Here is a 66803-nt window from a genome sequence, read left to right as displayed (position 1 = left end):
TATCAATTAGTTAATTATATAGTAATTATATAAATTAATAATATAATTTTCATCTAATTTATTATCATTGACCATATAAAATATTTTTTTGTTGAGTTTGTTACATAATCCACATTAATAAGTCACTTAGTTTAATTTAGTATTTTAAATAAATTTTTTTATTAATTATTAAAAAAAAAAAAAAAAGAGGGCGGACCGACTGGACCGGACCGGATCGAAAATTTTCGGTCCATCGCCGGACCGGACCTGACCGGCCCGTTTGCAGCCCTAATGAGCGTACACGTTCGCATGCAAGGCCCGTGCACTATGTGTGTGCATGGGGCCCGACCTTCAGCGCTCCCATAGCTCGTGGCACGGCGCCGAGAGCCCAGTCACCTTTCGGCGGTCACCGCCTAGACCATCGGCGGTCTCTGGCTCTAGAAGCCACGGCCCCCCACCGAGGGGTCGTGAACAGTGCTCCCATGCGCACCACGTAGTGAACATGGAGAGCACCCAACCTCGACACGGCAGTAAAAGGGGGCCAGAGCCCACTGTGTGGCTCGCCGGCACTGTCTGTCACTGCCGGAGCATCACCTGTAGCCTCTCATACCTGGGAAGCGACCTCGACGAAAAGAAACCGCACAGCCTTGTGGTACTACGTGGTAGCCCAGCTGCTACACGGCAGGAGAGGTGGCCGACGCCCACCATGTGGTGCGCCGGCATCGTCTATCTCCTTTGAGCCGATCATAAACCGGCGACTCCCTCGGGCATGGTTCCGCACAAACCACGTCCAGTAATGCCATGGAAGCAGCTCGGTCACCATGTTCGGTCTCTAAGCTCGGTCTCCAGCTCCAACACCACCTGCTCGGAAGTCAATAGCTTAGTAACAACACACACGGGATCCTTTAGCTCTGTAAAATACATGTACAGAGGAAACAACATACGTGGGCTCCTCAGCTCAGTAACACATGCAAGAACTCCTCAGCTCGGTAGCCACCTTCATGGGGTTCCTCAACTCAATAAAGCTACGCAGACAGAGGTAGCCATATGCACGAACTCCTTAGTTCAGCAAACTACATGCACGGGTCCCCCAGCTCGAGGTGACCATAAGCACAAACTACTCAGTTCGGCTACTATCTACTCGAATACTTCAACTCGGTAAAATAGATGCATAGAGCATACACGTCATTACATGAAGAACACCAACTCAGAAACCGCTGCACGAAGAGAACCTGCACGGGAACCACCTGCTCGGGGCTCACTAGCTCGGAAGCTATATGCACGGATCCCTCAGCTAGGTCCCTAAACTTGCTCAGTAACCACCCACACGGGTTCCTCAGTTCAGTAACCAATCGCACGGATTCCTCAGCTCGGAAAGCACTACACGAGAAGAACCTGCACGGAGTCCTTCAGTTTGAAGCCATTACATGGGAAGCTATTACACGGGATGACACTTCGCCTGCACATGAAGACGCACGATATTCGCAATATATGAAAACCACCAGCTCGGAAACATTAATACAATGGAAACCACCAAGTCGAGAAAGTAAGATCTAGCATGTTCATGCTCAGGAGTCACCCTCATGGAAAACTATTGTTTGGAGATCACTGCGCGGGAGCATATGCTTCAATGCATGGATCCTTCAGCTCGGAAATTATTGCACATGAAGCACCTACTTGGAAACCGTCGCACAGCTACACCTATCATAGACCGGAAGATATGTCACATGTATATAAAGTCACATGCGCAATATATGTCATGTACGGAAAGTCCATGGAGGACTAGACCAGTTGCATAAGCAAAAATTGATAAAATTGCACAACTTGCATGAGATTTTTATGCTTGGCTCGGATTTTCTGCTCGGATTGGTTTTCTTGCCCGGTTCGGCTATTCTGCTACGCTATTTTGTTCTGCACGGCTCGAATTTTCTGCTTGGTATGGCTTCTTTGCACAGTTTGGAATTTTCTGCTCTGCTCAGCTCGGCTATCCTGATAGGCACTTCTATTCTGCTTTGCTGCGCTATACTGCTCTGCATTGCTGCGCAGGAAAGCACAAACTCTCTCTGACTAAGAGCATTAGCATTGGTATATGGATATGCATATACAAAATCACCTCTTTTGCATATCCACTTTACCATTTAAACAAAATTCTCACATTGGCTTATGCATATTTGAGACAAAATAATAATTAAATATTATTATTTTATTATTATTAATTTTTTGTTAAAATCAATTTTTTTATATATATTTTGCAATTAGCATCCACTACATACATTTGACATTAATAATACAAATGCAATAATAAAAAATATAATTTTTTTATATATTATATTAAAAATAAAATAAAATGAAAAAAAAAATATAATATATTATAATAATAAAATGAATGTGCAAATGAAGATTTGTTGTGTTGTTGAAGGAGGGAGAAAAATAAAGGATTATGAGAGAGAGAGTGGGAGGAGAGATAAATAATTATTAAAATATGATTTGTAGGGTGAATAGTGGTTATCCAAATTTAGATAAGAACTATTCATAAGTAGCTAAATATTTAGATATGCATAAGCTAATGTGAAAGATTTTAGGGTCATATTATGCAAATATGACTTTGCATATGCATATACATAGACCAATGCTAATGCTCTAACAATCAACAAATTCCAGGTATGTTACTCACAAAGTTCATTTGAATTCTGTTTCTATTAACAAAGTTATTTCTATCATTGGAACAAGTTGTCGGGAGCGAAAGGTCAAGAATCGCCCGACCTACCAGAAACAAGCCCAGTCTTTAGATCGGCTATGAAGTATAAAGCACAGGAACCAAGCAATGAGCTTTGACCTACTAATAGTTATTATCAACGCAGTCTAAATGACTTGCTGAGCTTCGTGCAAAAAGAAAACGGAACGCGTTGGTGAGAGAGCAAGGCCCTCGGGCTCTGCCAACCTATAAGTGTCAATCCACGAAGTATAAAGCATAGGAACCGAGCCATGAGCTCTGGCCTGCTAACAGCTATTCTCAACGTTGTCTAAATGACTTGCCGAGCTTCGTGCAAAAAGAAAACGGAACGCGTTGGTGAGGGAGCAGATCGGGTGAGAGAGAGGGAAGACGTGCGTGAGGAATGAGAGATAGGGAGAAAAGGAAAAGTGAGGAAAAAAGTTAGGTTTGAGGTTTTAAATTCCAACTTTTCATCTTGACTATTTAGATTTAATCTAACAGTAAAGATTTAAATATTGATTTAAAATAACATAAAATAGATAATTAAAATATAAATATTATATCATACACTTAAAATCAACTTTAATTTATAAAATATTAATTTTTCATTACTAAATAAATGATAAAGTTTTACTGAATATTTTTAAAAGAATAAAACTATCTAATTAATTTGAATTTTTAATATAATTTAAATTTCATAATAAATTATGAACATAAATAATCAGTAATTTCACTCTTATACATTAGAATATTTTAATATTTAAAGTAACACTTTATTTTTTTTTCAATTAGGCAGATGTGGCAAAGTGTTACATGTTTAGCCATACTAGCGGTGAAGTTACGTGCGAGGCACGTTTGCCATGTATTAAATTGTTCTAAAATATAAACATCCAGTATAGAATAAGAGAATTTAATGATAAGGTCTATAAGGTCTATAAGGATAATATAGATCATTCTAATTAAAAACTACTAATTCAAATAGCAATAAGTTTAAACAAACTATAAGTTCAAGCAAGTTTGAAAAGTAAAGGATTATGTTTCGAATTCATATTATAGTTTGTTTTTTAAACGATTAAATATTACATAATTATTTTTTTCGTTATTGAAAGTAAAGTTTGGGAGTTATGTATTCAAAGGTGATGTGTTATCCTCATTCACAACATTTATGGAGAGAACATTGAAGTTTTTGTGGCATTATTTTTAGAATTGATCTAAATCTGCACCGAATTGTATGATCTATTTTTTTGCTTGAACATAATTTTACAATATTTTAGGGCAGGTTTGGGTGGTGGGATGAGATATAAAATTTTTATCTCATTTAATTATTACACATTTTTCAAATTTTTATACAAAATATAATAAACAATTCAACTTTTTCAAATTTCAATTCACCTTTTTTAAATCTCAAGACAATAATAATTTTAAAACATAATATTTTAAACTCTCAAACAAAATATAAAATTTTCATCTCATCTCTCAAATTTACCTATGTATAATAGATGTTTCTGTATAAAATGAATTTAGAGACTAAGCATAACTTTCCTGTGCGTTTATCACAAAATAATGAATAAAATATGCGAAAATGCATGTATCGGCCATGCATTATTTAGCACAGAGAGAGCATGATCACGAGGGTCTTCCATTTAAATGATGTCAACACCTGCATGCAACTGATCATCTCGAGCGGTTTTCCTCAAACTGGGGCTGACCCTGGTTTTGTTTTAGGCCCCTAGTAGGTAGCTAGTACATAGGATTTGACGATCTTTTTGCCATTGCACACGTTACATATATACAGAGACAATTTCCATATATATAAATATATATATATATATATATATCTTCCTATATGCATGGTGCGCGCATCACATGCATGCATGAGTTCATATCTTAAATATTCTTAGCTACATATATATTATATATTCAGTTTTATCCCAAGAAAAAAAGAATTTACTATTATTTATTAATAACAAATAATTAGATATTTTTTCAACATATATTATTTTTTTATAGTGATTTTATGTCGATTTTATTAATTTTTTTTTCTTCACTTTATCTCTCTCCTCTGGCCCGATTAATCACCACGGCCTGTTCTCATTCAGCCTAGCCTGGCACCGCCACCATCGGCGAGTCCCTCTCACGCCGACGACCAATCGAGGTACCACCGATGTCTCCCAAGCGCATCCCTATCTCTCCCCCTCAGAAACTCATCCGAAAATGATTTCTCTCAATTCTCTCAACCGACGCAGCCGTATGCGGCCACCTACCATCACGACCATCATAGGCGCCCCTTAGCCGGCGACCAACCTTGCCACCATCGACGTCCCCCACGCGTAGCTCTATCTCTCCTTCGCAAAAACCCATCTGAAATGAGTTTCTCCCACTTCTCTCAACCTGTGTAGCCGTACGCTGCCACCCAAGCCACCGCACCTCTACCACTTCACATCGGCGACAATCTCTACATGACGCAGCCACCACGAACCTCCCTTTCCCTTTCCGTCGCACACTGGCATTTGCACGCACACGACAACTCTCTCTCTTCCTCTCTTCAAACCAAAAAGAAACGAAGAATAAACAAAATAAAGATGCAAAAATACATCTGAAATGAAGAAGAAATCATACGGGAAAGAAGGGAAACGAAGAAGAAATATACTTATGTTATTGAGCTGTAGAAAGAAAACAAATATGCGAGAAAGAGAAGAAGAAAAACAAGATGCAAAGGAACGACAGTAGAAGAATATGCTGGATATTGATCACTATTTTAAACTGTTCATTACTGTTGATGTTGTAGATATTTTTAATAAAAAGTAATTTCACTCTTATGTATTAGACTATTTTAATATTTGAAGTTATATTTTATTTTATTTTTCAATTAGGCAAATATGGCAAACGTGTTACATGTTTAGCCATTGCTAGTATGTGTATATATATATATATATATAAATATAACGATTAACAAGCTGGCGGCCTGATTCATGTGCATCGTGGAATATCGAACTTTATGTGTGCGGAATCAATTCCCCACCAATGGAGAAAAGCAAGTCATTTATTTATTTATTACAATTTTTATATCATTTCAAACCAACGGCCATTAATGCTTCATATTTTTTTAGTCATTTTCCCCCTGCCCTCCTTTTAGCAGTGCATGTAGGGGTGATTAACGGTCTGGTCGGACCGGACCGGTCCGGTCCATATTTTAGAGGACCGAAATCATTCGGTCCGGTCCACGATTTTTTTGGACCGGACCGGACCGAATGAAAAATTTTAAAAAAAAATATTTTTTATATATATATTTTATATATAATAATTGTACAATTAACAATATAAATTTTTAAATATATTATTAATACTTGTTAATATTCTATAAATTAACAATATTTTATATATATCTTCATTTAACCTATCACTATTAACTATATAAAATTTTAAATATACTATTAACACTTGTTAATATTCTATGAATTAATAAATATATAATATCAATTAGTTAATTATATAGTAATTATATAAATTAATAATATAATTTTCATCTAATTTATTATCATTGACCATATAAAATATTTTTTTATTGAGTTTGTTATATAATCCACATTAATAAGTCACTTAATTTAATTTAGTATTTTAAATAAATTTTTTTTATTAATTATTTAAAAAAAAAGAGGGCGGACCGACTGGACCGGACCGGACCGATAGCTATCGGTCCGGTCTGGAAAAATAATGGACCGAAAATTTTCGGTCCATCGCCGGACCGGACCGGACCGTTTGCAGCCCTAAGTGCATGTACATATTAAACTTTGGTTAAAATATATCTTATCTTTGTTATTGTCGGCATTGTTCTTTTTGGTAGCTCATGTCATGTAACGCCTGACATGGCTATTTAGGTTGTGTTTGGATGTTGAAGTGAGTTGAGTTGAGATGATAAAATATTATTAAAATATTATTTTTTAATATTATTATTATTTTAGAATTTGAAAAAGTTGAATTATTTATTATATTTTGTATTGAGATTTTAAAAAATTATAATGATGAGTTGAGATTAGTTTGGGATCCAAACGAAGCCTTAGTCGTATATGTGACGTAATATTTTTTATTTGCTTACATGGAATTACTCATATAATACTTTTTAATATATTATTTTTTGAAAAATAAAGAGTAACGTCAGGAATCAGGATTGACAATTAGTGACATGATGTATTCATAGTGAGATTAAAATATAATATATAACGTAATTCTTTAAAAAAATATAATAAAAATCCAACACTTATAATGTTTTTTATTTATTAACGTAATTCTTATTGATTTGACTCTTTCAAGATACAATAATTCAATTAATTGTCGTATAATCCGAATCAATTCTATACAAATAATTGAATTCAAAGCTTCACCAAAAAAATATTTTTCTTTATCTGAAAATACTCTCAAAAATATATATTCTCAAAACTTATTTTTCTTATCTCACTCATTCTCAAATATATATCACATCCGTACTGAAAGATCAGAACAAATATATATAAATCGGACTAAGAGAGAGACTCTGGACGACGTAATGGACATAACGGGAAGAAACAAAAATAATGAAGCCAACGTCCAGAATTTAATGAGATAAAAAACAAAGTGAGCTTAGCGATCAAAACGATAAAGAAAAACACTGAAGGTAACTAAAGGCCATAACAAACGGCTCACAAGCCCTTTAACCAACGGCTACTAAAAACAATGGAAATAAATATTATTATTAAAAATACTAACACTTTTTAAATTTTTTTTAAATATTTAAAAGGGTTTAAAAAATGGCTAAAAAAAAGAGAGAAAAATAATTTAGACTATTCAATACCAAATTTTCCGTGGGAGTAGCCGTGCTCGTATGATTTTGGATTTACAAACTACAATATCCAAAACAAGCCATCCATCTATTGGAAAATGAGTTTTGCTAGGTACAATTGGGACGTACAAAACGGGAGATAATCGGGTTGTATGTGACATGTTATGTGAAATAAAAAATAATAAAAATGACAAAAGTAAAAAGAAAGAAAGATTATCATAAAACAAACCTCTATCTTTCTATTTTTTCTTCCATTTCTTCGTTTCTCATCTCTCTCTTTTTTCCTTATTCTTTTCCTGGCATATAGTTTTCCTAAATAAGTTATTTCTTTTTTCTTTTCTTTTTCCCTTTTTCATACACTAGCTCGTGCTTTTATCGGAAGCAACTATCTCTCTCTCTCTCTCACAACTTTTTCTCTCTGAGTCTGAGTTGTTACACCATGGGAGCAAAAGATGGGTGCGACTGTTGCTGCTGCAACTTTGTGGGTGACTCTTGATCAGTTGCCTTATAAGTCTTGTTCTTCAAATCCTTTTCATCGTGCTCGTCATCGTAGCCCTCGCGGGCTTCATCTTCAGGCTCATCTTCCTCCACAACGAGATCAAGTTCTGCGTCACCGACATCCGGCTCATCTAGTTCAACTTTACAGCCAACGACAACACTCTTCACTACAACCTGGCTCTCAATGTCTCAATTAGGAACCCCAACTTCACCCAGTTGATGCAAATCTTCTCTCATCAAGGTATTGATTTTTGTTTTTCCCATGTAATTTTATTCTTTAATTGTTTTTGTTTTGTGAAGTATCATTAATGATATCTAACCGTTTGTGACATTTTTGTACCATGTTTTAAACTAGCCGTTCAATCCATGCTCGTACATAAATAAACACTCAAGCATGATTATAAAAAGAGAGGGAATAATTACAACAAATTAAATTGATAGAAAGAGAAAAAATGAAATGGAGAGAGAAAGAGAGATAAATGAAAATTTTTATTAAATGGGGTGCCGGTTGCAACAAGTATTTTTGTTTTAGAATTGATACTTTATACCTCAGCAAGACGAGTCCTAAGCCTGTGATAAATGTGGGATCGAATGTGGACTTCATAAGAGGAGTGTTATAGTCATAAAGATATTATATAAAAGTAATCTTACAAATATATATGACTTCACTTGATGTACTAGATCTATTTTATAATAAAAATAATTTTATAATTTGAAAAACTACATTAAATCATGTCAATATTTAGAATTACTTTTACATTGGGTAGAATATTTCCCTTCTGGTAATAGTGTCTAAGTAAGGATATGATGAATAATGATAAGGTTACTATCTTACTACTACGTATTTACTATTCTTTTGTATTTGATTTTTTTTATTTTTTAATTTTAATTAATGATTAAGGAAGTGAGTATTAATAAAATTATTTTTTTTAATTTTTTCTTAGTGATTAAGGATGTTAACAAAATACTTAAAAAAATGATTAAAAAAAATTTAAAATATCCTTGACCAATAGATGGATAGTAATATACTAATAGGTAATAATCCTATCACTACCGGAATAGATAGTTTCGGATTTCCTTAATTGCCAACGTGGGTACGTAACGTGATCATGTCCTGTACCATTCAACCGATTGCTAGCTCCACGTGAAGATGTATATATATATACTAGCAGTGTATGTACGTGCAATGCACATTTGCCCTGTATTAAGTTATTCTAAAATATAAACATCTAGTGTAGAATAAGAGAATTTAATGATAAGGTCTATGAAGATAACATAATTAATTGTTTAAGTAAACTATAATTGTTTAAAGTCTCTGATAATAGATTTAGACAGACTATATGTTTAAGCAAGTCAGGAAAGTGAATATTACATAATTGTTTTTTTGGTTACTGAAAGTAGAGTCTAAAACGACTAAATATTACATAATTGTTTCTTTTGCTACTAAAAGTAAAGTCTGAAATAACTAAATATTACATAATGGATTCAAAGTGGTGTGTTCTCCTTATTCACAGCATTGTTCTCCTCATTCGCAGCATTTATGGAGAGAACGTTGAAGTTTTTGTGACGTTGTTTTTGGAGTTGATCTAAATCTGCACCCAATTGTATGATCCATTTTTTTGTTGAACATAATTTTGCAATATTTTGGATATACGGTAAATGTTCCTGTATGGTGAATAAATTTAATGTAAAATATATTTTTAATAACTTCCTATTTGAATATCTAAAATTAAATGTTTTTAAAATATAAATTGGAATTTGAATAAGTTGGTTACCTCTCCTGTATGTTCCATTAGTTCGATTGCTGTGCAACCTAGAGCTTCTTCTGCGATTTTACCGAACATGACAGCTCCTAGTCGTCCATTACCATCGTCAACGTCGATGTAAGCTCGACAGCTATATAAACAAACTATATTTTTTAGTCTGAATGATTAAGCAATAATTTGAATATAATATAAAATTGATTAAAGGAACATTTACGACGTAAAATATGAATATAAGATGTATACCGTGGTTGTGCATTACTCATGTATTTGCAATGATAACATTGAAATTTTTCATTTTGTTCATATCCAGTCCCCTTTTTACATCCAATGCAGGACATGTAGAAGAATATTTGATGGAGATCAACCACACAAATAGTTGCTTTAATCCAAAATTTTGCTTTCTGCATTAATTTTGCAACAGATATATATTTTTAGTGGTTGTAAATAATATGTAGTCTTAAGATAAGGTTAGAAATGTACCGTCATTGGCTGTAATGATTTAAGAAAACCAGCAAGATCATCAAGCTTAATTATGTCTTTCATGTCAACATTTGATGCCGATGCTGATGCTGATGCTGTTGTGTGATGTAGATTTTTTTCGACGATTTCTTCAAGCAGTGCATGGTTTAGCATTGTCCTAAATATTTTTAGAATAATTTAAAATGAATGAGAGAAATCATTGAGGAAAATATATAGTAGGTACAAATTGTATATATATATAATAAAGTAAGAAAGAATTACCATTGATATAATGGAGTTGCAGCAGGGATGACAGGATTTAAGGTAAATACACTTGTTGGTTGAGACGAAAGAGAGAGACCTATATTATAAAGAAAAGATATTTGTTAGTAGATAATAACATTCTATTTTTAATAAATGCTGATATTATAAGTTGTGTAATATACCATTGTATGAACCAACTTTTATACGTGTTGCGAGTAGAGTTGGCTTAACTTCAATAATATCAGAGATTGTTCGGCATTCACCATCCACAAATCGACTCCACATAGTCAACCATATGGGCATTAGGCTGTAAATTTTAGGAGAAAATATTTAAAAGTGTAGCATGATGAAATAGTATTGAAAATAAGTTAATTAAAGAATTTATTAATATCACATATATAGTTGAGAAATCTTTTTTACCTCTGGTCGATAACATATATTTCTTGAATTTTTGTTGGCCCATGTATTGAGGTAATTTCTCTAGGAGGTTTCATGTATATTGCGATCGCCAGAATAGCTGTCCAATTATGTTAAAAAAAAATTTGTGAAAACTGAATAAGAGTATCAAGATGTACGTTAAATATATCGATGTGATATTTACCTATTTCAGTTCCAGTGTCTTTGTACTCATGCAGATTGGTGAATGAGATAATATCATATTCTGGTGGTTGTAATTCCACTTCGTCATCTGGAATGTTTTCGATGATTGTTCTTGAATTTAAGATCCACTGGTATTCATGCGCTTCAATTCTATGCCTGGGATCTAAAGGCTTAACATAAGCATTACTGATGTAGTAAGACCAGAAGATGTGCAACATGTCATTACGTAGGTCTATATCTTTGCCAAAAATTGTTGCTTGTAGTCGGTTGCCCTGCATAATATTGTATAAATGAATAGTTATTTCTATTCTATTGATTGTAAAATAGTATTTATTAAATATATATAAGATTTAATCTGAGAATATAGTTAGAATGAATCTATGTTGTAAGGGGAAAACATATTTATTTTGGATATATCATGTGAAGGAATATAATATAAATATTAAGTATATTTTTGCAAGAATGATAATGATATCAATGTGTTACCTCAGGGTCTATCAATGTCAGATTTTGATATTTTGTCGGTGAATGTTGTGCAGTACGTTTGGGAGATTTGTCTGACACAATCATCTTGATGCTCCAATTTCTTGTACTTGGAGTAATGTCTTTGATTGATGTATAGATAGTCCGCATGTTGAAGCCTACTTATAAATGAAGAGAAAAAAAATATTAGTTTAAACAATTGAATTTAAATAAGACAATTTCAATAATAGAAAAACAGGAAGTTCTGAAAATTACATAATGGAAAAACAAATTGTATTTAATTGAGAGGTATATATTGAAATTTGATTACTTACAGAAGTTTATGATGGATATGCTAGTGTTAGTAATTCTTTATAAACAATATTATTTGTTTCAGCTTCTTCACAATCTTGAGTTGATACTGGTCTTATAAGAACTTTTACTGAAGCAGAAGTCTTGGCTCTTGATAGTGCTACATAGAGTTGGCCATGACAAAATACAGGTTGAGGCAAGTATACACCAACAAAATCTAATGTCTGTCCTTGTGCTTTATTTATTGTCATTGCAAAACTTAATCTGATAGGAAATTGTGTTCTTTTGAATGGAAAACCACTATTGTCGTCTGCATTTGGCAAGAAATGAATCCTTGGTATGAAAACTTTTTTTTTCAGAATAAATTATGAGGTTTTTAATTTAGATATAAATAGCAAAAGGAAAAAAAATTTGCTTAGTAGTAAAATAATAGTAAAAGAAGTATAATTATATAATTATAATTTAAAAATATTTTAACAAACTTTATTATTAATATTCATAAAATTTTTATTTCATTATGTTCTTGAAGCATATTTTAAAATACAAGTTTATGCACAATATTAATTTTATTGAATGTGTACTCTATTTTATCAAATTATTTAATTAAATTTTTTATTTTTAAAAATTTCAATATTTTACTAATTGATTATGTATAATTATATGAGTAAAAATGTAAATATTGATGTAAGTATTTACATATAGAACTAAATTTGTCGGTAGAATTTCTTGTCTCAAGTTTATATATATAAAAACTTTCATTAATACCACTACTAAACTTTCATTTTTTGAAATCTAATAATTATTTAATCGGAAAGTACATCTCTATTATTTACAAACTTTATTATTAATATTCATAAAATTTTTATTTCATTTTGTTCTTGAAAAAATACAAGTTTGTGCACAATATTATTTTTATTGAATGTGTACTCTATTTTATCAAATTATTTAATTAAATTTTGGATTTTTTAAAATTTCAATATTTTACTAATTGATTATGTATAATTATATGGGTAAAACTGTAAATATTAATGTAAGTATTTACATATAGAACTAAATTTGTCAGTAGAATTTTATGAGCAATTTTATAGCAATTTTAAAATTTTTTTTTGAAATTGAATGAATTTATAAAATTAAATTTATTTTTAATTAAATTATATAATTATATTGATTGATTGAATTAATTTAATTTCATATTTTGCAATAAGAATAAATTCTGAAGTTTTTAATTCAAATATAAATAGTAAAAGGAAAACAAATTGTTTAGTAGTAAAATAATAGCAGAAGATGTATGATTAAAAAATTATAATTTGAAAATATTTCAATTTTATAATAATTTTTATTTAACTGTTATATTTCATTTTTTAAAATCTAATAATTATTTAAAATACAAGTTTATGCACAATATTAATTTTATTGAATGTTTATTCTATTTTATCAAATTATTTAATTAAATTTTCGATTTTTAAAAATTTTAATATTTTACTAATTGATTATGTATAATTATATGGGTAAAACTGTAAATATTGATGTAAGTATTTACATATAGAACTAAATTTGTCGGTAGAATTTTATGGGTAATTTTATAACAATTTTTAAATTTTTTTTTTCTATAAATATGCATATGTAACTAATAAGATATAACATTTAAATATGTTGGAATAACATTTAATTTGAAATTATAATTTAATACAGCTCAAAGTTCAAACAGATAAATTATGAGGTTTTTAATTTAGATATAAATAGCAAAAGGAAAAAAAATTTGCTTAGTAGTAAAATAATAGTAAAAGAAGTATAATTATATAATTATAATTTAAAAATATTTTAACAAACTTTATTATTAATATTCATAAAATTTTTATTTCATTATGTTCTTGAAGCATATTTTAAAATACAAGTTTATGCACAATATTAATTTTATTGAATGTGTACTCTATTTTATCAAATTATTTAATTAAATTTTTCGATTTTTAAAAATTTCAATATTTTACTAATTGATTATGTATAATTATATGAGTAAAACTGTAAATATTGATGTAAGTATTTACATATAGAACTAAATTTGTCGGTAGAATTTCTTGTCTCAAGTTTATATATATAAAAACTTTCATTAATACCACTACTAAACTTTCATTTTTTGAAATCTAATAATTATTTAATCGGAAAGTACATCTCTATTATTTACAAACTTTATTATTAATATTCATAAAATTTTTATTTCATTTTGTTCTTTCAGAAATACAAGTTTGTGCACAATATTATTTTTATTGAATGTGTACTCTATTTTATCAAATTATTTAATTAAATTTTGGATTTTTTAAAATTTCAATATTTTACTAATTGATTATGTATAATTATATGGGTAAAACTGTAAATATTAATGTAAGTATTTACATATAGAACTAAATTTGTTAGTAGAATTTTATGAGCAATTTTATAGCAATTTTTTAAATTTTTTTTTGAAATTGAATGAATTTATAAAATTAAATTTATTTTTAATTAAATTATATAATTATATTGATTGATTGAATTAATTTAATTTCATATTTTGCAATAAGAATAAATTCTGAAGTTTTTAATTCAAATATAAATAGTAAAAGGAAAACAAATTGTTTAGTAGTAAAATAATAGCAGAAGATGTATGATTAAAAAATTATAATTTGAAAATATTTCAATTTTATAATAATTTTTATTTAACTGTTATATTTCATTTTTTAAAATCTAATAATTATTTAAAATACAAGTTTATGCACAATATTAATTTTATTGAATGTTTATTCTATTTTATCAAATTATTTAATTAAATTTTCGATTTTTAAAAATTTTAATATTTTACTAATTGATTATGTATAATTATATGGGTAAAACTATAAATATTGATGTAAGTATTTACATATATAACTAAATTTTTCGGTAGAATTTTATGGGTAATTTTATAACAATTTTTAATTTTTTTTTTCTATAAACATGCATATGTAACTAATAAGATATAACATTTAAATATGTTGGAATAACATTTAATTTGAAATTATAATTTAATACAACTCAAAGTTCAAACAGAATAAATATTGAATAAATGATATTAAATAATTGATTTAAAAGATTCTAAAATCAGAGAAGGAAAATAAACTATTTCAGTTATTAGTTCACAGTATGAAAATAAAAAGTTAAAATATCTATACTTTTGATATTTTTATAAGCAGCTAGTTGTTGAGATATTTAATTATTTAATCGGAAAGTACATCTCTATTATTTACAAACTTTATTATTAATATTCATAAAATTTTTATTTCATTTTGTTCTTGGAGCATATTTTAAAATACAAGTTTATGCACAATATTAATTTTATTGAATGTTTATTCTATTTTATCAAATTATTTAATTGAATTTTCGATTTTTAAAAATTTTAATATTTTACTAATTGATTATGTATAATTATATGGGTAAAACTGTAAATATTGATGTAAGTATTTACATATAGAACTAAATTTGTCGGTAGAATTTTATGGGTAATTTTATAACAATTTTTAATTTTTTTTTTCTATAAACATGCATATGTAACTTTGAAATTATAATTTAATACAGCTCAAAGTTCAAACAGAATAAATATTGAATAAATGATATTAAATAATTGATTTAAAAGATTCTAAAATCGGAGAAGGAAAATAAACTATTTCAGTTATTAGTTCACAGTATGAAAATAAAAAGTTAAAAGATCTATATTTTTGATATTTTTATAAGCAGCTAGTTGTTGAGATATTTTGTTTCCACTTTCAATTTCATGGAGCTTTATTTTACTGTTTAGAACTGTTTATTACTGTAATTGTTTATTATTGTTCATGAGTAATGTTCAGTACTGTTTATTATTGTATCACATACTGTAGCATTGTTAATTACTATTTATACTGGTTAGTAGTATTTATTATAAAAAAATATTCACAACCTTCTAACACTCTACATTCCATATTATTTTTAATTTTTATTATTTTTTTATCAAATATTTATTATATGAATAATAAATAGAAAATTTGAAATAATTTAAAAAGAATAAACTCAAAATTATAATTTGAAACAGTTCAAAGTTCATATAGAATAAATATTAAATAAATGATATTAAATAAATGACTTAAAAAATTCTAAAATCAGAGAAGCAAAATAAATTAATTCAGTTATTAATTTACAGTATGAAATTAAAAAGTTAAAGGATCCATACTTTTGATAATTTTATGAGTGGCTAGTTGTTGGGATATATTGTTTCCACTTTCAACTTCACGGAGATCAACCTATGTAAAAAATTCAACAATGTAATATTCTAGTAAGAACAAAAGTAAAGTTGTAAAGAAAAAAAAAATTACTATTATTTAACACATATAAATAGGACAAATTAAAGAAAAATCCCAAATTCGTAAACTCTCTCTCTCTCCTAGGCGATTCGGGAGCACCGCTCCTTCTCCTCCAGCGCTGCCCGCCGCCGTCGAGCCCCGGCCATCGTCACCGCCAACACCGGCCTGTTCCCCTCACGCCGACGAGCATCCCTGGCACTACCACTCTTCCCCACGCGCAGCCATCGATGTCCTCCGTGGAAGGAGAACCGAAATGGGTTTCTCGGATTTTTGTGAGATTCCGCCGCCGTACGCGGCCGCCGAAGGTCACGACCACCACCGAGGAGTCCTCCTCAAGGCGGCGACCATCCCAGCCACCTTCGAAGTCGGCCACGCGCAGATCTCCGTCTCCCCCACGGAAACCGAACGGAAATGGGTGAAACCCATTTGTTTCACGTTACGCCGCCGTACGTGGCCACCGAAGCTCACGACCACCACCGACGAATCCCCTTCAAGGCGCCGACCATCGCACCCACCTTCGGAATCCCCCACGCGCAGCCTCCGTGTCCCTCACCGAAACCCACACGGAGAAAGAAGAAAAAAATATGCGAGAAACAGAAAAAAAAAAAAAAAAGAAAAGAAAAACAAAATGGAGAAGTTAGAGGTGAGATTAGAAGAGAAAATCGTACCAACGGGGGGAAGAAATCTGAAGAGCACGGGAAATTTTTTTCTTCCTTAGTTGAGTTTGAGAATTGTTCTGTAAATTTTGTGTTCTGTAAATTTGAGATGAAATGTGTAGATCATATATTTCATCTCTTATATGTAAAGATGAGATATTTATTTTACATTTATCTGTATGTAACGATTAGATATTTTGAGGGTGGAAATCGGAACTGGAAATCGGAACTGAACGAAGAAGAAGAACAAGAATAAAATTAGAACTGAGAAAAAGCAACTGGGAAAAAACAACGAGAAAAAAAAATGCTGCTATTATTCATTACTGTTCATGTATATATACGCTTTTAAGTATTAGCGTGATATATATGGGACAACTCGATCCGGGGACCATGGGTGAAAACCAGAGACAAGTATAGATATGTTACGTCATCCGCAAGTTTTTCACCACAAAAGTGGGCCGGCCGGATCGTACGTACATGGGTCTCAAAGATGAAATCAGGCAAAGCTCCAACACCCAGTGGCGATGTTAGCAGCACCATGACCATAGGCTCATCTCTTTTCGACCAACTGCTCAGCTCAAAAGCCTCAAACATGGGAACGATGCGGCATGCGAAAATAAAAAAAGGAATCAACAAACATCTGGTGGGCAACTGCACCAGCCAGCAGATGGTCCAATCATTGGACTCCAATGAATGGGAAAGAAACAAATGAGACTATTGTACGTCCAGTACTAATGCTTGCAGCTTGGCCATGGGCTCCTGGCAAACAGTACTATATATGGCCAGGAATATGGTTCTAGATGACAGTGCAGGGAAACAAGCCATCCATGATCCAGCCACGATGTTATCATTGGAAAATTGGTACCTTCTACTGCGGACACGTCACCAGGTCGTGTTCCAAGACTCTGACGAATGTGAAGCGATAGTAATGATACAAACAGTTTTAGATACAAACAGTTTTAGAAGAGTTGTGTGGTTTGAAATTTGAATTCGAAGAAAAGTTAAAGAAGAATTGTGATAGATTATGAATAGTAATGAGATGAGTTGTGAATAATAATAAAATTTATAAATTAAAGTTGTTGAATAATAGTGAATAATAATGAGATGAGTTAAAATAAATTGAGATGAACTGTGAATACAAACGAGATCTTAAGTTTAACCATTTTCTTTAGAAAAAAGTAGAATTTAATATTAAAAAATAATTTTTTCTAATATAAATATCTAATTTATCTAATTTTTTTAAAAAAATTATGCAAGACTTATAAATTTTAATAACTTATTTAGATAGTAAAATGGGATGATATAAAATGAGTTGAATAAATATTATTAAAATATTATTTTTTAATATTAATATTATTTTTAGATTTAAAAAAATTAAATTATTTATTATATTTTATATGAAAATTTAAAAAAATTATAATAATAAAATGAGATAGAATGAAATTATCTCTAAATCCAAATAATATCTAAGTCAATAAATATCATTTCTCTTCGTAACATATCCTAATGACTTTTGTTATATATAAATGAGTTTGCGTATCAATTTACGTATTAATATTATTATTTTTATATTTTAAATTTAAATTAATATCATTTTTAATAAAATTTATTTTTTAATTAATTATATTAAATAAATATACACGTATTAACGTGGAGAATCGTTTATAATTAAAATTTTCCTATCACAATAATACTTAATTAACCCGTGGAAGTTGTGGATTGAGAACACCACCAACCACCGAAAGAACAAAAAGTATATCCAACGGATAAATTTGAAGCGCATTCGATTAATTACCAACTAGAATAGCGAATATATTGCTAGCCAGCAATCATATTGCTATTCTAGCAAGCAATCGATTGCTAGCTAGAGCTAGCTGCAAGAGAAGAGGTGCATGTCTATTTAAGTCCCGTTTAAATTTAAAAAATATTTTATTCTATCTCATTATTATTATTTTTTAAAATTTTTATATAAAATATAATAAAAAATTTAATTTTTTTAAATCACAATTTAATTTTTTTAAATTTAAAAATAAAAATAATATTTTAATTATATTTATTCAACTTTTATCTTTCATCTAAAAACCATCTTATCTCATCTCTGAATCTAAACTAATCCTTAAAAATTAATTAGATCTACTTTATACTAAAAATAACTTTATAATCTGATATATCACATCAATTCACATTAATTTATATATTTATTTTTATATAATTCTTTTGTAACTAAAGAATTTTTCTTATTATAAGTTATATTTAAAAAATTATTAGATATTCTTAAAATATATATGTTGTGATACTTTCAACTTATTACGTATAAAATATTATATCATTATAATTACTTATATAAATATTTATTTTTAACAACACCTCAGGTGATAATTTTTCTGTCTCGTTGGAAATGACCGATATGTCATTCGCTGTAATTTCATATTTGTGTTAGTAAGTGCATGATCTGCCACGCTATTTTTTGAGCATGCGAGAAGTACATTTTTTTTTTAATTATATTAACGGATATTTGTCATTTTTGTATATTGATTAAAGAATTTTTTATCCAATTCTCTAACGTTTCAATCTAGAAAAATAGTTCAATTGAAGTTTTGTAGGAACAATATCATCAGCAAAGTGATACAATATATAAATGAAGTAAAAATATAAGGAAAAAAAGTGTAAATTTTGAAATTTTATTATTCCAATAATTTCGAAGATGTGACGTGTATTGTCATATGTTGCAATTAAAAGAAAGAGTTTAAACTTTGTAAACTTATATATGAATCATAAAAAAAGATATTAATTATATGTGAAAAATAAACTAAGTTTTGGGTTTTCTAAATAATGTATAACAACAAATTATATTAAAAGATTTTAAGTAGTATATGAATTTCATAGCTAATTATTCAGGAAAAATTCATTACTGATGACCAAAAATTAATTTAATAATGATAAAAAAAGATCCACTTAAAAAATTATGGAAAATGAACGCTTTTTCATTTTTGATGAGAAACTAACCGCCTTATAAATTTATATGAATAAAATTGAAAAAGAAGACGTGCACCGATCGAGTGAAATCTTTTCTTCAACCCGGGGGGAGGTGGGCCCCCTCGACCCACCAGGCTTCGTCCCCGTCGATGAAGTTAAGCTGATCAGCCAACCCATCTTGACCACATGATAATCGAGGAAAAAATCGATTAATCTGCTTATCTATACATGACCAGATGATGACTCATGAGAATCAAGGAAAAAATCCACTAGCAAACTCCTACCTTATAATAACAGTATATAAACCCACCATTCTCTTGCACAAAACATGTATATCGATCGCCCCATATATACCTTCAAAGATAAAAATGAACCTTGTTTCATGGATATTTCTCTTTTTCGCTTTCATGCTTGCTGGATCAACCTCAGCAGAACAATGCGGAAAGCAAGCTGGGGGTGCTCTATGTCCGAATGGGCTATGTTGTAGCGAATGGGGGTGGTGTGGCAACACGGCTGACTACTGTGGACCTGGCTGTCAGAGCCAATGCCCTTCTCCTCCTCCTCCTCCATCTCCCATCGTCCCAACCCCACCCCCACCTCCAAGCCCTACACCCAGTGGCGACGATGTTAGCAGCATCATCACCTCGTCTCTTTTCGACAAACTGCTCCCATATAGGAATGATCCCAGTTGCGAAGGTAATGGGTTCTACAGTTATGATGCTTTCCTTGCTGCTGCACGATCTTTTACTGGCTTTGGCACTACTGGTGATGTTGATACGCGTAAAAGGGAGATTGCTGCTTTCTTGGGTCAAACCTCTCATGAAACCAGAGGTTAGCTATTGTGTTTAGCTAATTTGCACACAGAACTACTGATCTGTTAATGTTAATCATCACGATCATGTATATATGTTTAAGTACGTATGATCATAATCGTCACAAAATCTAACACCAAATGATTACACTTTTTGTGTACGTGTAGGAGGGTGGGCAACTGCACCAGGCGGTGAATTTGCATGGGGATATTGCTTTATTACGGAAAGAAACAAACTCGACTATTGTAGTCCCAGTACAGAATGGCCATGCGTTCCAGGCAAACAATACTATGGCCGTGGACCCATTCAACTCACTTGGTATATCTCTCTAAATCTGAACAAAGATGCTCGATCTATATATGATCACTATGCCATATATATTAATTAGTTCTCTACTACAATATCTCTGCTTCTCGATCGGCATCATGACACTGCATGCAGCTAGTTAGCCTCATAAAGAGGGTTCATATATAAATGCCAATCATGATATAGCTAGATTAATTTGATATATATAATCCTGATTTGGATTTTTACTGAAATTGCAGGAACTACAATTATGGGCAAGCAGGTGAAGCCCTTGGATATGATCTCCTAAATAATCCGGATCTGGTAGCCACAGACCCGATCTTATCATTCAAGGCAGCCATATGGTTTTGGATGACAGCGCAAGGAAACAAGCCATCCAGCCACGATGTTATTATCGGAAAATGGGTACCTTCTGCCGCGGACATATCCGCAGGTCGACTTCCAGGCTACGGTGTCATCACCAACATAATCAACGGTGGGCTCGAATGCGGGCATGGTGACGATGATAGAGTGGCTAGTAGGATCGGGTTCTATACGACTTACTGTGACGAATTTGGCTTAAGCTATGGTGACAACTTGGATTGCTATAATCAACGTTCTTTTGCCTACGGCGCTGCTATCCACATGCCTGTAAAATATTTAATAAACCATATAATGTAATTGCAGGTTGGTTTTCTTGTACGTCTAATGAGAAAGCTACTAAAATTACATGGTTTTTAGTGTAAAAGTATTCTTCTACCAAAAATGAAGATTATGAATAAAATTAGAGGTATCGTGGCTCTTCTTTGAGAAAAAATAATAAAGAATTAATATAGAAGATTCAAGATTATTATATATATATTATGTGTGTCGTGTGATTCATATTATTTCTTGTTTGCACTGCCAAAGATTTTTTTCGAATTATATGCAGATGAAATATTAATATATAAAAATATATGCAAGTAAATATTGTATATATACAGAAAAATAATACATGAGAATTACGTACGTACATATATATATATATAACCCTTTTAAATATATGCAAGTAAATATTATATCCTGAAAGGGATAAATATGAATATCAGAATGGATAATTTCGGATGTCCTAATTTTTGTTAACAGGCGTACCACTATAAGAAAAATAGGTTTTTGTGACTAATTTATTTCTACTAAAAGATTATTCGCAACCAATTTTAGTTACAAATAGTCATTTTACTAGAATTAACTGGTCGCAGATAAATAGTTTTCTTGTAATGCGTCGTAATGTAAGAGTAATTATATCCACACAATATTTTTTAGAGCATATTTTATAATTATATTTTAAAATAATAATATTTTTATAAAATAGTGATGTTACGTAATTTTATGAATTATTCTATAAAAATATCCTTTAATTTAAAACAGAATTAAGTAGTGTTATGAAAAATATTTTGTGTTAATATTTTTTCATGTCGTGTTAATTAATTTCGGTTGTCCTTGTCAATTTTGGATGTCCTTGTCAACGTGAATAATGTGCTATCATATTTATGAAGATGCATGCATACAAGATCAGTTGTCCTTGTCAACGTGAATAATGTGCTATCGGCCTGTGCTATATATTCAACCGATTGCTGCATATATTTATGAAGATGCATACGTTACAGTCCAGGATGATAAGTCCTGGGAGGAGGTAATGCATCCAATGGCAGAACTGAAGAAAGCTATAATTACTGTATGAAAATTATTAAATTTTCATCTTGTTGTTATAGTTGGATGTCATGGCATTCAACTTTCTTAATATAAATATTGAATTTTAATAATATATATATATATAATCAAGTAATAACACGCAATAAAATAACAGTCGAAGGTTTAATTTCTGTATTACCTTTATCGTTTTAATTACTACTCGTGTAGTGGTTAATGATAGATTTAATTAGGTTCTTTAGGACTTTTATCTAAATTGTAAGTAGGGTTAATTTAGGATATTTGTTCAACAGACGTTTCAAATATAAATTCTAATTAAAAAACATAGCTAAATCCATGATTGACAAAAGCAACTCATAATATTTGTTGCTTTTTAATTATTGTAATATTTACTGTTTACAAAATGATGTACTATTACTCCTAAATTTTGATATATATATATATATATATATATTTGTAATCACACTTTCCCGTGAGACACTTCAAATATGTTGCGATGATCGGTTAAGACAAAATCATTTAATTTAAAAATAACGATTGAATTTGTTGAGGATTTTTAACGATTGTGAAGAGAGTGGCCGTGTGCACGGCCAGATGCCATATATGCATGGGGATGTTGCTTTGCAAATCGTATTGTGAGGGGAAAAAAATACATTAGCCCATAAATTGGGCCCAGCCTATTAAGATATTATTAGGGACAAAAGATCAGGTAGATAAAAGAGATATAAGGGTTACAAATGTCAAGAGGGAAAGAAGAGACAAGGGGGATATAGGGGATGTGAATGTCAGAGGGAGATAAAAAGAGATCAATGAGAGCAAGTCAGACATGCTAAGGAGAGAAATCATATCATGGCAGGGAGTTTCAGAGTATGCCAAAAAGAAAGGAGGCTAATGAAGAAAGCTGACACACGCAACAAATGGATACATATATAAAGCATACAACCAGATAAAAATATGGAGACTAATGAACGACTTCTACTTCTCAGAGGGACCGAGCTCACCCTTAGTAAGATCTTATTCTTTAAGCAACCCCTCGAGGAAGACATCGCCCTCAACAATAAAAGGTTCAACCTTCTCTATACAATGAGATATGAGGATCCATGAGTGATTGTAAACTGATATATTATATTGGAGATTTTCCTCCCCAAATCCCATAGATGTAGGTATATTGCCGAACCACGTAAATCTTGGTGTCATCTATTTTAACTTTCACAACATTTATTTTCCATTCGTCGCCATGGACGTACGAAATGCCACAGTACAACCGCACCGGAACACTGCCTGGGGCTCCAAATAATTCACATCGCATACCGGGGGCGTGAAGATGCCCAGGCCCACGAAACACGACATCAACAGTGGCGCCATCTGTTGGATCTCTGTTGTCCCATAACCAGCGTGTCATTCGTAGGCCGGCAACAACACACTCTCAAAGTTTGCGATGTGAAGAAGAATAAACTGAAGCGATGGAAGAAAGAGCTAACGAACAGCCTACGATAACACAGAAGAATTATGCAATAAAGGTGAAAGAATGATGATTTTTCAGTGCACTGAATAAATTTTGCATAATGAATGGAGCTTCCTCCAGATAAGTATTCTCAACTTTTTTAAATGTTTACATTTATAAAGGCACAAGTAAATCTTTACATGCCTTAGTGAAGAACCGAGCTCCATTGCACTCCATTCATTCTGATGAACTGTGCAAGATTAAAACGCCCAGTAAATACCGAATGCTTAGAAATCACTTGCTCGGACATTACAAGTGAATACTGTGCACTTAATGCATAGTAACACAAACACTCCTCAGACCTGCACAGTACTCGGATAAAACATTGTGCACTTGAGTGCACAGTATATGAGCGTACACATCCGCATGCATGCATGCACGTTCGCATGCAAGGCCCGTGCACTATGTGTGTGCACGGGGCCCGACCTTCAGCGCTCCCATAGCTCGCGGCACGGCGCAGCGAACCCAGTCACCTTTCGGCGGACACCGCCTAGACTGTGGGCGGTCTCTGGCTCCAGAAGCCACGGCCCCCACCGAGGGGTCGTGAACAGTGCTCTCGTGCGCACCACGTAGTGAACATGGAGAGCCCCCAGCCTCGACACGGCAGTAAAAGGGGGCTAGAGCCCACTATGTGGCTCGCCGACACCGTCTGTCACTGCCGGAGCATCACTTGTAGCCTCTCATACCCGGGAAGCGACCCCGACGAAAAGAAACCGCACAGCCTTGTGGTACTACGTGGTAGCCCAGCTGCTACGCGGCAGGAGAGGTGGTCAACGCCCACCATGTGGTGCGCCGGCCTTGTTTGTCTCCTCTGAGCCGATCATAGACCGGCGACTCCCTCCGGCATGGTTCCATGCAAACCACGTCCAATAATGTCATGGAAGCAGCTCGGTCACCATGTTCGGTCTCTAAGCTCGGTCTCCAACTCCGACGCCACCTGCTCGGAAGTCAATAGCTCAGTAACAACACACACGAGATCCTTTAGCTCGGTAAAATACATGTACAGAGGAAACAACATACGCGGGCTCCTCAGCTCGGTAGCCACCTTCATGGGGTTCCTCAACTCGATAAAGCTACGCAAACAGAGGTAGCCATATGCACGAACTCCTCAGTTCAGCAAACTACATGCACGGGTCCCCCAGCTCGAGGTGACCACAAGCACAAACTACTTAGTTCGGCTACTATCTACTCGAATCCTTCAGCTCTGTAAAATAGATGCACAGAGCATACACGTCATTACATGAAGAACACCAACTCAGAAACCGTTACACGAAGAGAACCTGCACGAGAACCACCTGCTCGGGGCTCACCGGCTCGGAAGCTATATGCACGGATCCCTCAGCTAGGTCCTTAAACTTGCTCAGTAACGACCCACACGGGTTCCTCAGTTCGGTAACCAATCGCACGGATTCCTCAGCTCGGAAAGCACTACACGAGAAGAACCTACATGGAGTCCTTCAGTTCGAAGCCATTACATGGGAAGCTATTACACGGGATGACGCTTCGCCTGCACATGAAGACGCACGATATTCGTAATATATGAAAACCACCAGCTCGGAAACATTAATACAATGGAAACCACCAAGTCGAGAAAGTAAGATCTAGCATGTTCATGCTCAGGAGTCACCCTCATGGAAAACTATTGTTTGGAGATCACTGCGCGGGAGCATATGCTTCAATGCATGGATCCTTCAGCTTGGAAATTATTGCACATGAAGCACCTACTCGGAAACCGTCGCACGGCTACACTCAGTGGCGGACCTACACAGGGGCGGGGGGGCCATGCCCCCCCCAAATTTTGAAAAAAAATAATTTTGTATTAGTCTTTTTATGATTTAATAGGATTATATTATCTCATATTGTGTTGGTTTTCTCTCTAAAACGTTATCTTAACCTCCTCTACAAAATTATTTTGATCTTATAAATTATTTTGACTCAAAAATAGAATAAAAAATATTTTATTATAATTTTAGCTTTACTCGGACCCCACTATAACAAATTTCTGGTTCCACTACTAGCTACACCTATCATATACCGGAAGATATGTCACATGTATATAAAGTCACATGCGCAATATATGTCATGTACGGAAAGTCCATGCCGGACTAGACCAGTTGCATAAGCAAAAATTGATAAAATTGCACAACTTGCATGAGATTTTTATGCTCGGCTCGGATTTTCTGCTCGGATTGGTTTTCTTGCTCGGTTCGGCTATTCTGCTACGCTATTTTGTTCTGCACGGCTTGAATTTTCTGCTTGGTACGGCTTCTTTGCACAGTTTGGAATTTTCTGCTCTACTCGGCTCGGCTATCCTGCTAGGCACTTATATTCTGCTCTGCTCTGCTCTGCTACGCTATACTGCTCTGCATTGCTGCGCAGGAAAGCGCGGACTCTCTCTGACTAAACAATCAACAAATTCCAGGTACGTTACTCACAAAGTTCATTTGAATTCTGTTTCTATTAACAAAGTTATTTCTATCATTGGAACAAGTTGTCGGGAGCGAAAGGTCAAGAATCGACCGACCTACTAGAAACAAGCCCAGTCTTTAGATCGGCTATGAAGTATAAAGCACATGAACCAAGCCATGAGCTCTGACCTACTAATAGTTATTATCAACGCAGTCTAAATGACTTGCTGAGCTTCGTGCAAAAAGAAAACAGAACGCGTTCGTGAGGGAGCAAGGCCCTCGTCTCTGCCAACCTATAAGTGTCAATCCACGAAGTATAAAGCATAGGAACCGAGCCATGAGATCTGACCTGCTAACAGCTATTCTCAACGTTGTCTAAATGACTTGCCGAGCTTCGTGCAAAACGGAACGCGTTGGTGAGGGAGCAGATCGGGTGAGAGAGAGGGAAGACGTGCGTGGGGAATGAGAGATAGGGAGAAAAGAAAAGTGAGGGAAAAAGTTAGGTTTGAGGTTTTAAATTCCAACTCTTAATCTTGAATATTTAGATTTAATCTAACAGTAAAGGTTTAAATATTCATTTAAAATAACATAAAATAGATAATTAAAATATAAATATTATACCATACACTTAAAATCAACTTTAATTTATAAAATATTAATTTTTCATTACTAAATAAATGATGAAGTTTTACTGAATATTTTTAAAAGAATAAAACTATCTAATTAATTTAAAATTTTAATATAATTTAAATTCCATAATAAATTATGAACATAAATAAACAGTAATTTCACTCTTATGCATTAGAATATTTTAATATTTGAAGTAACACTTTATTTTTTTCTTCAATTAGGTAGATGTGTCAAAGTGTTACATGTTTAGCCATACTAGCGGTGAAGTTACGTGCGAGGCACGTTTGCCCTGTATTAAATTGTTCTAAAATATAAACATCCAGTATAGAACAAGAGAATTTAATGATAAGGTCTATGAGGATAATATAGATCATTCTAATTAAAAACTATTAATTCAAATAGCAATAAGTTTAAACAAACCATAAGTTCAAGCAAGTTTGGAAAGTAAATGATTATGTTTCGAATTAATATTATAGTTTATTTTTTAAACGATTAAATATTACATAATTCTTTTTTTCATTATTGAAAGTAAAGTTTGGGGGTTATGTATTCAAAGGTGGTGTGTTATCCTCATTCACAACATTTATGGAGAGAACATTGAAGTTTTTGTGATGTTGTTTTTAGAATTGATCTAAATCTGCACCGAATTGTATGATCTATTTTTTTGCTTGAACATAATTTTACAATATTTAAGACAGGTTTGGGTGGTGGGATGAGACATAAAATTCTCATATCATCTAATTATTACACATTTTTCAAATCCTCATATAAAATATAATTAACAATTCAACTTTTTCAAATCTCAATTCACATTTTTCAAATCTCAAGACAATAATAATTCTGAAATATAATATTTTAAACTCTGAAATAAAATATAAAATTCTCATTTCATCTCTCAAACTTGCCTATATATAATAAATATTTCTGCATGAAATGAATTTAGAGACTAAGCACAATTTTCCTGTGCGTTTATCACAAAATAATGAATAAAATATGCGAAAATGCATGTATCGGCCATGCATTATTTAGCACAGAGAGAGCATGATCACGAGGGTCTTCCATTGAAATTGAAACGTCTTAAATGATGTCAACACCTGCATGCAACTGATCATCTCGAGCGGTTTTCCTCAAAATGGGGCTGACCCTGGTTTGGTTTTAGGCCCCTAGCTAGCTAGGTAGCTAGTACATAGGATTTGACGATCTTTTTGCCATTGCACACGTTACATATATACGGAGACAATTTCCATATATATATATATATATATCTTCCTATATGCATGGTGCGCGCATCACATGCATGCATCAGTTCATATCTTAAATATTCCTAGCTACATATATATTATATATTCAGTTTTATCCTAAAAAAAAAAAAGAATTTACTATTATTTATTAATAACAAGTAATTAGATATTTTTTTAACATATATTATTTTTATGTAGTTATTTTATATCGATTTTATTAATTATTTTTTCTTCACTTTGTCTCTCTCTTCTTACCCGATTAATCACCACGGCCTGTTCTCATTCAGCATAGCCCGGCACCGCCGTGCGCTAGCCAGTCTCACCGCCACCACCGGTGGGTCCCTCTTACGCCGACGACCAACCGAGACACCACCGATGTCTCCCAAGTGCAGCCCTATCTCTCACCCTCATAAACCCATCCGAAAAGGATTTCTCCCAATTCTCTCAACCGGCGCAGCCGTACGCGGCCACCTACCATCACGACCACCACAGGCGAATTCCCCTCAGCCGGCGACCAACCCTGCCACCACCGACGTCCCACACGCGCAACCCTATCTCTCCTCCGCAAAAATCCATCCAAAATGGGTTTCTCCCACTTCTCTCAACCTGTGTAGCAGTACGCTGCCACCCAAGCCACCGCACCTCCACCACTTCACACCGGCGACAATCTCTACGTAACCCAACCACCACGAACCTCCATTTCCCTCTCCGTCGCACACTGGCATTCGCACGCACACGACAACTCTCTCTCTTCCTCTCTTTAAACCAAAAAGAAACGAAGAAGAAACAAAAATAGAGATGTGAAAATACATCTGAAATGAAGAAGAAATCAAACGGGGAAGAAGGGAAACGAAGAAGAAATATACTTATGTTTTTGAGCTGTAGAAAGAAAACAAACATGCGACAAAGAGAAGAAGAAAAACAAGATGCAAAGGAACGACAGCAGAAGAATATGCTGGATATTGATCACTGTTTTAAACTGTTCATTACTATTGATGTTATAGACACTTTTAATAAACAGTAATTTCACTCTTATGTATTAGATTATCTTAATATTTGAAGTCACATTTTATTTTATTTTTCAATTAGGCAGATATAGCAAACGTGTTACATATTTAGCCACTGCTAGTGTGTATACATATATATATATATATATATATATATATATTACGATTAACAAGCTGGCGGCCTGATTCATTTCAAACCAACGGCCGTTAATGTTTCATATTTTTTTAGTCATTTTCCCCCTGCCCTCCTTTTAGCAGTGCATGTACATATTAAACTTTGGTTAAAATATATCTTATCTTTGTTATTGTCGGCATTGTTCTTTTTGCCTTTGGTAGCTCATGTCATGTAACGCCTGACATGGCTATTTAGTCGTATATGTGACGTAATATTTTTTATTTGGTTACATGGAATTACTCATATAATACTTTTTAATATATTATTTTTTGAAAAATAAAGAGTAACGTCAGGAATCAGGATTGACAATTAGTGACATGATGTATTGATAGTGAGATTAAAATATAATATATAACGTAATTCTTTAAAAAATTATAATAAAAATACAACACTTATAATGTTTTTTATTTATTAACGTAATTCTTCTTGATTTGACTCTTTCAAAATACAATAATTCAATTAATTGTCGTATAATCCGAATCAATTCTATACAAATAATTGAATTCAAAGCTTCACCAAAAAAATATTTTTCTTTATCTGAAAATACTCTCAAAAATATATATTCTCAAAACTTATTTTTCTTATCTCACTCATTCTCAAGAATATATCACATCCGTACCGAAAGATCAGAACAAATATATATAAATCGGACTAAGAGAGAGACTCTGGACGACGTAATGGACATAACGGGAAGAAACAAAAATAATGAAGCCAACGTCCAGAATTTAATGAGATAAAAAACAAAGTGAGCTTAGCGATCAAAACGATAAAGAAAAACACTGAAGGTAACTAAAGGCCATAACAAACGGCTCACAAGCCCTTTAACCAACGGCTACTAAAAACAATGGAAATAAATATTATTATTAAAAATACTAACACTTTTTAAATTTTTTTTAAATATTTAAAAGGGTTTAAAAAATGGCTAAAAAAAAAGAGAGAAAAATAATTTAGACTATTCAATACCAAATTTTCCGTGGGAGTAGCCGTGCTCGTATGCTTTTGGATTTACAAACTACAATATCCAAAACAAGCCATCCATTTATTGGAAAATGAGTTTTGCTAGGTACAATTGGGACGTACAGAACGGGAGATAATCGGGTTGTATGTGACATGTTATGTGAAATAAAAAATAATAAAAATGACAAAAGTAAAAAGAAAGAAAGATTATCATAAAACAAACCTCTATCTTTCTCTTTTTTCTTCCATTTATTCGTTTCTTATCTCTCTCTTTTTTCCTTATTCTTTTCCTGGCATATAGTTTTCCTAAATAAGTTATTTCTTTTTTCTTTTCTTTTTCCATTTTTCATACACTAGCTCGTGCTTTTATCGCAAGCAACTATCTCTCTCTCTCTCACAACTTTTTCTCTCTGAGTCTGAGTTGTTACACCATGGGAGCAAAAGATGGGTGCGACTGTTGCTGCTGCAACTTTGTGGGTGACTCTTGATCAGTTGCCTTATAAGTCTTGTTCTTCAAATCCTTTTCACCGTGCTCGTCATCGTAGCCCTCACGGGCTTCATCTTCAGGCTCATCTTCCTCCACAACGAGATCAAGTTCTGCGTCACCGACATCCGGCTCATCCAGTTCATCTTTACAGCCAACGACAACACTCCTCACTACAACTTGGCTCTCAATGTCTCAATTAGGAACTCCAACTTCACCCAGTTGATGCAAATCTTCTCTCATCAAGGCATTGATTTTTGTTTTTCCCATGTAATTTTATTCTTTAATTGTTTTTGTTTTGTGAAGTATCATTAATGATATCTAACCGTTTGTGACATTTTTGTACCATGTTTTAAACTAGCCGTTCAATCCATGCTCGTACATAAATAAACACTCGGGCATGATTATAAAAAGAGAGGGAATAATTACAACAAATTAAATTGATAGAGAGAGAAAAAATGAATTGGAGAGAGTAAGAGAGATAAATGAAAATTTTTATTAAATGGGGTGCCGGTTGCAACAAGTATTTTTGTTTTAGAATTGATACTTTATACCTCAGCAAGACGAGTCCTAAGCCTGTGATAAATGTGGGATCGAATGTGGACTTCATAAGAGGAGTGTTATAGTCATAAAGATATTATATAAAAGTAATCTTACAAATATATATGACTTCACCTGATGTACTAGATCTATTTTATAATAAAAATAATTTTATAATTTGAAAAACTACATTAAATCATGTCAATATTTAGAATTACTTTTACATTGGGTAGAATATTTCCCTTCTGGTAATAGTGTCTAAGTTAGGATATGATGAATAATGATAAGGTTACTATCTTACTACTACGTATTTACTATTCTTTTGTATTTGATTTTTTTGTATTTTTTAATTTTAATTAATGATTAAGGAAGTGAGTATTAATAAAATTATTTTTTTTTAATTTTTTTTTAGTGATTAAGGATGTTAACAAAATACTTAAAAAAATGATTAAAAAAAAAAATTTAAAATATCCTTGACCAGTAGATGGATAGTAATAGGTAATAATCCTATCACTACCGGAATAGATAGTTTCGGATTTCCTTAATTGCCAACGTGGGTACGTAACGTGATCATGTCCTGTACTATTCAACCAATTGCTAGCTCCACGCGAAGATGTATACATATATATGGGACAACTCGATCCGGGGACCATGGGTGAAAACCAGAGACAAGTATAGTTATATTTGAAAAATTATTACGTTATAAGCTTGAAATACAGATGTTGTGATACACTCTCAACTTATTACAGAATGTAATATCATTAAAATTAATTGTATAAACATTAATTTTTAATAATACCTTATTCTATATGTAATGTGATAAATTTTTTATTTGGTTCAAGGATTAAAAAAACTTCATTGCTCAGGATTGATAAATAGTGTCATGTTAACTCTTTAGAAAATATAGTAAAAATCCAACACTTAAATCTTAATAAAAGAACACAGGTGTAATTGAATAAACGGTATATTATGTTCATTAAATAAGTGATGGTTTCACATGATATTAGAGTCGGGATCATGAGTTTAAGTCCTAACTCTACACCTCACCCAAATAATTAAATATCCAATGTGATCGACTAACTTATTAAAGGAGAATCTTGCCCAAATGTGAGATGAGAGTGAAGACATATAATTAAAATATTCCACGAGATATCAGAAAAGAGGTCTTAGATTCAAATTTTGAATCTACAGTCCATCGCATTTAAATATTGTACATATTGAGCCCACTCATTAAGAGAATTCTGACATACACATAAAGGAAAGTGTTAAGAATATAATTTAACGTACATATTTTTATCAGTTTAAACTTTTGATATAAATAGTGATTTCACATTATTTACATCTTTAAATTACCACAATTTCTTAAAATTTCGTCTTAAACTTACCATTTGAGACTTTGAAAATGAAATTTAAGTTGCGTTTGGATGTTGAACTAAGTTTTATTGAGTTGAATTGAGATGATAAAATATTATTAGAATATTATTTTTTAATATTATTATTATTTTAGAATTAAAAAAAATTAAATTATTTATTATATTTTATATTAAAATTTTAAAAAATAATAATAATAAATTGAGACGAATTTAAAAACAAAACGAAACGGAACTTTTGTTCAGACACATCAACAAAATGAAAGCCGCGGCCGGCAGTGCCTGAAAAGATATGTTACGTCATCCGCAAGTTTTCCACCACAAAAGTGGGCCGGCCGGATCGTACGTACATGGGTCTCAAAGATGAAATCAGGCAAAGCTCCAACACCCAGTGGCGATGTTAGCAGCACCATGACCATAGGCTCATCTCTTTTCGACCAACTGCTCAGCTCAAAAGCCTCAAACATGGGAACGATGCGGCATGCGAAAATAAAAAAAAGGAATCAACAAACATCTGGTGGGCAACTGCACCAGCCTGCAGATGGTCCAATCATTGGACTCCAATGAATGGGAAAGAAACAAATGAGACTATTGTACGTCAAGTACTAATGCTTGCAGCTTGGCCATGGGCTCCTGGCAAACAGTACTATATATGGCCAGGAATATGGTTCTAGATGACAGTGCAGGGAAACAAGCCATCCATGATCCAGCCACGATGTTATCATTGGAAAATTGGTACCTTCTACTGCGGACACGTCACCAGGTCATGTTCCAAGACTGACGAATGTGACGCGATAGTAACGATACAAACAGTTTTAGAAGAGTAAGCGGAACTTTGTATTTACGGTTTATCTAAGTTAATTTCAACTTAACTCATCGTAATTTATTACCATTCAACAACTTTAACTTATAAATTTTATTACTATTCATAACTAATCTTACTACTATTTACAATCCATCTCAACTCATTTCAAGTCATCTTCGAATTCAAACGTCTCTGTTTCACCATTTTCTTTAGAAAAACTATAATTTATTATTAAAAAATAATTTTTTTAATATAAATATCTAATTTATCTAATTTTTTTAAAAAAATTATGCAAGACTTATAGATTTTAATAACTTGCTTGGATAGTAAAATGGAATGATATAAAATGAGTTGAATAAATATTATTAAAATATTATTTTTTAATATTATTATTATTTTTAAATCTAAAAAAATTAAATTATTTATTATATTTTGTATGAGAATTTGAGAAAATTATAATAATGAAATGAGATAGAATGAAATTATCTCTAAATCCAAACAGTACCTAAGACAATAAATATCATTTCTCTTCTTAACATATCCTAATGAGTTTTGTTATGTACAAACAAATTTTTGTATCAATTTACATATTAATATTGTTACCTTTATATTCTAAATTTAAATTAATATTATTTTTAATAAAATTTACTTTCTGATTAATTATATTAAATAGATATATAAATATTAATGTACAAAATCGCTTATAATTAAAATTTTCAAATCCCAATAATACTTAATTAACCCGTGGAACCAACCACCGAAAGAACAAAAAGTATATTCAACGGATAAATTTGAGGCGCATTCGATTAATTACAAACGTGAATAACGAATATATTGCTAGCTAGCAATCATATTGCTATTCTAGCAAGCAATCGATTGCTAGCTAGAGCTAGCTGCCTGAGAAGAGGTGCATGTCTATTTAGGTCCCGTCTAAATTTAATAAGTAATCTTTTCTTCAACCCGGGGGCCCTGGGCCCCTTCGACCCACGCTTCGTCCCCGTCGATGAAGTTAAGCTAATCAGCCAACCCATATTGACCACATGATAATCGAGGAAAAAATCCACTAGCAAACTCCTACCTTATAATAACAGTATATAAACCCACCATTCTCTTGCACAAAACATGTATATCGATAGCCCCAAATATACCTTCAAAGATAAAAAATGAACCTTGTTTCATGGATATTTCTCTTTTTCACTTTCATGCTTGCTGGATCAACCTCAGCAGAACAATGTGGAATGCAAGCTGGGGGTGCTCTATGTCCGAATGGGCTATGTTGTAGCCAATGGGGGTGGTGTGGCAACACGGCCGACCACTGTGGACCTGGCTGTCAGAGCCAATGCCCTTCTCCTCCTCCTCCTCCATCTCCCATCGTCCCAACCCCACCCCCACCCCCAAGCCCTACACCCAGTGGCGACGATGTTAGCAGCATCATCACCTCGTCTCTTTTCGACAAACTGCTCCCATATAGGAATGATCCCAGTTGCGAAGGTAATGGGTTCTACAGTTATGATGCTTTCCTTGCTGCTGCACGATCTTTTACTGGCTTTGGCACTACTGGTGATGTTGATACGCGTAAAAGGGAGATTGCTGCTTTCTTGGGTCAAACCTCTCATGAAACCACAGGTTGGCTATTGTTTTTAGCTAATTTGCACACAGAACTACTGATCTGTTAATGTTAATCATCATGTATATATGTTTAAGTACGTATGATCATGATCGTCACAAAATCTAACACCAAATGATAATACTTTTTGTGTACGTGTAGGAGGGTGGGCAACTGCACCAGGTGGTCCATTTGCATGGGGATATTGCTTTATTACGGAAAGAAACAAACAGGACTATTGTAGTCCCAGTGCAGAATGGCCATGCGTTCCAGGCAAACAATACTATGGCCGTGGACCCATTCAACTCACTTGGTATATCTCTCTAAATCTAAACAAAGATGCTCGATCTAAATATGACTTTATGACATATATATTAATTAGTTCTCTGCTTCAATATCTCGATCTGCTTCTCGATCGGCATCATGACACTGCATGCGCGCAGCTAGTTAGCCTCATAAAGAGGGTTCATATATAAATACCAATCATGATATAGCTAGATTAATTTGATATATATATAATCCTGATTTGGATTTTTATTGAAATTTCAGGAACTACAATTATGGGCAAGCAGGTGAAGCCCTTGGATATGATCTCCTAAATAATCCGGATCTGGTAGCCACAGACCCGATCATATCATTCAAGACAGCCATATGGTTTTGGATGACGGCGCAAGGAAACAAGCCATCCAGCCACGATGTTATAATCGGAAAATGGGTACCTTCTGCCGCGGACATATCCGCAGGTCGAATTCCAGGCTACGGTGTCATCACCAACATAATCAACGGTGGGCTCGAATGCGGGCATGGTTACGATGATAGAGTGGCTAATAGGATCGGGTTCTATACGACTTACTGTGACGAATTTGGAGTAAGCTATGGTGACAACTTGGATTGCTATAATCAACGTTCTTTCGCCGACGGCGCTGCTATCCACATGCCTGTAAAATATTTAATAAACCATATAATGTAATTGCAGGTTGGTTTTCTTGTACGTCTAATGAGGAAGCTACTAAAATTACATGGTTTTTAGTGTAAAAGGTATTCTTCAGCCAAAAGTGAAGATTATGAATAAAATTAGAGGTATCGTGGCTTTTCTTTGAGAAAAAATAATAAAGAATTAATATAGAAATTCATGATTATTATATATATATATATATATTATGTGTGTGATGTGATTCACATTATTTCTTGTTCGCACTGCCAAAGCTTTTTTTCGAATTATATGCAGATGAAATATTAATATATAAAAATATATGCAAGTAAATATATATATACAGAAAAATAATACATGAGAATTACGTGTACATATATATATATATAACCCTTTTAAATATATATATATATATATATATGCAAGTAAATATATCCTAAAAGGGATAAATATGAATATCAGAATGGATAATTTCGGATCATGTCCTAATTATCAACGGGCATCATAATGTAAGAGTACTAATGATATCCGCACAATATTTTTTAATCATGGATCTACTGGATCTAATGGATCCAAACATGGCAAGGTTTTTGTTCCTTGGAAGGATCAACCATATTGTACACATTGTTGTTTATCAAGGCACACCATTGATAAATGTTACAATATTTATGGGTATTCTCCTGGATACAAATTGAAATCTCGAAACCCTAATATTAATCAATTATATGCTAGCCAATCTAATATTTTTTTATTCAATTTTAACCTAATCATTTCATTTTTCTCAAGAGCAACGTAAACAGCTCATTACATTTCTTCAAACTCAGTCTAATGTTCCATCTGTAAATCAAGCAGGAACAGTTTCTGCACCCTACAATTCTTTTGTACACTCCACACCTAATCCTTGTTTTTCAGGTACTTCCATTGTTCCTGCTAATAATACTAATAATTCCAGTCTATCTCAATCTTGAATTCTTGACTCGAGTGCAACTGATCATATAGTTGGTCACTTATATCTTTTTCTTCCATAAATTCCATTGTCAATATTTATGTCAAATTACCTAATGGGTCATATACTCAAATCACACATAAGGGCATGGTTAGACTTTTTGATTCCTTTGTTCTAACTGATGTTTTGTATGTTCCAAAATTTACTTTCAATCTTATTTTAGTAAGCAAATTAATTTCACAGTTATCATGTTTTCTGTTATTCTAACATGATTTCTGATATATTCAGGACCTCTCCAATTAGAGGACGATTGGAGTAGCTAAGCATTCATAAGGACTATATCATTTAATGCAAGTACCATGCATTACTTCTATTTCTTGTAATTTTGTTGATAATGATACTTCACTTTACAATAATTCTGTTAAAAATAATTCTTATATATGGCATTGTCGACTTGGACATATTTCTAATTCTCGATTACATGACATTGCTTCTGATCTTTCCAACCTTACATCTCAGCATATTAATCATTGTGCTATATGTCCTCTTGCTAAACAAAAACGATTGTCTTTTCCTTTGAGTACATTTCATACAACATCTGTGTTTAAAATCATTCATTGTGATGTATGGTGACCTTTTTCTATATCCTCTTATAATGGCTTCAATTATTTTTTAATAATTGTAGATAATTTTAGTAGGTGTACTTGGATATACTTACTTAAATCAAAATCTGAAAATCGATCTTATATACAAGCATTCTTTTCTTTTGTTCAATTTAATTCAAAAATCAAAATTGTTCGTACTGATAATACTTTGGAGTTTGATATGAAATCTTTTTTTACTGATAAAGGGGTTATACATCACCTTAGTTGTGTACATACTCTTCAACAAAATGCTATTGTTGAAAGAAAACATCAGCATTGAGCCATCAAATTTCAATCTCATATACCTTTAAATTTTTGGAGTGATTGGGTTTTAATTACTGTTTATATCATAAACAGAATTCTAACTCCTATTCTTTCTAATAAATCACCATACGAGGTGTTATTTTATGTTAAACCTCAATATAATCATCTTAAAGTTTTTGGTTGCCTTTGTTATGCATCCATTCTTGGTGTTTCTTCAACCAAATTTTTTCTTTGAGCTCGAGCTTGTATATTCCTTGGATATCCAGCTGGCATAAAAGGGTATAAACTGTATAACATCCATACTCACAAGTTTTTAATCTCAAGAGATGTTGTCTTTCATAAGACTATTTTTCCTTTTAAATCAGATTTTATAACCCCATTAGATTATGTTTCCATTCATGATCCTATTTTACCAGCCCCTTTATCAAACATTGTGCTAAATCCCCCTCAATCTCAATCAGATACTCTCACCTCATCCAATACTCCATCGACATCATTCAATCTAGAAAACGATTATGTTTCAATTCCTACCCATAAATCTACAAGAAATAGAAGAGCACTTGATTACTTGCAACATTACCATTGTTCCTTGATCTAATGAAGTTACTCCTTCTCCTTTGGTTGATGGTTCTTCAGTTGCAAGTATTGTCTATCCTATTTCTTCATTCTTATCATATTCCAAGTTTTCAAATTCCAAATTTTCCAATTCCTACAAACATTTTTGTTCTTTTGTTGACTCTCTATATGAATCTAAATTTTTTCATCAAGCCATAAAATATCCTTATTGGAGGGATGTAATGGCAGTTGAAATCAATACTCTTGAAGCTAATAATACTTGAGTTTTAACTGACTTACCTACTAGCAAGGAATCAATTGATTGTAAATGGGTATATAAGTGCAAGTTGAAATCTAATGGCACTTTAGAGAGATAAAAGTCTCATTTAATGGCCAAGGGTTATACTCAACACGAGGGCATTGATTATTTTGATATTTTTTCCCCTATTGCAAAGCTTACTACTGTTCGTTGTTTTCTTGCCTTGGCTGCCATTCACAACTGGGAATAACATCAACTGGATGTAAACAATCTATTTCTTCATAGGAAATTGGATGAAGAAGTTTATATGAAATTACCACCTTGTTTTTCGAAACTTGGAGACACTCAGGTATGCAAGTTACTTAAGTCTCTGTATGGCTTAAAACAAGCTTCTCATCAGTGGTTCTCTAAGTTCTCTTCTACTTTGATTACTTATGGTTTTAATCAGTCTAAATCTGATTATTTTTTATTTACAAAGTATTCTAGTGGTTCTTTTATGGCACATTTGGTATATGTTGATGATATTATCATTGCCTCTAATAATTCCATATATGTTGCTAACCTTAAGGATTTTCTGCATTTACATTTCAAGCTGAAAGACCTTGGCAATTTGAGGTATTTTTTGGGTCTTGAGGTGGCAAAATCTACTAAAGGTATTTCTCTTTCTTAGACAAAATATGCACTGGAGATTGTTGATGATTCTGGTTTTCTTGCTAGTAAGCCAGCCACTTCTCCTATGAATCAAAATTTACTGTAATCCAAAACTAAATCTTTCGGCCCTTTACTTGATGATCCAACATCTTATAGAAGGTTGATTGGTAGATTTCTTTATTTGACACTCACTAGACTTGACATTTCTTATTTTGTGAATACTTTGAGACAGTTTTTGGACCACCCACACCAATCTCATCATGATGCTGCTCTCAAAGTTGAAAGATATGTTAAGGTTACTGTTGGTCAAGAGCTGTTTTTTCCCAGTTCATCTTCTCTGCAGCTAAAAGGATTTTGTGACTCAGACTGGGCCACATGTCCTGATTCCAGAAGATGCGTCACTAGTTTCTGCATCTTCCTTGGTGATTCACTGATTTCATGAAAGTTTAAGAAACAAGTGATTGTTTCTAAATCCTCTGCTGAAACTGAGTATCACTCAATGGCTTCTGTATGTTGTGAAATAAAATGGCTCACTCCTTTACTTGCTGATTTCAGAATTATTTTTTCCTCTCCATCTGTTTTGTATTATGATAGTCAAGCAACATTACATATTGCTACTAATCATGTTTTTCATGAAAGAACAAAACATATTGAGATAGATTGTCATTTAGTTAGGGACTTGATTCAAAATGGCACTGTAATTACTTTACATGTTTCTTCTGAACATCAATTAGGTTGTTTTCTTACTAAGCCTTTAGGAACCAATAGATTTCATAATCTTCTATCCAAACTGGGTGTTCTTAATTTACACACTCCAGCTTGAAGGGACCTATTAGTGTATTAAATTTATTTTAATCACCTGTATGCACATGCCACCTTAGTTAGAGGGTTACTCACTTTTACTATATATTGTTTTCTTTACTGATTGATGAAATACATGGAAGTATTCCATATTCTTCTATTTTATGCCCTAGTTCTCTCTATCTCTCATCAGTACGTACGTACGACTCATTTCAGGTATATATCTCTTGGTCTATTGTGTATGCCCAGCTCCTTATAAGCTCAACAGTCGTTCAAATCGAACTTCTAATTAAAAAACGTAGCTAAATCCTTGATTGACAAAAGCAACTCATAATATTTGTTATTTTTTAATTAATGTAATATTTACTGTTTACAAAATGATGTTATTACTCCTAAATTTTGATATATAGATATATGTAATCACAATTGCCCATGAGACACCTCAAATATGTTGCGATGATTGGTTAAGACAAAATCATTTAATTTAAAAATAACGATTGAATTTGTCAAGGAATTTTAACGATTGTAAAGAGAGTGGCCGTGTGCACGGCCAGATGCCATATATGCATGGGGATGTTGCTTTGCAAATCGTATAGCTATATATATGATGCACATTTTAGCCCTTGTTCACTCCTCTATTTTTCTCTCGAAATTAACCTCCCCAAAGCCCTCAAAGCTTACCCCTCTCTAGAGCTCCAAGGTACCACCATTAGGGCTGTAAGCTGGTCGGTCCGGACCCAAAAAAACGACCGTCCAGTTCAGACCGGACCTGACCAACCTCCAGACTGGTTGGTTTCAATCCCATAAATTATGGACCGAAAAAATTTGGTCCGGTCCAGGGGTTTATAATTTTTGGTCCGGATTGGACCGAACTCCTATATATATTTTTAATAATTTAATATATTATTTTTTATATAATAATTATATAAGTTAATGATATAATTTTTATCTAATTTATTATCATTGACCATATAAAATATTTTTTTAATGAATTAGTTATATAATACATATTAATAATTCACTTAATTTTAATTTAGTAATTTAAATAATTTTTTATTAATTTATTTGAAAAATAAAATAAAAAATAATTGGACCAGACTGGACCGGACCGATAGCTAGCGGTTTGGGAAAAATGAATTTTCGGTCCATCCCTTCGGACCAAACCGGACTGATTTACACCCCTAACCGCCTTCACCAGCAGCAATGGCATTGTACTCTCTCAGCGCCTGTCAAACAGCATTAACCTCTCTCTCTCTCTGCTCTTCACCGCTCTTTATCAGAATTTCCTTCAATCCCTTCAATCTCCACTCCAGCTTTACAGTCTCCACTTCCCCGGGGCATCATTTTGAGGTAATCTCGCCCCTTCACTCTCATCTTTCATTCCCAACCGTTTATGTCGACGATCTTCGTGCTCTTCTCGGTCCGTTCAACATACAACATGAACGAGTTACGATAGAGGAAAATGGGGCCTGATACGATAACCACTGGCTAGTTGTTTTGGACTTCCTGAAAGACCCAAGCCCACACACGAGCAAATGGTCCAGACATACGAGTAAGCCTCTGCTAAGGGCCTCAACATCTGGCTTCTCTCTCTCTCTCTCTCTCGCTCCAAATGAATCGCTTAGAGCACTCTCATTGAATTATCTAAAAGTTAAATCTAATGAATATTTAGCTATTAAAGAGTAAAATATACTCACATCGGATTAGTCAAATTCTAAATATTTGAAATTTAGCTACAGTGACTTTCAAAAATTTTTTCAAATTTGAAAGTTACTGTTCATATATCAAATACATATTTTATTAATTATTTCTCTCTCCATTTCTTTCTATCACATATTTTATCACAATTAATATATTAATTTGACTTAGTGATATATTAATTTAATAAGAACATGATTATTAATTAACATATAATAAGTAGAATAGTAAAATATGATAAAATTAAATAAATTAATAATTAAAAAAATTAAATATTTTTAAAATTATTAGTTATTCATGATCATATAATTAATAAATGTATAATCTAATGTGGAGATTTAATGTGAATAACCAAAATCAAATTTATTTTATATTATTTTATTATTATATAATGAAAAAATAGATATTCCAATATGGAGATTTATGTGAATGAAATAGTCAAAAGTCAAATTTCTCTTACATTCATCAAAACTGTCTTTTAACTATGGCTAATCCAATGAGAGTGCTTTAAAAAGCTTGACTTTTTAAACAATGCGGTAAAAATTGGACATAAAAATGAAAGAATAACATAGATGTAATTACCGTCGTTTTTGAATGTACACCTCAAATTAAGTTTGAGATCCTGAAAATGGTAATTTTCCCATTTATTCTTCCGCAACAAAATGAAATCCGCAGTGTATGAAAAAAATTTGTTCAGCCCCAAATGCACGCAAGGTAAGGTAAGAGTCAAGGCCAAGTTTTTAGGGACATCGAAATGTGCCCTGCATGTCAAGTTTGGGGATGAGTTGAGAATTTTGTATTTTTTTTTTAATATTTAAAATATTATGTTTTAGTATTATTATTATTTTAAAATTTTAAAAAGTTGAATTGAGATTTGAAAAAATTAAATTATTTATTATATTTTGTATAAGGATTTGAAAAATAGTGTAATGATGAGATGAGATGCACCCCCAAACCTGCCTTGTACTTAGACCAAAAAATAAATTAAAACAAGTTGAAAATTGTTACCATTATTTAGTGTTCATATTATTGACCACTTGATGATGATCTAGGACTTATAAATGATCATACTATTTAGTGTTACCAAAATTTTAAATTATTAAACTCGTCTCAATTTAAAATTTTTTTATATGTAAGATTTATAAATTTTTTTAATTCAACACATTTTTACGTACATGCACCACAACTTTTTTTATGAACTTATCATAAATATATTTAAACTCATTTTAACATTTAAACTAATCTTAAATAAATTTCATAAAATTTATTTCACCATCTCAATTCATTACTATTTAAATAATTCAAACTGAACTAAAGGCAGCCAATATCTCGTCATTCATTGATCCCATATATTTACGAGTAATTTTACATACAATCATGAAGTGCGTAACCGTCGCGTAATCGTTTTGAAAAAGGGTGAAGTCCACTATTAAAAAATTAATTTTTTTATGTAAATCTCATATTTTATTCATTTTTTTTCAAAGTGATTATACGGCAATTACGTAATTCACAATTGTAAATATATTTTTCCTATATTTACCACCACAAAACGGAGGATAAAGTACCCCTACATGGCTATTGATGCTGACGTCAAGCTCAGCCAACCCATCTTGACCGCAATAGTACTCGAGGCAAAGATATTTACAATCAAGATGAAATTGCGGTGGAAACAAACCATGAGTTATAAAAGATACTGTGACATATTCGGAGTGGGCTACGGGGACAACTTGGATTGCTATAATCAAAGGCCTTTTGCCTAACATCGATGCATACCCAAGTACTGCACTTATTAGCAATTAACCACATGTAATTGGAGATTATATATTTCTCTTGAACTCCAATATGAATCAAGAAAGCTCAAGATATGAATAAGGAAAAAGTAAAATTTGCAACTAGACTTTCACACTTGAAAACACCGCTGGCCATTCCCATGGGCCATCTCCCTGTCTCTCTTTGACGCTATTCTCTATATCTTCCCTTTGATTAAGGGAAGGTGTCAGCCTTGAATGTTATTCATGTTGTCCTCGTCCCGGAATAATTATGGGTATATCCAATTTCCAAGGGATAAATTTGAGGACCAAAATAGATAAATCTGGATGTCCTTAACTCTGTATTAGGCCTCGTATATTTTCACAAATCATCTAATCATATCTCATCAATATTACAATTTTCACAAACTACTACATAAAATATAATAAATAATTCAATTTTTGTAAATTTCAAAACAAAAATAATATTAAAAATTTATATTCTAATAATATTTTATTCAACTTTCATCTCATATATATAAACAAACGAAACCTTAATGTCAATATATATTGTACTTCAGTATTCAACAGAATGCTAGCTACATATGAAAAGGAGATGCTTGATAAATTTGTTTAGATTTGTGTTTTTAATTTTTTATTATATTTGGGATTGTAATATTAGTATATTTACATTGTATGTTTTGTTTATTATATTTGGGATGTAATTTTAATAATGAATATTATTACAAATTGTGTGGATCATATTTGTTTGAATTGTAATTTTAGACTTGTAGTTAGTTTTTTATTTGTTATAGATATTATTTATATTTAAATATTTATATAAAATCAATCAAGTCAAACGGATCATGTCGTGTCGTATTGTGTCTCTTCAACCCATTAACGTAAATAGGTTGAAACGGAACGGATCGGGTCAATTTATTTTTTATTCATTAACGGGTCGTGTTGTGTCAACCCGTTATCTTACCATGTCGTGTTCGAATTTGAAATTTTGACACGAAATTATTACTATTAAACAGTAGAAAATGTAGCATTATTCTATATATAAATACTTCATATATATATCTACTGTTTAATAATAATAATTCTTCAATATTCCCTACTGTTTAATAATAATAATAATAATAATAATAATAATGTATCATGTGACAGATGGAATGGGGCATGTCCTCCACCGTGTATGTGGTATTTTGTCATCGTTGGATAGAGTTTTGGCTAAATCAAGCGTCCACACTATATGTTTAATTAAAGAATAATGCTACATATAATTATAGAGCGTGTAAGCATCGTATAGTTATTTTGAAAAATAATAGAGTATATTATTAAAAATTAATTCTCATTTCATATAGATCTCGTATTTATTTATTTATTTTTTAAATTTTTCTACGATAATTATACATTCATGATTATAATTATTATTTCTCTTATATATATATCCAGCTATCGTGAATATATACGCGTGTACGTGCCATGCATACGTAGATTATCGTAACCAAACAAGCAGAAAATTAATACCACTGGATGTACTTCATTTTAATTTCAGGATGATGGGTCTTGTTTTACCCTTTTAGTCGAGTCCACAAACTACAAGATCGTTGTGTAGGAGTCTGGCCAGGTGGGTGCACCAGATGGCCCATATGAATGGGATATTGCTTTGCCAGGATAAGCCACGGTTTACTGCGACATTTCACGCTGTAACCAGTAACGGACCATTGCCTGACTATATTATGGTCTAGGCCCATCCAAGTCCAACTCAAGCAGTAGGTCTCTTATCACTAGTCTCTTGCGAATTAAAATAGAAGAGTCCAACCTAAATAAATGAAATAGAAATACATAGATATTCAAGTTTACATTAAATCATTATGGGTAGTGTGCGGTCCAGTTTTGACTGCTGGTAGTGCCCGTTGGGACAAATTGTATATTTTAATTTTTTTTCTTTTTCTTATTTTTTAAATATCTTTAAATATTTTTTAAAAATTAAGAAAAATACATCAATACACTAAAAATTATTTTCTTAATCATTAAATATAAAAAATTAAAAATTAAAATTCACGAACGATCAAAATAAAGAGACAAACTCATGTGACATACTATCATTTTCTAATCATTATTATAAATAGACACACGTATTCTTTAATATCATTTTATGAGCGCTTGAGCTTGTACTTGATATCTATATGGTTGCAAGCCATTCTTTTTTTAAAAAAAAGTATATAGGTCTTTTAAATTCATATATCACCAATCAAAAAAATAATAATATATTTCCTCTCTAAGGTAATTAACTTAATACTAATTATATTGTAGAATTTAAAATTTTGTATTAGTAAAATTTTTAATAAATTCAAGATTTTCCTTTAGGTTTTGGGTAGCGCTAGCTGTGCATTAACCCAAAAGGACAATCACAGCCCAAATCGTACAACTATATAATGCGTACTCCAGCCCCCGACGGTCGAATATCTATTTTCATTTCTCTAGAAACCTCCCCAAAGCCCTCGGAAGCATATTACTCTCACAACTTGCTAGCCAAGTAACGCCAACACCAGTAGCAATGGCGTTGTACTCTTTCCGCCTCCGTCGAACCCTAACCTCTCTCTACACCCTCAACCGCAGTCTATATGAAGTTTCTTCAATTCCTGCAATCTCTACTCCCGCTTTACAGTCCCCACTTCTCCAGGGCAGGACTTTCAGGGTTTTTTAATGGACATAAAAATGAAAGAATAACATAGATGTAATTACTATCGTTTTTTAATGTACACTTCAAATTAAGTTTGAGATACTGAAAATGGTAATTTCTCCATTTATTCTTCCGCAACAAAATGGAATTTGCAGTGTGTGAAAAAAATTTGTTCAACCCCAAATGCACGCAAGGTAAGGTAAGAGTCTAAGACCAACTTTTCCTTCATTTCAGTTCAGATTTAAATCTCTTTTTTCATCCAAATACTAAAATTTTAAATTATTAAACTCATCTCAACTTAAAATCTTTTTACATGTGAAACTCATAAACTTTTTTAACTCAACACATTTTTACGTACATGCACCACAATCTTTTTCATGAACTTCTCATAAATATATTTAAACTCATCTTAACATCTAAATACATCTAAACTTATCTTAAATAGACTCTATAAAACTAATTCCTCTATCTTAACTCACTACTGTTTATAGATAATTCAACTCCACCCAATTCAAATAAGCTAAAGTCAGCCAATATCTTGTCATTTATTGACCCCATATATTTCCCACCACAAAACGGAAGATAAACCCTACATGGCTATTGATGATGAAGTCAGGCTCAGCCAACCTATCTTGACAGTTGACCCACAATAGTACTTGAGGAAAAAATCCAAATGGCCCTATATAATACACATATACTCAACATTCTCTTCCACAAACCCTGCATATCGCCCCATATATGGGATTAAAATTGAAAATGAAGCTTTTTTCTTTGATTCTCCTTTTCGCTTTCTTTCTCGGAGCCTCGGCACAACAATGTGGGAGACAGGCCGGGGGAGCTGTGTGTATGAATGGGCTATGTTGCAGCCAATTTGGGTATTGTGGCAGCACAACTGAGTATTGTGGAGCTGGCTGCCAAAGCCAATGTTCTGGTGCAAACCCTACCCCAACCCCCAATACTGGTGGCAACGATGTTAGCAGCATCATAAGCTCATCTCTTTTTGACCAACTGCTCAAATATAGGAACGACGGGAGATGCAGAAGTAACGGATTCTACACTTACAATGCTTTCATCACTGCTGCACGATCTTTCAATGGCTTTGGCACAACTGGGGATGTTAACACACGTAAAAGGGAGATTGCAGCTTTCTTGGGTCAAACCTCTCACGAGACCACAGGTTGGTTTAGTTAGCTTTGAGCACAGAACTGATCTGTACGTTCAAGTGTTTGGTATATAGATCAATATTTTATGTTCATAAAAAATAATAATAATAATAATACTTTTGTACGTGTACGTACGTAGGAGGGTGGCCAAGTGCACCAGATGGCCCATATGCATGGGGATATTGCTTTATTACAGAAATCAACAAAGCAGACTATTGTACGCCCAGTGCAGCTTGGCCATGCGCTCCAGGCAAACAATACTATGGCCGGGGACCCATTCAACTCACCCAGTAAGTCTCTCTAATCTAAGCAAAGAATATCGATATTAATCAAGGATTAATTTGGTTGTCTACTCTTTGTTTCTAGCCATGCATATGGTTCGTGAATCAAGGACTTAATTTGATCATAATTTGGATTTTTCATGGAATTTTTCAGCAACTACAATTATGGGCCAGCCGGTAACGCAATTGGATCTAATCTCATAAATAATCCGGATTTGGTAGCCACAGACCCGACCATATCGTTCAAGACAGCCATATGGTTTTGGATGACCGCACAGGGAAACAAACCATCTAGCCACAATGTTATCATTGGGAGATGGACACCGTCGGCCGCCGACAGGTCAGCTGGTCGAGTCCCAGGTTACGGTGTCATCACCAACATAATCAATGGCGGGCTCGAATGTGGGCGTGGTTCCGATGCTAGAGTGGCTGACAGGATTGGGTTCTATAAAAGATACTGTGACATATTCGGAGTGGGCTACGGGGACAACTTGGATTGCTATAATCAAAGGCCTTTTGCCTAAGATCGATGCATACCCAAGTACTGCACTTATTAGCAATTAACCACATGTAATTGGAGATTATATATTTCTCTTGAACTCCAATATGAATAAAGAAAGCTCAAGATATGAATAAGGAAAAAGTAAAATTTGCAACTAGACTTTCACACTTGAAAACACCGCTGGCCATTCCCATGGGCCATCTCCCTGTCTCTCTTTGACTCTATTCTCTATATCTTCCCTTTGATTAAGGGAAGGTGTCAGCCTTGAATGTTATTCATGTTGTCCTCATCCCGGAATAATTATGGGTATATCCAATTTCCAAGGGATAAATTTGAGGACCAAAATAGATAAATCCGAATGTCCTTAACTCTGTATTAGGCCTCGTATATTTTCACAAATCATCTAATCATATCTCATTAATATTACAATTTCATAAACTACTACATAAAATATAATAAATAATTTAATTTTTTCAAATCTAAAAACAAAAATAATATTAAAAATTTATATATTAATAATATTTTATTCGACTTTCATCTCACATATATAAACAAACGAAACCTTAATGTCAATATATATTATACTTCAGTATTCAACAGAATGCTAGCTACATATGAAAAGGGGATGCTTGATAAATTAGATGAGATGAGAATTTTGTAAATAGTATAAGATAGTTTATGAATAGTAGTGAGATAGTTTGAATCAAATATTTATTGGATTTTGAAAAAAGGGACAAAAAGAAAGTTGAATAAAAATATTATAAAATTATAATATTGTTAGAATATAATTTTTGTTTTGATATTTAAAAAAATAAATTATTTTTTATTTTTTATTTAAAAGTTTAGAAAATTTGTAATGATTAATTTAAAATTATTTTTATTTAAATGATATTTAAGAAAAAAATTAAATCAAATAAGAGGAAATTTGTTTCCAGACATCTCTTGCATATTCTATATATTAAACCAATCCGAAACCGGTAAGTAAGTCGTAGGTAGGTAGACGCACAGGACCCGACCCTGAGACAATTACATATAATATAAGAGTAAGCTAGTCTATTGTCCCAATTAGGGGTGGCAATATGTAACATGATCCATTAATTTAATACGAACACGAAACGATAAAAACGGATTAAATTTTAGTTTTAATAAGTTCGGATCAAAACGGGTTGACCTGTTAAAACACGATTGCTTAACGGATCACTAATGGGTCAACCTGTTATAACTCGTTAAGAAAATTAAATTTATCTTTATACCCTTAGATCTAAAGGGCAAGTAAGACACTCCACTTCCTTCTTCAAGTTCTAAATTTGTTTAGATCTGTGTTTTTAATTTTTTATTATATTTGGGATTGTTACATTAATATATTTACATTATATGTTTTGTTTATTATATTTGAGATGTAATTTTATTAATGAATATTATTACAAATTGTGTGGATCATATTTGTTTGAATTGTAATTTTAGACGTGTAGTTTGTTTTTTATTTTTTATAGATATTATTTATATTTAAATATTTATATAAAATCAATGAAGTCAAACAGGTCATGTCGTGTCGTATTGTGTCTGTTCAACCCATTAACGTAAATGGGTTGAAACGGAACGGGTTGGGTCAATTTATTTCTTATTCATTAACGGGTCGTGTCGTGTCAACTCGTTATCTTGCCGTATCGTGTTCAGGTTTGAAATTTTGACATGAAATCCACAACTGGTCGTGTTCGTGTTAACTCATTAAGTATAATGTACATACATTGACACGACACGAACACAACCCGTTAATACGATTTGACACCCCTAGTCCCAACTATAATATTAAGTTTGACCGATTGTTAAAATATTATTATTTTTATTTAATTATTAAAGAAGTGATTTTAAGTATATTAGATTTTTTTTATTTCTTTAAAAATATTTAAAAATAATAAAAAATATGAATAAAAAAATTAGATAAAAAAGTATTAATTTTACACTAGCAATCACTTACAGCGATAAGTGCAAGCGACACGCTAGTTTTACTCTATAATATATGGGTGGCTCTATTTCCACCGCTAGGAGTTTTGCTAGGGCTCTCCTTGATTGATTCTAATTTATATATATATATTTTTTAATATTTTTAATTATAATATTATTAAAAAATACTTACTTATAAAAAAAAAACAATTCAAAAGTAGCCTGACCAGCATTTTCCATAATGAGTAGTGCTACATCTCCCGAGAGATGTAGCCCGAAAGTCTACCGAACAGGCAAGAAGTAGTTTTTTATTTTTTATTTAATCTATTTTTTTAATCATCATAAATATTTATAAAAAAAATAAAAAATTCACAATATCATTAAAAAATACTTCCTTAATCATTAAGTAAAAAAAAAAAAAAGTTTCGAGACACATCTTTAGCATATATTTTCGGGATATATAGCATTTCTGTTCCATAATATATTAATATGTTAAAGTCAGTCCAACATACGGATGGTCCTATAGCTAGTCTGAGTCAAGGAATTGGAATAGGAGTGGAGGGGTGCATGCATGCATCTACTTTTTAAACTAAATATATAGTGTGGACCCTTAATTTAGCCAAAACTCTATCCAACGATGACAAAATACCACATACACGGTGGTGGACATGCCCCATTCCTTCCGTCACAAGATACATTATTATTATTATTATTATTAAACAGTAGGAAATATTGAAGAATTATTATTATTAAACAGTAGATATATATGAAGTATTTATATATAGAATAATGCTACATTCCCTACTGTTTAATAGTAATAATAATGTATCATGTGACAGATGGAATGGGGCATGTCCTCCACCGTGTATGTGGTATTTTGTCATCCTTGGATAGAGTTTTGGCTAAATTAAGGGTCCACACTATATATTTAGTTTAAAGAATAATGCTATATATAATTATAGAATGTGCAAACATCATATAATTATTTTAAAAAATAATATAGTTCATTATTAAAAAATTAATTTTTATTTCGTGTAGATCTCGTATTTTTTTTTTTAAATTATTTTACGATACTTATATATTTACGATTGTAACTATCATTTCTCGTGTATATATCCAGCTACAGTGAATATATACGCGTGTACGTGCCATGCATACGTAGATTATCGTAACCAAACAAGCAGAAAATTAATACCACTGGATGTACTTCATTTCAATTTCAGGATGATGGGTCCTGTTTTGCCCTTTTTGTCGAGTCCACAAACTACAAGATCGTTGTGTAGGAGTCTGGCCAGGTGGGTGCACCAGATGGCCCATATGAATGGGATATTGCTTTGCCAGGATAAGCCACTGTTTACTGCCACATTTCACGCTGTAACCAGTAACGGACCATTGCCTGACTATATTATGGTCTAGGCCCATCCAAGTCCAACTCAAGCAGTAGGTCTCTTATCACTAGTCTCTTGCGAATTAAAATGGAAGAGTCCAACCTAAATAAATGAAATAGAAATACATAGATATTCAAGTTTACATTAAATCATTATGGGTAGTGTGCGGTCTAGTTTTGACTTTTGACTGCTGGTAGTGTCCATGGTATAAATTGTATATTTTAATTTTCTTTTCTTTTTTATATTTTTTAAATATCTTTAAATATTTTTTAAAAATTAAAAAAAATACATCAATATACTAAAAGTCATTTACTTAATTATTAAATAAAAAAATTAAAAATTAAAATACACAAACAGTCAAAATAAAGAAACAAACTCATGTGACATACTATCATTTTTCAATTATTATTATAAATAGACACACGTATTCTTTAATCATCTTGAGATTATCTTCATTAATTACGGTGAGAGTTTCTCTCCAATGATCGATCTTGCATTTTTAGAGCTTAAAACTATGCACACATTGTCAACTCCGGATGCCATCTTTTATTAACTTCTTTACATCATGATTAGCAACTACAACTATGATAAATTCGGGAAAGCAATCGGAGAGGGCTTGATAAATATTCCAGATTTGGTAGCCACCAATCTAATAATTTCATTTAATATTTTCATATGATTTTGGATGACACCACACGTCAACAAGCCATCGAGCAATGATGACATCACATGCAGATGGACAACATCCGCTGCTGATAGGTCATCCACTTATTTTTTGTTAAAATTAATTTTATATCAAAATGAGTCTATTATAGTCACAAATATTTATTCTAGTTGCTAAATAACTTTTCATAGATGTTCATTTTTTTTATAGTGCAGTGAATTAAAGTGTGGGCATGGTCTTGTTAGTCAGCTACAGGAACAACTTGACTTGCTACGCTCTTGACTAACTATATTATGGTTGAGCGCCCATCCAACTCACGCATTATGTTTCTAATCGCTAGTCTTTTGTGAATTAAAATAGATCATAAGCCTAACCCAAATAGATGAAATAGAAACACGTGGGTATTCAAGTTTACATGAAAGAATTGTTGTAGACACACATTATCTAATCATCATGAGATTATCTTCATTAATCATGGGGAGTTTCTTTCTAATGATTGATCTTGCATTGTTAGAGCTTAAAACTATGCACACATCATCCACTCGGGATATATCTTTTGTTAACTGCTTTACATTATGGCTAGTAATTACAACTGTGATAAAGTCGGGATAGCAATCAGAGAGAGCTTGATAAACATTACGGATTTGGTAGTCGCCAATCTAGTAATTTCATTTAATATTGCCATATGGTTTTGGATGACGCCACACGACAACAAGCCATTGAGCCACAATGCCATCACATGCAGATGGACACCATCCACTGGTAATAGTTCAGCCAGTTGTTTTCCGTTAAAATTACTATTTTTTGTCAAAATGAATCTATTATCATCACAAATATTTATTTTAGTCGCAAATAATTTATTATAATTGCTTATTTTTTGTATAACAATGGAGTCAAATGTGGGCATGGCCTTGTTGGTAAGCTATAGGAACAACTTGGATTGATACGCTCCTATCTAACTATATTATGGTCGAGGGCCCATCCAACTCACGTAATACGTGTCTAATCACTAGTATTTGTGAATTAAAATATATCAGAAGTCCAACCCAAATAGATGAAATAGAAACACGTGGGTATTCAAGTTTACATGAAAGAATTGTTGTAGACACATTCTCTAATCATCATGAGATTATCTTCATTAATCATGGAGAGTTTCTTTCCAAATGATTGATTTTGCATTGTTAGAGCTTAAAAATTTGTAGGCATCGTCCACTCGGGATATATCTTTTGTTAACTTCTTGGCATTATGATTAGTAATTACAATTATGATAAAGCCGGGAAAGCAATCGGAGGAGATTTGATAAACATTCCGGATTTGATAGTCACCAATCTAGTAATTTCATTTAAGATTGCTATATGGTTTTGGGTGACGCCACACGTCAACAAATCATCAAGCCACGATGTCGTTGCATGCGGATATATACCATCTGCCGCCAACATTTCAGCCGATCATGTCCCGAGCGACATCGTTGGAATCAAATGTGGGTATGGTCTTGTTGATGGGCTAGGGGAACAACTTGGATTGCTATCTATACAAAATCTCGACCTTTATTTTTTTTTTTCTAATTTTATGAGCGCTTGAGCTTGTACTTACTATCTATATGGTTGCAAGCCATTATTTAAAAAAAAAAAAGTATATAGGTTTTTTAAATTCATATATCACCAATCAAAAATAAAAAAAATATATATATTTCCTCTCTAAGGTAATTAACTTAGGTTGCGTTTGGATGTTGAAGTGAGTTGAGTTGAGTTGAGTTGAGATAATAAAATATTATTAGAATATTATTTTTTATTATTATTATTATTTTAGAATTTGAAAAAATTGAATTGTTTATTATATTTTGTATTGGGATTTGAAAAAATTGTAATGATGAGTTGAGATGAGTTGAGAGTATTTTTGATTCCAAACGAAGCCTTAATACTAATTATATTGTAGAATTTAAAATTTTGTATAGTAAAATTTTTAATAAATTCAAGATTTTCCTTTAGGTTTTGGGTAGCGCTAGCTGTGCATTACCCAAAAAGGACAAGCACAGCCCAAATCGTACAACTATAGAATGCGTACTTCAGCCCTCGACGGTCGAATATCTATTTCCATTTCTCTAGAAACCTCCCCAAAGCCCTCGGAAGCATATTCCTCTCTCAAGCTGCTAGCCAGGTAACGCCAACACCAGCAGCAATGGCGTTGTACTCTTTCCGCCTCCGTCGAACCCTAACCTCTCTCTCCACCCTCAACCGCAGTCTCTATGAAGTTTCTTCAATTCCTGCAATCTCTACTCCCGCTCTACAGTCCCCACTTCTCCAGGGCAGCACTTTCAGGTCATCAAGGCCCTTCACTCTTCTATTTCAATCCCGGCCGTTCAAATCGACGACCTTCGTGCTCTCCTCGGCCCGCTCAACATACAATAGCAACAGCACCGAGGAAATCGGGCCTGATACGATACTGTTCGAAGGTTGCGACTACAACCACTGGCTTATCGTTATGGATTTCCCGAAGGACCCCAAGCCCACACCCGAGCAAATGGTCCAGACCTACGAGGAAACCTGTGCTAAGGGCCTCAACATTAGGCAACTCTCTCTCTCTCTCTCTGCTAGGCACATACACTCTCAAGCACACCCATACGCACATCTTTCTGTTTTTAGAAGATTTCTGTCAAATGAATCGCTTGGAAGTTTGAACATAAAATCGGGGTTCCCAAGGAGTAAATTCTCTGTTTTGATTTATTCCTTTTTTTGTTTAATCCACTTTGTCTGGTTGGGTCCCGAGAGGTGTGGGAAAAAAGAGAGAAATCTTATATTGATATGGTAATTGAGATTTTTTTAAGATTTAAATGACACTTTATGAAGATAAATAATTGTAAAGGATCCACCATTTTCTTCCCCTATTTGGCGTCTGAGAAAATTCAGGGACACGGAAAGAATGTAATGAGTGAGATATCAATGGTCTTTGAATTTGTTACGTTTTGTCAGCGAAGTGTTCGGAAGGTAAGGTGCCGAATGATTTTCTTAGCCTTGTGCTTGGTTCATGTTAAATATTATGAAGGGGAAGAACTTTTGGCATTATATTTTACGCTCTTTTGTTTTTGTTGAATGGCTAAGCTGCTACTGGTGTATGACTTTGTTTGGTTCCTGAGATGATTGAGAAAACAAAAACTAGGAAAAAGAAAGGAGAAAGATTTTTTTTTTGAAGAAAAAATCTAACATTTGAAAAATTTTTATGGCTAAGCTTCGGATTGGAAGAATAATTTTCCTTTGAATTATCCGAGGTACACTTGCAAGAAAGTTATTATCGAGAGCCTGTCCACTTCCGGGATTAGTCCAGACTTTATCCTGGACACCCGGTGTCAATGAAAAAATAGTTTTATGGCTATGCTGCTTGTCATTTATGATTCTGTTTGGTTCCTGAGATGATAGGAAAATAAAAATACTAAAAGAACGGAACTTATTATTCGGGTGACCATACTGATTTCATGGTACTTGTATTATTCTTATTCCCATTCCTATTCTTATGTTATGGATTCAGTTTGGAAGAAGCGAAAAAGAAAATGTATGCCTGTAGCACAACAACATACTCGGGCTTTCAGGCTGTGATGACTGAAGAAGAGTCCAACAAGTTTCATGGTAACTGTTTCTGTTGGTATCCCAAATAGAACTGGAATTTGGTACTGATGCTGACTTTCCAATTTGTTTTAAATAGGTTTACCTGGAGTTATTTTCGTGCTGCCAGATTCTTACATAGATCCAGTAAACAAGGAGTATGGAGGTTGGGCTTTTTTTTTCTCTCACGGATGCTTTCTTTATTCAGAGACATATTGCAGATTGTGAGCTAAGAGAACAGATAAACTAACTGCTAGTTTTCAAATACTTGACAACTATCTAATAAAATATTAGTTTTCAAAATTGTTCTTTTTACTTTTGTTTTAATTTGTTGGATTTGAATTTCAAAATAATATTATTTTATGATGAAGTTGTAAATAAATTGTGAACTAGTAGTTGGTGTATCAGTCCTCGTGAGTTAATTCATCATGTTATCTTATAGTGTATATTTTAACTTGAGAAATTAACGTGCTGGTCCTTCCATGTTGGGAAATCAGCTTTCAATTGAGACTAATGTATTTTATTTATCAGGAGATAAATACATTAATGGAACAATTATACCAAGGCCACCCCCAGTTCAGTACGGGAGGCCGGGACGAAACCGTGATCGTAGATATGGACAGGGTTCAACGTCAAATCAGCAATGGAAACCCTCAAATGACTACCAGATGTCAGGAGATGGAAGGAACTATGGTGCTCCACAAAACCATCCACCACAGCAGAATTATGCTCCACCTAGACAAGGAGAAAGAGGCGATCATATACCCATGAACAACAGGAATTATGCCCCAGGAGGAACGGGCAATTACCAGTCAGGGCGGGGAGATCCAGTTCCTTCCCATCAGAGTAATTACAACCCAGGGGGGCAGGGAAATTATTCTCCCCAAGAACAAAGGGACTTCCCCCAACGCAATCAGAGTCATTATGGACCTCCTGGACAGGGGAATTTTGCTGGAGCTAATAGGAACTATGGTCCTTCACAGGATGGATCTTATGGGCGAGGACCAGGTGGATATCAGGGCCAAGAAACATATGAACCTTCTGGGCAGGGTGCAAGTTCTGGCAATGGCCAGGGTTACCCTGGGCATGGCCAAGGTTACCCAGGGCCTGGAGAAGCTCAAAGGTTCTCACAGGAGGAGCAGAGAAACTGGCAAGGAGAGCCAAGGACCTATGCACCGAGGGGACCAACTGGAAATGACCAAGTGAGACATTTTTCCTTTTAGAAACTAATTTGAACATTTACTTGCATAAAAAAAACAATTAATTTGGACCTTTGACCAGTAGAACATCTTTAAAATCTGATATTTAGCTGGAGGAGACTTTAACATTGCCATGTCATGCCTTCATCATGACCTTTTGATTTAATGGGAACTGTATAGTTCACTTTGTGGATGGAAATGGTAAATGTGGATACCGATGAGGGCAGCCTTGTCCAAGGCATCTCAAATCCTGCTCTCGTTGTTCTCCTCTCCCTTGTTGGGGAGGGTTTTGGCTCAGTTGTGAGGTGAATATGTAGCGTAATCTCAACATGATTTCTGAATATCGTACTTTTATTTGATCATTTCAGAGGTACTGTTGTTTTAGCTTGCCTGTGAGACAGTGCTATTACACCTGCGCCTAATGAATGGATCTAAAGAAGCTTTTGATTGGATTGAAAGTATTCATGCACAAAAAAGCATCTTGGTAGCAATACAGATAGTAATGTTTTTATAGACAAAACTTATATTGACTCATGAATTGTTCCACACTACGAGAAGGGCATAAAATGATGAAGGTACTGCCCATTCTCTCAATGCAGAATTTCTGCTCTCATGGGACCCTTATCTCTCTCCCCCCCACAAAAAAAAAAAAAAATTGCGGCGAGGGAGAAGCCCAAATCTTAATTTTGAAGTCCAAACGCTTGGAAAGTGTTTACCTCCCTCTTATGCCTACCCCAAGTCACCGACTCCATCCTTTGGTGGATATTGTTGGTCATTTTACCTTTCCCAATCCTGTGTTGGTATGAAAATGAACTTACCTCCTAAACAGTTCACACAAAAAGTTGTACTGTGCTAACCAGGAAAAAAGTTCCTGTTGGACAACTTGATTGTGAACTTTCAGAAGTCTTTAGAAACAAATCGTGTTATCTCCAAATTAAGGATGATATCCCACTATTTATAAAGTGACTTGTCGAGCATCTTCATCCCAAAGCTGGAATGGAAAGGAATAGTGTTGCATGCTTTTTGTGTTATATTCTTTATTTGGGAAATATCTAATATCCTTTTATTGTCGAAGTGAATGTGCTCACAAATTTCTCAATCACCACCTTGTTTGTGTGGCGTGTGCTCTGGAAAATTTAGATGACTTATGTATGCATGCTCTGGAAAATTTAGATGACTTATGTATGCATGCTCTGGCAAATTTAGATGACATGTGGTTATTGCTTTCTGCAGGGGAGATATTGATAACACATTTCAAACGGCTCCTACACTCTCCCTAGCAAGGACATCAAATATAAGGCCTTTAGAGATTTTCCGATAATAGTCTGCAAGCTTTTTGTTTGTTTTAACTTGTGAAGTTGGAACTGGCAACTTTCTTCTATGAAGCTGTATCTTTGATATCTGATTATACCAAGTTCTGTAGGTTAGTAAAGATGTGGTTTCTGCTTCTACCCTGTTCTGTAGGTTAATTAAGATTGGACTTGTTTATTTGATCTTTTTTTTTTTTTTTTTAACTTTTGGTGTGTGGAGCCCCAATGGCCAGTCTGATTGCCCCTTTGTAGATTCACCAATGCATTTTTTGGTGTATTGGGCACAAAAAAACAGTTGTTTTAAGGCTTTTTAACTCGATTATTTGTCGAGGGTCTGTTACAAAATGCATGAATTTTTCTTGAATGGTGTAATAATGATAAACCTGGTAGCGCCGCGCCTATTGAGTTATTGGCTAACAAACTGATTTTGCCGTGTAGCAAATAGCAAATAATGTTCGAGCGTTTCTACCATACATCTCCTCTGCCCTTTTCTATCCAATCCTTTCGTTTCCAGCTTGCATTGCTTTCAACTACTGCCTATGCTCTTGGATCTCGTTTCTTCTCTCTTCCTATGCAAGTTCTCTTCAATGAATATCCTCCTCTGTTTCTCTTTCAAATTACTTTACCGGTTATTCAAGTCTCTCTTAATTCTTATTACGATTTTTAAAACTTTTTATTAATTTAAGATGATCCCTATGCCAAGTGTTCATTTAACAAAACAAAACAAAAATGAATCATAAGCTCAAGTCTCAGCCATCTCTCATTCTCAAATGGGTAGTGATAGGGTTACTACCCTATTACTACTCATCTATTATTCAAGTGCATTCAAATTTTTTTTTTTATCATTTTCTTTGAAGTATTTTTTTAACATCTTTAATCACTAAAAAAAAAATTAAAAAATATATATAATTTTACTAATACTCAATTCTTTAATCATTAAATAAAATACAAAATAAAAATAAAATACAAAAAAAAGTAATAAATGGGTAATAGTAAAATAGTAACCTCTTCTCAAGTTCCTCGAACAGAGAGTTTTTGATGAAGAGAGAGAATGAATGAAGATTTAATAAAATAAGTATTAATTGTTGTACTTATCTTCCATCCAGACCGCATAGCGCAGTGGATTAGCGCGTCTGACTTCGGATCAGAAGGTCGTGGGTTCGACTCCCACTGTGGTCGTTCTTTTCTTATTTTTCTTTATTTCCCTTACATTTTTCATTTATATTTTACAAATTTATCCCAGATTTATTTATTTATTTAAAAATTTTACATACCACTCACTCTCACCCATTGTGATGAGGTGACATTGTCCATCAATTTATTTTTAGTTCAGCAATATTATTTTAGCAAAACAATTATGAAACGTTGATTATTTGGCGTTTGAACGTATAGCGTATAGTTATAATGGTATAGTTATAATAGTTTATTCAAAAGAATTTTAATATACCATTAAAATTATTATAAAGAAAAATGGTATTTAGAATTATAGTGTGTATCATTCTTTTTAGAAAAATAATAAATTTGAGATTTATATAAAAAAATATTTTTTTAATAATGTATCTCATTTTCTTTTAAAAAACAGTGTTTAACCTTAAAAAAAATAAAAATACAAATAAAAATAATACTTCCCTTAAAATTAAAAAAAAAAATACAAAATTCTCATATCATTTTATCTTATCATTACACATTTTTTAAATCTCCATACAAAATATAATAAATAATTTAATTTTTTTAAATTTCAATTTAATTTTTTCAAATTTTAATATAATAATAAAATATAATATTTTAAATATTAAAATAAAATATAAAATTTCCATCTAACCCCAAACCTGACGTAACAAATTATTCAATTCAACCCATGGGAACCCGGTTTGTCTTGAAGCGGTTCCTCTCTGTCTCTACCCGGTACCAATTTCAAGCGCATTCCGTCAAACCGCAAGACAGGCAGAATCGTACTTCACGTTAGGGTTTAGCGCACTGTCTACCTCTGTGTGGATTTTTGAGAAATCTTGAAGAATGTAAGCTCTCCCTTTCTCTCTAAGCTTTTCTTTCTGCACTCTCCTAAATCTAGTCCCCTATAATCTCTCAATATCACATCGCATTAACTCTTTGTGCGAGTGTGTGCTGAATTTATTACATTTAGTAGTCTAAATTTTTCTGGATTAAGATAATCAATGTGTTTTGCGTTGCTGATATCTTATTCAGAAGCCTCATAGCACTTTCTCTGTTTATGCTGCGGAGAAACCGTGAGGAAAAAAAAGGGGGGAAGGCAAAGAAAAGGAATAGAAATGAAAAGCTGAGAAATAGAGAAGTAAAGAAACGAAATAGCGAGAAAATTTTACTTTCTGTTCTATCTATAATCTATAGCCATTACTAGGGTTAAAACTGTGGAAAATAAAATAAATATAAAACGATAATTTTTGAGTTGTAGAATACGGTGTTATGAAGAATTCGATCCATCACAGAAACGGTGTTTAGTTAGGCTCAGATTGTTGACTTATTTTTTCATTTTTGAATAAAACAATTTACCTTTATGAACTCTTAGAAATCTTTAGCAGCCAAAGGTAGAATTTATTGCCTTTTCAATTAGGCGTTCAGCTGGAAGTTGATATTTGGTGTTTGTTGGAATTAGATCCACAATTATTTTAGTTGGGACTTAAACTTTTTTCGGTGATCGATGATGCAGTTTGATTGAAGGGCTTGTGGTACATTCCTGTTAAGGAAAAGAGAATGGCTTCAGCAGGGCCACAACAATCTCTCAAGAGACGTGATTCATCTGTGACTAGAGAAGACGATCAACTTATTATAACTCCTTTAGGTGCTGGTAATGAAGTGGGTCGGTCTTGTGTGTACATGTCCTACAAAGGAAAAACCGTACTGGTATGAACATTAAAAATGTAGTACTCTTCATTTTTAGTTAAAAAACGAGTTACTCTTAATTTTTAGAAGGTTATTTATAGAGTTTTTTTCTTCCATTTGTTGTCTTATTTTATATCCTTTTTGTCACTTTTCATGGATGGTAGTTTGATTGTGGAATTCATCCTGCTTATTCGGGCATGGCTGCTTTGCCGTACTTCGATGAGATAGATCCTTCAACAATTGATGTCCTTCTCATCACTCAGTATGTTTATCTGTTCTTTTTTTTTTTCTTTTAAATTTCACTTTATGCTTTAATGAAATGTTGTGAAGTCCTTGGCTTGCTCTGCTTATTGTAGTTGCTCTTTTATATTTTGTTCCAGATTCCAACTTTATAAATTGAGTCTGGAAGTTTATCTTTAAGTGGATGCTTGTTAGACAAGATGCACATCTTTGTTATTTCTCCTATTTTAATGCCTTATTTGCAAAGAATATAACTTTTAATACCACTCCATTTGGTTGAGTGAGATTGCGGTACTTTATATTTGTGCTCCTTTCTTTCCCCTACTTTAGGGAGTCAAGGAATCACAGGACCAAAAATTTTCTCCAAGAGTTCCTTCATTATATTTTAACTGGTTTTCTCTTTCTGCAATTTTCCTTCATTGACTTATCAATAGGAACAGTTATAGTTTTCTTCCAACGATGTTGATGTAATGTATAGTTTTGCCTCTTTGTTTAACCTAAGTGATGCTTCTGCTTCCAGCTTTCACTTGGACCATGCTGCATCCCTACCATATTTTCTGGAAAAGGTATCTTGCTTACTTCGTGAATTAACATAAGGCTCTGTGCTGTCATTTTTTTCCCTGCTGACAACACATTTATTGGAACTTTGTTCAGACCACGTTCAGAGGTCGAGTTTTCATGACTTATCCAACAAAGGCAATCTACAAGCTGCTTTTGACTGATTATGTTAAAGTTAGTAAAGTTTCGGTTGAAGATATGTTGTACAATGAACAAGACATCAATCGCTCAATGGATAAAATTGAGGTCTGTATTTTTCAACCAATGCATTTTCAAGTTCTCATTGGCTCTAGGTTTGCATTGTTCCAAAATTGGGTCTATAATTTCAGGTTGACTGCAAAGTTATTTCCAAGGCACACCTCACCCTAGATCATATGAACTTTTTGAAATTTCAATTTTATGGTCATTAAGTCAGGTTTTACATTTGATTTTTTTAATCTTTCTATTCTATCAAGTGTCTTGCGTTGATTCCCCTGAACAAAAAGGTATTCACATTGGAGTATGGAGTTTGCTTAATGTTCTCTCTCCCATTTGTGTATAGGTTCCAAGAATATTATTCTTCATCTTGTTAGTTCAAACCCTTTAATTCCATATTGAAGGTGTCTCATGAACAAGTCATGGCATCATATTTGGTCTATATGAGACTATGCCATCAAATGCTTGAGAGTTTTATCTATATGTTCTATTGTATAATGCCATATAATTTATTCAGAATTTGTATAATGATATATACAAGCCCTAAATGTACAAAACTCCTAGGGGTTGGCTCAAGTGGTAAATGTCTTGGTCTTGGTGGGCTCCCTCCAAGGTTCGAATTCCACTGGGTGCAAACAATCTTTAGGGGTCATCAGACTGGGGGATTTTTCCCTTGAATTACCTAAGGTGTAGTTGTGAGAAACTCTTTGCCGAGGGCTTGCTGTTCGCGGACACCCGGTGCCAATAAAAAAAAATGTACAAGCCTCGCGTGCCTTTTATAAAAAAAATGGACCCTACCATGAAAAAATGTGAAAAACTTACTTTTTCTTTGTGGGGTTCACTTTTTATTTTTATTATTATTATTATTGTTATTATTATTTTAATTTTATAAAAGGCCTGCACGAGGCTTATATATTTGGAACTTGTCTCTAGCATTACTCTTCAGATTAGTTGGCTACCTAGATATATGAATTAATTCTTACTTTATTTTTGATATAATCCATATTCAAGGCTATATCCTAACATTTTTATACATTATGTTATCTTAAGCCAATAAAACATTAATTATTCTCTCAATCCATCTTCTAACAGAACATAGTAATTGCAGGTTATCGATTTCCATCAAACAGTAGAGGTGAATGGCATTAGATTTTGGTGCTATACTGCTGGTCATGTCCTGGGTGCTGCTATGTTTATGGTTGATATTGCTGGTGTTCGAGTACTCTACACTGGAGACTATTCACGTGAAGAAGACAGACATCTTCGAGCTGCTGAGACCCCACAGTTCTCCCCTGATGTATGCATAATCGAATCCACTTATGGTGTCCAACAACATCAACCTCGGAACGTCCGAGAGAAGCGCTTCACTGATGTTATTCATTCAACTATTTCTGAAGGAGGTCGTGTCCTTATTCCAGTTTTTGCCCTTGGCCGTGCCCAGGAGCTGCTTTTGATTCTTGATGAGTACTGGTCAAACCATCCTGAGCTTCAGAACATTCCCATATATTATGCTTCTCCTCTTGCAAAAAGGTGTTTGTCTGTCTATGAGACATACATCCATTCAATGAATGACAGGATACGCAGCCAACATGCAGCAAAGTCAAACCCCTTTATATTCAAGTACATATCACCCATAAAGAGCATTGAGAATTTCAAAGATGTTGGCCCATCGGTGGTGATGGCAAGTCCTGGTGGGCTTCAAAGTGGGTTGTCACGACAACTATTTGACATGTGGTGCTCTGATAGGAAAAATGCTTGTGTTTTACCTGGGTATGTGGTTGAAGGGACACTCGCTAAGACCATTATTAATGAGCCCAAGGAGGTTACGCTCATGAATGGACTCACTGCTCCTCTCAACATGCAGGTCCATTACATATCATTCTCTGCCCATGCAGACTCTGCTCAGACAAGTGCATTCTTGGAAGAGCTCTTGCCTAATAACATAATTCTTGTTCATGGAGAAGCTAATGAGATGGGGAGGCTCAAACAGAAACTCATAAGCCAGTTTGCTGATCGCAACATCAAAATCTTCAATCCAAAGAACTGTCAGTCTATTGAAATGTACTTCAACTCTCTGAAAATGGCAAAAACTATTGGCAGGCTTGGCGAAAAGACACCAGAAGTTGGGGAAACTGTCAGTGGTTTACTGGTCAAGAAAGGTTTTACTTATCAGATAATGGCACCTGATGATCTCCACATCTTCTCCCAGCTATCGACTGCAAACATTACTCAGAGAATTACCATCCCGTATGCTGGTGCCTTCAGTGTATTAAATCACCGGCTCAAGCAGATATTTGAGAGTGTAGAGTCTTCAACCGACGAGGAGTCTGGAATCCCAATACTGCGAGTGCATGATCGAGTGACAGTTAAGCAGGATTCTGAGAAACACATTTCATTGCATTGGGCATCAGATCCTGTGAGTGACATGGTTTCAGACTCCATTGTGGCTCTGGTTTTAAACATCAACCGTGAGATCCCCAAGGTAGTTGTAGAGTCAGAGGCAATAAAAACTGAGGAAGAGAATGAAAAGAAGGTGGAAAAGGTTACTTATGCCCTCCTTGTTTCTCTTTTCGGAGACGTGAAGTCCGGAGAAAATGGGAAGCTGGTGATTAGCGTGGATGGGAATGTGGCAGAGCTTGACAAACAGACTGGGGACGTTGAGAGTGAAAACGAAGGTTTAAAAGAAAGAGTAAGGACGGCTTTCCAGCGAATTCAAAGTGCCGTGAAGCCAATCCCTCTATCTGCATCTTAGCTTTACTGCTAGTCTCTCCACCTATTATTCCATCTCTTTCTTGCTGTATTTTGATGTTTAACTTCCGTAGTTTTGTATTAACTGGAAATAATTTATTTGTGTTAAAAATAGCTGGTGATTACTCCCAAAATTTTCCAGGAGGCACCATTAATCCTGATTGATTTGGAGTTGTAATGTTTTATCATTTAAGGCCTAAATTTAGTTTACGAAAAGAAAAAACAAATTATCGGATTTCTTTTTACTTTTATTTGCTTATAAAAAGGAGAAAAAGAGAGACCTTATTTTATTTCTTTTATGAAGAGAAGACTTAGGTGCCAATTGGATATGAGTTGTGATAAATTGGATATGAGTTGTGATAAGATGGATTGAGATAAAAGTTAAAAATTTAATAAAATATTATTAAAATATTATTTTTTAATATAATTATTATTTTGAGAATTAAAAATTTTGAATTATTTATTATATTTTATTTAAAAATTTAAAAATGTAAACTCTTAACTCATTTATTTCATCATTATAATTTTTATAAATTTTAAAATAAAATATAATAAATAATTTAATTTTTTTAAATTTTAAAATAATAATAATATTAAAAAATAAAATTATGCTATATAACCTCCAAACTTCGCTTACGTGTAATTTTTATTTTTATTCTTTTTATTTTTTATTTTTTAAATCAAACGTGCGTTTCAACTTTCATAAATCAAAATTTGCATTCAACCCCCCCCCGGCGCCTAACGTACTCCCTCCAGCTTAGTTCTCTTCCGTACGACTTCATCGCACAGCCCGCGGTGTTAGCTTCTCACCGCTCGTCTCCCGAACGGTGCCGTCGACAGTGGTCTATTTCGTAAGGAGGGTTTTTATTTTTCTCTCTCTCTCTCTCTCCATTCCGCTTCTGTTTCCTAGCATCCCGTATCTAGTGTGTTTTTGTGTTTTCGTTTTCGTATCCCGTATCTAGCTAGCTGCTGTAAACTGCTTTCATTAATTTTCCTAGCTGCTGTAAATTGCTTTCATTAATTTTTCTATCTGGGGGGAGAACGATATTCCGAAAGAGGGAGAGTGCGGCGGAAGATGAATAAGGTGTGGAATTTGCAATAGCAATATCGCACTTAGTAGAATAGGGTGCACGGGCCAGGGGCAATGTGTTTACTACTTGAGACAATTGGGGCAAATATCAATTCTGAATCAAACCTTTAATTGATTTGTAAATAGTATAAGCATTTTTTTTCTCAATTCTTGATATTTGCTCTAGGAAAGTGATAATTTTTCTTTCTTCTATTCAATTCTGCCCTTCCTCCCCTTATTGCTTTAGGAAAGTGATAATTTATTTATAGCTTGTGGCATGCTTGGAAATCGATTTTCTGTTTGAAATGGGTTTATGTATTCTTACTTAGAGAAATGGATTTCTGTTTTGTTGTTTGAGATGATTTGAAATTGAAATTTTGTGTGAAATCTATGGTTGAAATAGGCTTCCGTAGTATTATTTAGATAAATGGATTTCTGTTTTGTTGTTTGAGATGGTTTGAAATTGAACTTTTGTTTGAAATCCATGGTTTGAAATGGAAAAACATTTTTCATTCTATCCCGGTCAATGGGTCATATTGAAAA

At 33.2% G+C, this 66803-nt stretch overlaps 5 protein-coding genes and 1 non-coding gene across 6 annotated transcripts; all 6 read left to right on the top strand.

The window, feature by feature from the left end:
• Nucleotides 1–20175: 20175 nt before the first annotated feature.
• On the top strand, nucleotides 20176–21762 carry LOC109002303 (basic endochitinase C-like). The gene is made up of 3 exons (XM_018979985.2): nucleotides 20176–20672; nucleotides 20821–20971; nucleotides 21199–21762. The coding sequence occupies exons 1-3, from the start codon at nucleotides 20210–20212 to the stop codon at nucleotides 21617–21619; spliced, it is 1035 nt and encodes a 344-aa protein (XP_018835530.1). The 5' UTR covers nucleotides 20176–20209; the 3' UTR covers nucleotides 21620–21762.
• Nucleotides 21763–34870: 13108 nt separating this feature from the next.
• LOC109002304 (basic endochitinase C-like) lies at nucleotides 34871–36471 on the top strand. Its single transcript, XM_018979986.2, has 3 exons — nucleotides 34871–35374; nucleotides 35517–35667; nucleotides 35904–36471. The coding sequence occupies exons 1-3, from the start codon at nucleotides 34912–34914 to the stop codon at nucleotides 36322–36324; spliced, it is 1035 nt and encodes a 344-aa protein (XP_018835531.1). The 5' UTR covers nucleotides 34871–34911; the 3' UTR covers nucleotides 36325–36471.
• Nucleotides 36472–47260: 10789 nt separating this feature from the next.
• Nucleotides 47261–48648, top strand: LOC109016786 (endochitinase-like). The gene is made up of 3 exons (XM_018999164.2): nucleotides 47261–47720; nucleotides 47846–47996; nucleotides 48142–48648. Exons 1-3 carry the CDS (start codon nucleotides 47282–47284, stop codon nucleotides 48509–48511), a joined length of 960 nt encoding a protein of 319 aa, XP_018854709.1. The 5' UTR covers nucleotides 47261–47281; the 3' UTR covers nucleotides 48512–48648.
• A 5894-nt stretch (nucleotides 48649–54542) lies between these two features.
• LOC109002305 (multiple organellar RNA editing factor 1, mitochondrial) lies at nucleotides 54543–58913 on the top strand. The gene is made up of 5 exons (XM_018979987.2): nucleotides 54543–55053; nucleotides 56009–56106; nucleotides 56183–56248; nucleotides 56614–57284; nucleotides 58515–58913. The coding sequence occupies exons 1-5, from the start codon at nucleotides 54665–54667 to the stop codon at nucleotides 58524–58526; spliced, it is 1236 nt and encodes a 411-aa protein (XP_018835532.2). The 5' UTR covers nucleotides 54543–54664; the 3' UTR covers nucleotides 58527–58913.
• Nucleotides 58914–59696: 783 nt separating this feature from the next.
• TRNAR-UCG lies at nucleotides 59697–59770 on the top strand. The gene has a single exon. It is a non-coding gene; the product is annotated as a tRNA-Arg (tRNA).
• A 657-nt stretch (nucleotides 59771–60427) lies between these two features.
• Nucleotides 60428–65349, top strand: LOC109002306 (cleavage and polyadenylation specificity factor subunit 3-I). Its single transcript, XM_018979988.2, has 6 exons — nucleotides 60428–60609; nucleotides 61278–61471; nucleotides 61615–61712; nucleotides 62211–62256; nucleotides 62345–62494; nucleotides 63552–65349. Exons 2-6 carry the CDS (start codon nucleotides 61322–61324, stop codon nucleotides 65193–65195), a joined length of 2088 nt encoding a protein of 695 aa, XP_018835533.1. The 5' UTR covers nucleotides 60428–60609; nucleotides 61278–61321; the 3' UTR covers nucleotides 65196–65349.
• The last annotated feature ends 1454 nt before the right edge of the window (nucleotides 65350–66803 follow it).

The sequence above is a fragment of the Juglans regia genome, chromosome 16, assembly GCF_001411555.2.
Source record: "Juglans regia cultivar Chandler chromosome 16, Walnut 2.0, whole genome shotgun sequence".
In the NCBI taxonomy this organism is placed as follows: domain Eukaryota; kingdom Viridiplantae; phylum Streptophyta; class Magnoliopsida; order Fagales; family Juglandaceae; genus Juglans; species Juglans regia.
This window is presented reverse-complemented; position numbering and strand designations above follow the sequence as displayed.

Bases quoted from the DNA above. Each gene is read 5' to 3' on its own strand.
- LOC109002303 (XM_018979985.2), top strand. From the start codon at position 20,210: ATGAACCTTGTTTCATGGATATTTCTCTTTTTCGCTTTCATGCTTGCT. The intron at 20,673-20,820 runs GTTAGCTATTGT...GTGTACGTGTAG, and splicing joins AACCTCTCATGAAACCAGAG to GAGGGTGGGCAACTGCACCA. The intron at 20,972-21,198 runs GTATATCTCTCT...CTGAAATTGCAG, and splicing joins GGACCCATTCAACTCACTTG to GAACTACAATTATGGGCAAG.
- LOC109002304 (XM_018979986.2), top strand. From the start codon at position 34,912: ATGAACCTTGTTTCATGGATATTTCTCTTTTTCACTTTCATGCTTGCT. The intron at 35,375-35,516 runs GTTGGCTATTGT...GTGTACGTGTAG, and splicing joins AACCTCTCATGAAACCACAG to GAGGGTGGGCAACTGCACCA. The intron at 35,668-35,903 runs GTATATCTCTCT...TTGAAATTTCAG, and splicing joins GGACCCATTCAACTCACTTG to GAACTACAATTATGGGCAAG.
- LOC109016786 (XM_018999164.2), top strand. From the start codon at position 47,282: ATGGGATTAAAATTGAAAATGAAGCTTTTTTCTTTGATTCTCCTTTTC. The intron at 47,721-47,845 runs GTTGGTTTAGTT...GTACGTACGTAG, and splicing joins AACCTCTCACGAGACCACAG to GAGGGTGGCCAAGTGCACCA. The intron at 47,997-48,141 runs GTAAGTCTCTCT...GGAATTTTTCAG, and splicing joins GGACCCATTCAACTCACCCA to CAACTACAATTATGGGCCAG.
- LOC109002305 (XM_018979987.2), top strand. From the start codon at position 54,665: ATGGCGTTGTACTCTTTCCGCCTCCGTCGAACCCTAACCTCTCTCTCC. The intron at 56,107-56,182 runs GTAACTGTTTCT...TGTTTTAAATAG, and splicing joins AGAGTCCAACAAGTTTCATG to GTTTACCTGGAGTTATTTTC. The intron at 56,249-56,613 runs GTTGGGCTTTTT...TTTATTTATCAG, and splicing joins AGTAAACAAGGAGTATGGAG to GAGATAAATACATTAATGGA.
- LOC109002306 (XM_018979988.2), top strand. From the start codon at position 61,322: ATGGCTTCAGCAGGGCCACAACAATCTCTCAAGAGACGTGATTCATCT. The intron at 61,472-61,614 runs GTATGAACATTA...CATGGATGGTAG, and splicing joins ACAAAGGAAAAACCGTACTG to TTTGATTGTGGAATTCATCC. The intron at 61,713-62,210 runs GTATGTTTATCT...TTCTGCTTCCAG, and splicing joins GATGTCCTTCTCATCACTCA to CTTTCACTTGGACCATGCTG.